Source organism: Gracilinanus agilis, chromosome 3 (genome assembly GCF_016433145.1).
Source record: "Gracilinanus agilis isolate LMUSP501 chromosome 3, AgileGrace, whole genome shotgun sequence".
Classification (NCBI taxonomy): domain Eukaryota; kingdom Metazoa; phylum Chordata; class Mammalia; order Didelphimorphia; family Didelphidae; genus Gracilinanus; species Gracilinanus agilis.
Genome location: NC_058132.1, coordinates 524,557,376 through 524,629,141, shown reverse-complemented (window position 1 = coordinate 524,629,141; position 71,766 = coordinate 524,557,376). Strand labels below are relative to the sequence as shown.

Genomic DNA, 71,766 nt, shown 5'->3' with positions numbered 1-71,766 from the left:
AGAAGAGAGTATCATTGAGGAGAGAATGATCAATAGTGTCCAAGGCTGCAAAGAGGTCAAGGAGAAGGAGGACTGAGATAAGAATTTGGCAACTAATAGATCACTGGTAATATTAGAGAAAGTAGCTTTGGTAGAATGATAAGCCAAACTGTAAAGGGTTAATAAGAGAGTGAATTGAAGAAATTGGAAAGCCCTGTTATAGATATTGAGTTTAGCTACAGAGGTCAAAAGAAATAGAGTAGGGGCAGCTGGGTAGCTTCAGTGGATTGAGAGCCAGGCCTAGAGACGGGAGGTCCTGGGTTCAAATCCGGCCTCAGACACTTCCCAGCTGTGTGACCCTGGGCAAGTCACTTGACCCCCATTGCCCACCCTTACCACTCTTCCACCTAGGAGCCAATACACAGAAGTTAAGGGTTAAAAAAAAAATAGAGTATTCATAACAGGGAATAGAAGAATCAAGTGAGAGTTTCAGCGCCTTCTGTGCAACTTAATCTTATATGAGTTGTATAGAATACTAGGAAGTGATTTGCCCTGGGTCAGAGTCAATATATAGCAGAGACAGGATTTGAACCCAGGTCTTCCTAGTCCTGAGGTCTTCTCTACCTACTATAGAATGCTGAAAATTATAGAAAACTATGATCTTAGGAAATAGTTACCAAAATGACAATGAGATCATATATGGTAGGTACAAACAGGCTGAAGCATATTAATAATGACATAAGAAATGGTGGGAAAGGCATCATTAGGAACATAAATAACAAGAAATGGAAATAGGGCCAATCATGTAATAAGAACAAGGAATAGCATATGGACAACCTGAACGCTGCAATGTTATCTTTGAAATATTAAAAGAAACAGAGGAAAGATACCAGTCAATTGCATAAATACTTTATGGAGGCTATATGGAAAGACATAGATAGCTCCAGTATGAGGAGATGTTTGAGGGAAGAAGGACTGTTCTCACCTGCAATAGTAGAATGAGTACCAATAAGATTACATATCCATTATTTAAAATGTTTCTTTATTTACATGCTCTTGCAGATTACATTAGTTTAAAACCTATTTTTCTGTTGAAAAAAAAGTTTTTTAAATTTCCTGTTTTTTTTTCTGATTTCTACCCCTCCACAAGAATTATGCTGTAGAATGTAAGAAATGAAGTGTCCAGACTTCATGGCAAGATTCCTATAATACTTAATAATATTATAGAAAAGCTATTATGGAAAAAAAAATCTCAGCTTCACAATAGGAAGTTTTTACTTCAACCTAGATCTTCAGATTTCCAAGGAGCATTAGTGGTTACTCTATTTGGAAGCACTTAAAGCATTGCTACTTCAATAACCCACATATTCTATGAAGGAACAGGCCAAGCAATAGTTGGCAAAATAAATCCATGTGAAAATAAGCACATGAAGCAAATAAGTAAACAAGAAGTAGCATTTCTGTCCAAAATACAATTGGCTTTTGGTTTCTTCTGTTAAAAAAAATGAAAGCCGGAATGCCTTCAGACTTTTCTACCTTTCTTATGGACATGGAAATTACACAAAACAAAATAAAACAAAACAAAAAGCACATCGCAAAGAAAAAAAACACCATTGTTTCTAAATCTATGCAGTCTTAAATAAAAATGGTGTAAGAGAGTCTGTTGTAGAGTTCTAATGCATCCTGCAGGAATATAATGGAGAAATAGGCATGTACAGTTAGCAGAAAAGACAACAGAATTTGTAGGAAAGAGAAGATTTCATCAAAATAGCAAAAATAGTGAAACATTAGAAAAACCACAGAAAGGGAACCCCAAGGGGAATTCTGGCATAGTGATCCCACAGTATTTAAGCAAGATCCTTCCCACCTTCACTCCACAATTTTGGAAAGGAAAAGCAAGGAAAGAAAATGTAGAAAACAGGCAGGACGTTCATAAGTTTATAAAGCTTTGGGGGTTTTCACACAGTGTGGATGCCCATATTGTGTGATCTGATAAATTGAAATCATCTGTCAGCCTGTCTGTTCACATATCTATGCTATTCATAGAAAATGTACCTCTTTTCTCATATAAAACACCATATGCCTCTTCCCTTACCTAATTAGGTGCAGTATATGAATTCTGGGGACCCATAATGTTTTTTTCAGGCCTACAAAATAAAGAAGGTAATGTTAGATGACTCAAGTGGCCATTAGAGGTCTTTCTGTTAATGCAGGATTTTCTATTACTGTAAAGAGTAAAGAGGATCATTATTCATTTAAAAATTAATATTTATGTCCTTGTCTGATATCACCTGCAGAAATCAGGAAAAAGCTTTGTATCCCAACATAGCCTCAAAAGAAAAATAAAATTTCCTAATCTTCCAGCTCTCATAAGATCTCAAAAAGACCCCAAGTTTTTGCCATCTTAAACTGCAGAAGCAGTTCATGTGAGAAAACGCAATTGTATATGCATTAGAAGGAGAATTCTGAAGTCAGAGTTCCTGGGTTCAAATCCTAACTCTGCCATTTACTATCTGTATGATCTTAGACAAGTCATTTAAAACTTCTCAAGTCTTTTGCTTTTTCATATATGAAATGAGTAGATGGAGCTGATTTATGATCCCATGCACCCCTTGACATCAGAAACTGTCAGTTAGTTGGCTTTTTTTTTTAGGTGTGGGAGTATGGGAGAGAAAATAATTGCTTGTTAATTGGTGAGAAAAACAGTGGCTCCATGTTGCCTACCAAATAAAGAATAAACTATGCTGTCAATCAAAGCCCTCCACAACTTAGCTTAAACATACCTTCGTACCTTTATCTCATACTACTCACTCCATTTCACATATTTTATGTTCCACATTATACTCTACTCTACTATATTGTATTATATTTTATTATATTGTATTCATTGTACCCCGTTTCCCCCTCCTACCCCTCCCCAGACCTTTTCTGTTTCCACTGCCTATACTCTTCCCTGACCATGGACCTGGGTGGATGCCCCCACCCCACCCCTGTCTTAGCCTATTGAAATGTTCCCTTTCTTAAGGATCTAACTTTGGTGCCACTCTTCCAGGAAATCTTCCTTAATCCTCAACACTTAGCTGAAAGAAATCTCTTCTTCCTTCCTTCTGTGGCTCAGAGTCCTTTCCCTAGACCACCTATTTACAACTACAGTACATTTAACATCATAATTATTAGTGTAGCTATTTTATTCTTTGTCTCTCATTAGACTCTAAATTTCTTGTGGTTAAGAAGGTGCAATTTCATCTTTGTAACCCCAATACCTAGCACAAGTATAGATGCCAATTAGACTATTTGGTATAGGTATAGATAAGAAAGGAAAAATCTACTAGAATAGTGACACTAGAGATAAAAGGGAAGGAAAAGTCTGTCTGTGCATGTGGCAGGAGAGGAGATCTGGTCCCAAAGGAAGGGAACAGATAAATTCATTTACAAGTAGTTTGGCCCAGAGATTATCTTGTTGCTGGTAGGTTTCCCTATTTTTATCCATTAATGTCCTCAGGCATATTGTAAAAGGGGAATGTGGTTATTAAATAAAATAGGAGGATTATGATGGTCATGTATGCATGGGTAGAACAGGCCTAAGAACAGTCTATCTGGAAGGTTTAATGGAATACTAATAACCAATGCTCACGTTCAGACTCTTTCTATGAGCCTTTTTCCTCTCTGTCATTCTCTCTCTCTCTCTCTCTCTCTCTCTCTCTCTCTCTCTCTTTCTTGTCCCCCAACCCCACACCCTACCCTTGGCTACAAACACACACTAGAGTTCAGAAATATGTATGCCTGTTGAATTCTTTTGGTGCTTTAAGGGTAAAGTCAAAAACGAGATGACACATGGCAAACACCAACAAAATGGCCTATACTTGTTTAAAAAAAAAAGGCAAAATAAATTTCTTTTCAGAAAGTGGTATAACGAGCACTAAACTTTAAACCTTTGGCTCCTATCCTAGATACTCTAATGCTGGAGAAAATTGTGCAGGGTTTCCAAGGCATCAAAGCCAGGAAAGGCAGCCAGGGTTGAAGCATTAATTAGGAATCTCTGTGCCCTATGGAAGTTTCAAGAAATACAAATTCCTCCCCTTCCTTTGCCTTTTCCTCCCTCCTACCCTTCCCCTTGCCCTCTGTTCCAATTAATAGAACCAAAGGAAAGGAGAATGATCCCCCCAACAGAGACTGAGGAAATAAAAACAACCCAACTTGTAACTATTCTGTTCACTGAACACCTACTATGTGAAGGTCATTGTACCAAGTATGGGAGAGGCAAATAATGAAAATAAATGATTGTTGCATTTGAGAAGTTCAAGATGGCAGTATTTCCAGAAATGGTAGAGTTAAAAAAATGTGATAAATGGCCAGCTGAAGCTAGCTTTGGTCTTCTGGCTTTGACTTACACCTGTCTAGTTACATCACTGTCTAGATTTCCAAATTATTCAGATAAAGGTTAGTCCAAGAAAACCCTTTATTCCGTGGTGGAAAACTTCTGATATATAAGACTGGAAGAGGAACAAAGCAAGGGAGTCTAGAAAAGATGCTTCATTTCCTACGGATCCAGGCAATGTCCCTGGAGGGCCCAAAGAGGATGAAAAAGTCAACCTCCTCACCTAGAGAGCAGGAGAAAAGCTGGAATGGGGATGAAGCATAACCTGGGTGAGTCAGGAAGTTACTGGAACGAAGTGGGGAGAATGAGACCAAAAAAAGAGAGCAAAGACTGGAAGGATGATGTAGGGTAAAAGAAAGAAGTAACACTGAGGGTGGAGAGAAAGGAAGAAGAAACAATCTCCTAAACTAGAATAGAACCATGAGGTATTGTGGGTGAAGGGCTTGGCTGACTAGAGTCCAAAAATCTCTTACTATAAGAACTTGGTTGAGTTTAATGCTCCCCCAGGACTGTGAAGGGGAGGGGAAAGGGAAGGAGGGAAAAAACCCAATCTCAAGAGTCTGGAGTTGTTGGGGTTTTTTTGTTTTAAAGAAGTACCCCCTTGGGCCTGCCCCTAATTTTCCGGGGTTTGTTCCTGATTTAAAAGGAGAAGTTTTATGTCACCCCAGAGAGTCTGCATTTTTGTGGGATTCAAATATTCCTTAATTGGGTGTTGTCTCTTTACAGAAAGAAAAGACGCCTTTTATTTCATTTTACTTTACCGTTTTAATTTACTCCCTTTCGTGTTTAATAACTAGGTAGGGAAATGTTAAACAGCTGCTGTAAAATATTACAAACCCGCTCCCTGGGAACATTCAGGAGGGACTTTGAAGCGCTATCTCCCTTCCCAGAGCGCACAGAGCCTGGGATTGAGCACCAAAATTACAGCCTAGATTGGAAGACAAATCAAGGTGGAGGTGGGAGTGGGGATGGGGTTGTAGTTTTCTTTCTTCCATTTCCCCTACTCCCACTTCCATCCCCCAAGAGATTCGAATTCTTCCCATTCCTTTTGGGGGGGTCGTTGCTTGAGGGGGTGGCACGGAGGGAGGTTGGTTTTGTTTTGAGTAGAGGGGGTGACATAGATGGTAATGTTGCCAGGAAACAAATGCCATTTCCACGTGAGCGATTCATTCCCTCTGTCAGCACCTCTATCTTCTCGGGGGTTTTCGATTACAATCCTTTGGGCTGCAAGGGAGCCCGCTTCTATTCTAATTTGGGCAGGATGTCTGAATAGCAGAACAATACCAAGGGTCTTCGTGCCGATTAAGAGAGAGGCAGGAAAATGTCCCGCATTCTACTTGATTTTTCTAACATGTTAGTGCCATGCCTTCGAGGAAGAATGATTCGAAAATCAACGGGGTTGTTCTGGTTGCTTCTGGCAATTCAAGGGGTGCGCCAAAATACCCTCTTTCCCCAGAAGGGCTAATCAGCAAAGGGTCAGTTCAGTTCTCGGCCAACGAAGTTGGAATTCATAAATTTGCAAAGCAATTGGGGGGAGAGAAAAGAGGGGGACGTTCAGATAAGCTGGAGTAGTGCCGGTGCGTTTGCGCTCTCTTTTCTGGCAAATGTGCCTGTCATAAAATGTAATACTGACTATAAAACAAATCAGTACTTTGAAACGACTTGCTTCAGATGTTTTAATAAATCCCCGATGGCACATACGCTGCCTGCAATTGATAATATTAATGTGTTAATAGTTCCGCAGAAAGAGTAGGCATTGGTAGGACTGGGCACACCCACAGAGAAAGACCAACCGACAGGCAAAGGTAAGGTTTGTTTGGGTCTGAAGGGAAAGAGGTTGTTCAGTCGTCCTATAAAGTCCAGCTGCACTTTGTCTCCATGATGTAACTGGCTTCCCGAGGGAAATGTGACACCCTGACTCTTGGCGAGGGTCCAAGCTTTTATTATTATATTGCTAATAATAAATCCTTTAAGTTCCTCCATCACAAAAACACAAATATATGGATTTATTCACCTATTCACACTCTTGTCAAGAGATCCAAGGGAAGTCGCTAAGCGTATCTACCACTTTCCATCCACGGAAAAAGTCATTCTCACCACTAGGGGACAGGAAGGTATGCCCACCTTTCCTTCTGACCTGGCCCTCTGTATTGCTCTCGCAGAAATCAATACCCCAAACTCCGCGAGGTCGCTCCCAGAGTTGCGGAAGTAGCACAAGCTCTAAGCTCAGACAGCTCTCCCAGGAAAGTAAAGCCCTCTTTCAAAGAGGGAGTGAGGTTTTGTGTTTGCTCGTCTCTCTTCACGCTCTGGCTTCCTCCAGAAGCTATGGGCACGGGGGTGGGGGGTGGGGGGTGGGGGTGGAGGGGGTGGAAGCAGGGGGAGGGGAAGAACCTCTCAGCAAAGCACAACCCACATCTCAAAAGCAGACTCTGAGGAGCTTCCCGTTAAAGGTCTGGAAATTAGTTTCTCTGGGCTGGGAGAGAAGAAGGGGACGGGGAGGAAGAGGGAGAGACCCAAGGAGAAGAATTTTTAATATAAGGATTTCATTTTTTCTAGCCTCCAAGTAGCCCTGACTGGGGGATGAGTGGGTAGTATTTCTCATGAAAAGCACAGCCCCTGAAAGAAAAAATACTATAGAGCAGCTACCCTACCTTTAACTAGCCCCCAGCTCTCTTGAGTCTTGGGCAGAGTTAAGATCTGGGATGGAGGGATGTGGAAGGATCCAAAGGGCACCAATCTAAGAAAAAGCACAGACTTGAAGAGGGGAAGGGTGAGAGTGTGGCTTTCTTCTGGCCAGAACCAAGGTGGGTCCAGATAAATGTTTCTACAAATAGTGTTCAAAAGCTAGCATTTTCAAAAGAACTGACTCTCCTCCTTTGACCCTGCCCCCACTTTACCTAAAAATTGCCCTGATGTGTTTTCATATATGTTCTATTTGACCCACACATAGGCAAGAAGCTCCTATCACTTCTGTTTGACAATAGAGGGCCTGTGCATTTGTGGCCAATATTCGGCCTCATCCCCCTCCCCCCCCTTCAGTATAAATTTGGCAATACTGTATATACCTTTGGATCCAGAAGTTTTCCCAGTGCAGTCCCAAATCCATGTGAAATGTTCCCTTTGTCCATAAGCCTTCTCCTTAACCCACCCATCATTTTCATGTCACATCATCAACCCAAGATTCTGAGCTCTGCTAGTCACCCCCATGTTTTCCTCTCTCCCTCCCTTCAGTATACAAGGCCTGGGAGCATAGCTTTCTATTCTAGAACCAACCACAATCCCAAACATTATTCTTGTTTCCTGAGTGGGGAAGTGACACAACAGGCTCTGAGGGTCACAGGAAACTGCCTATTCAGACCCTTGAGGACATTTTGATATGTATTTTGTAGGATAAAGAGCCCTTTGGCCTGGACCAGGAACCAAGGGAGGTTCAGAAAGGCCCGGTTTGCTGGCTGAGAGTTAGAATTGGGCGGAGTTTTGTCAAGCATGTGGAGCCAGGCGGATGGGGAGGGGAGAAAGGAAAGGGGTGGAGGAGGTGAGTTGGTTGGAGAAGATCAAAAGTGGTATTAAATTCAAGAAAGTGTCTTCTAAAAAGATGGAGTCAGAACCTATTCCTTCCAGAAGGAAGACTTGCTGATTTCTAGGTACTGGGTCAGAAATTACACTGAGGTGGTTCTGGTGTGTAAGAATGCACAATTTCTAAAATGCCAAGGGAATCTAGCTATTGGTATTCCGGCGATAATCCTGTAATAATGGAGGGAGGGGCAGGAGGAGAAGTAATAATAACAATAGATTCACACAATCTAGCACTTAAAAGTTGTTAAAGCATACTTTTCACAACTACACAGTGAGGTAAACTATTCTAGTATTCTTATCAACATTTTTCAGATGAGGAAACAGACCCACAGTCAGGAAAAAAATGGAACTTGAATTAGTAGAATGACTTCTACCACTAATTCCAGTGTCCTCTCTATTGTACTATAAACTATCCCGTGATTACATTTAAGTCATTTTAATTGTGCTTTTCATGCCTGCCTTAATTTCTGTCTGATGAGCATCTGACAATTTGCATGACTGAATTTAGGGTGTAGTTGTAAACCCAAAGTACGTGTAGTTCAGTCAGAATACACAGATAATATCCATATATATATATATATACACACACATATATATGCTAGTAGCAGGAAAAAGAAGCAGAATATGCAATATTAACAAATTTCTAAAGCTCTTAAAGGTTTCCCTCACAAAACCCTTTAGTACAGATGATACAAAGAAATACTTTTTTCTAAGATGAGAAAATTGAGATTTGTCGGGGTTAAATTATTTTCCTAAAGTCTCAAATATTTGTATCTTCTGACTCTAATTAATATGTGTTTATAGCATGTACTTCTGTTCAGTATGTTGCAGATAAAATATACACAGTACAAACTAGTCAAATATGTCTACCCTAAAATAACAGAGAGAATTTGATTTGCTGGCCTCAGCCATTCCTCGAGTAGATCATAAAATTTCTTTTTTCCTTAAGTCAGAAGAAGTAGTTTTGAATCTAGGTTCTGACATCTTTCTCTTGGAACAAGGGGAAAAGATTTTGCACAAACAAAATCAATGCAACTGGGGCAAAGAAAAAACTATTCACACCAATTGTGTTTAATAACAATCTGATAGCAAAGATATACAGGGAACTATCCCAAGCCTATAATCAACCAAGAGTCATTCCTCCATGCATAGGTAGTCAAAGGATATGAACTGTTTTCAAAAGAATGTTGAGGGAAATTTAGAAAGGATATACAGAAAAATTCAAGAAGTCCAAAAGTGGAAGAAGCTTCCTTAAGAGGTAGTGGTTTCCTCTGCAGAGATCTTCAAGCAGAGATTAGATGACATGGACCACTTGTTTAGACATATGGATTTCTTCTTTCTTTTTAATTAATTTATGAGTTAGACTAGAAGACTGATGAAGTACCTTTAACTTTCAGTTTCTGTGATTTTATGATCTACTAGTTGTGTGATGCAAAGCAAATTGCTTTGCCTCTGATTCCATTTCTTCATCTGTAGAAAATGGGGCAACTAGGTGGTTCAGAGGACAATGGGAAGCCTGGAGACATGAGGAAGACTCATCTTTCTAATCTCAAATCTAGCCTCAGATACTTATTGGCTGTGTGACCCTTGGCAAGTCACTGAATTCTATTGGCCTCAATTTTCTTATCTGTAAGAAGAGCTGGAGAAGGAAATGGCAAACCACTCCTGTATCTTTTCCAAAAAAACCCAACAGCACCCAAATGGAGTCATGAAGAGTTGAACATAACTAAGAGGACTGAACAACAACAAAAGAATGGCAATAACACCTGTACAAAATACCTCACAGTGTTCTTATAAGGGAATCTTTTGTACATCTTAAAATATTAGATAAATATATTTTTTCTAATATGTAGTGAATATCAAGGTTTTATTCAACTGATGGTTTTATATAGGTAATAACAAGGTACTTCTTCCTGAACTGATTTGCAGATTGTGTCTAAAAAAGAAGCATGACCCAGTTAGACCAAGAAACTGAAGACTCCTTTGAATGTAGGTGGGTCACTTTGACCTCCTAAGACATGGATACTGGCTATCCAGTAATGTGGGTACAAGAAAAATAAGCAGGGGAAGGAAAGCTATAAATTTGAGGACCTTTTCTTTTCATTATTAGTAATAATGACATTTATATGGACCTTCACATTTTACAAAGTGTGTGAGATAATACTGTCTCATTTGACCTTCACAACAACCTTCTGATGTAAGTACTTTCACTATTATTAACTCATTTTACAGATGAAGAAGCTAAAAATTTAAAGTTGTCAAATGACTTGGAAGAGGGAGATGAAATAGGAAAGGAGGAATGGAATAAGTATTTACATAGCCCCTACTATGGTGCAGGCATTGTACTGAGAAAATGTATAGATGGGTGTATATTTGTATGTATATACAAGAGGAAAAGCAATTCATAAGTAAACTTTGGGGGGGCAGAGAGGAATTTGATAGGAGATATAGTAGAAGGAATAAGGAAGACTGAAAAAGTAGATGGAATATAAAAGGGAAGAAAAAGATGGAGAAAGGAAGGAGATCAAATGGTGTATCTTCTGGAACTCACATAACTTCCAGGGAATTCTGGCCATCAGGAGTCTGGTCCAATGGACTGTTCGAAGAGTCTTTCTTTTGTCACAGATAGAACAGGTTGGAATAAATGAACTCTCTGCTCAGGCCCCTTAGCACAGATATAAAGAGGCTACAAAGCAGTTCTGACCAAAGAAATAGAAAAAAGGGAAAAGCACACTACTGCCTCTTCAATCCCAGCCCCCACACCCATCCATACAAATTTTTGCCTTTCAACATGAGCTTATCACATACCTTATCCCTTTCTTTCCCTTTTCTTTCAATCCAAACACATGACTAGCTGACAGATACTATCACAATCACACAAAACTTTTATATTCCCTTCCTGGAATCCCTTCTTAGCACAAATGCTTTAAAACACTCACAAACACAACCTTGGGGGCTTCTACTATATACATATATACACATACATTATATATAATCCAATAAATCAGCCTTTATATGTCAATCCCTATTCCATACCAGGTTTCACTAAAAATCTCACAGAGAGAGAGATAGGCCTTTATAGCTCTCAGTACCACCTACCTTGTTTTGCTGGGAAAATCACAGACTTTGGGAGTAAGGGGGTAGTTACAAAGAGTGGATCAGACTAATAGATGCCTACTCTTTTTCCTAACTATTAAACTGTTATCTTTTTTTTTTTAGCATTAACGGGGATCACATTCAGATCTTTTAACAGCATAGCAGTGTCATCATAGTTCCTTTCTTTCTCCTGGAGCCATTTCCTGAGAGCTCAGGTTCATTAAGGAAGCTGCCTACTGCAATGAATGACTTTACTAACTTTTAGAGAAGAAATCTGGTTTGGGGTGAGAGTGGTACTGGGAGAAGATCTACTCATTTTTCACACAGGGGATGAAATCTCCCAAAAAACTACTATTGTGTTTTCTAGAGCTTTAACCTGTGGGGAGGAAATCTTTACATACAGAAGGAATCCCAAATCCTGATGGAGCCATTACTGGTTTTCTCTGTATTAGCAGGTTCTGGTGGTGTTTTCATCCTCCTCCTATTCTTGGCTCTCCTATAACCCCTTTATTATCTCTTTGCCTAAGGAATATCTTGAGCCTAACCATCTCTCAACCAAGAGCTCCTGCCTGGAATTCAAGCTCTTCTTCACCTTGATCACTTAGCAAATTTTCAATACACTTAGATTCTTCATTTCTCAATCTCCTTCTCAATTCCCATTTAATCTTCCCTTCCATCCCTACACCCCAGATCTTTTGAAGACTCCTTGTGGTTTTAATGGTTAGGGTAAGCTCAATTCTCCCTCCACCCCACACATACAAGAACATGTATTCTCTGGCTTCTTGGTGCACACCATATTCTTCCCTACCCCCACTCCTATGCACTCACACATTCTTCCCCTCCCTCACTAGCACAACACACAAGCACTATGCTCTCTGCCTCCTCCCTCCCAACCCAATCGTTTTTTCTTTTGTGCAAAGCTTTAATGACATGCTTCCCCTAGTCTCCTGATCTCCCCTTTTCCCTTTTATTCCCTCCTCATTCTTCCTTCTCTTTCTCCCTATCCTCCATTCTCTCCCTTTCTTATTTCCCTTTCTTCCCTCCCTCTTTTCTCACTTCTCCTCCCCTTCCTCTCACTCGTCTTTCCCCTCTGCAGCTCTCCAGAAAACCCCCTTCTCCCTCCCCTCACAATACCAACAACTCTTCTCCACCCTCAGTTCGTTTAGAGGCACCGGGGCCGAAACAGCTACCCAAAGAGCAGAGCAGAAAGCAGGCAAAGGAAGAGAAGCACTTCAATGGCCCCCACCAGCCTGAAACCTGGGGAGGGAATCCAGAGCGCTGGGAGACTGGGGGCAGGGGGAGGGAAGTATAAATTGGTGACTATGGTATGGATACAAGGATCACCTTCCTCTTGTTTGTTTTCCTTTTGCCCCCTGAATACTAGATTGAGATGTAAAGATTACACTTTGATTGTAGCGGCCGAATAATACCCCAAGTCAACACTCAGAGCAAACAAAAGTGTTAGTAGTACACACCGCCAACCCTGCTGGGACCCGGGCTGTGGGCTGCTGGAAAAAAAAAAAGAAGAAAAAAAACCCTCTCCTCAGTGCTAATTACAAATAAATGATGATGTGCTCACTAAGTAATTGATTTAATGAAGTTCCTATGAAACTATTAAACCCGGGTGGAGGTCAGGCCGGAGGCGCCCCAGAGCGCCCATTGTGGGATGTTTAACTCCACCAATCTCCTCCGAAAGACGTCGAAGCTAATAGGTGAAGTCACAGCTGCGCCAGGGCTGACTTCTCAAAGCGTCCCCACCGCCCCAGTCCTCCCCGAGTGGTCCAGGCCACTGGGGACACCCTCCTTTCCCCCTTCTCATCAAGCGAGTATTCCCCCTTCTCCCTGCCTCGCTTCCACCCTTCCCTCCCACTTTGGTATGGCCTCTGGGCCCGGTTCCTTCCCCCTAGTCCTAGCTCCGGCCCTGTGAGCCAGCTACTCACAGCAGCCTTCAGCCTCGCAGCCGGCTCTCCTGAGGGCGACAGCCAAAGGGATCTTAGGTCTAGTTAAAGAAGGGGAAAGTAGTGCAATGAACTTGTCTGTACCACTACAAGTCGGCTGCAGTCCACCCTCCTCCCCCCCCAACCCCCGCCAACCCACCCTTTCCCCATTATACCCCCTCTCTCCCCCCCACGCTTCTTGCAGAGACTTAAGCCAGTGTGCCAGGTAGGGTGCTTGCGAGGTTTTGGCAAGGTGCCTGGAGCCTGAGTGTGTGCCCAGTTCTCTGCCTAGGGCTTTGGAGACGTGTGTGTGTGTGTGTGTGTGTGTGTGTGTGTGTGTGTATTCCTTGATGAAAAGCTACCTTTTCTTGCAGCTCCTACAGTAGCCTGGCTGCCTATTCAATCCTTGCAAAGAAGAAAAAAGAATGGAAAAGAGGAAGGAAAAATAAGGAGTGAGGGAAAAGATTGGCAAGGCAAAGAAAGAAGATATGGAAAGATTGAAAGGGAGAAAATGTGGCAGTAGTTTCATTGAGAAAAAATAATAGTCCTTGCCCACCCCACCAGTTTGTCAAGTTAGCTTTTTGGACTGTCTACTGAACCCACAGGGTAAAGTTGAGGAGAGTCTAAACAAGGATGTTGGATTTCTTCCCACAATTCTTCAGGAGTGTAATGGAATGAAATGAACACTGGACCTGGATTCAGAGAACCTATGTACCAAACCTGGCACTGCTACTTAATACATGTTCTATTCTAGATGTTCCCTTAGGTTCCTTCTAACTCTTAATCCAAGATTAAATGATCTTATATACTGTCCTCATGTGGCAACCCACTGTCCTCAAATTACATGAAACTTTTCTCTCACTTTGCCCTCCCAATACACACACCCTTCTCTGAGTTAAATGGAATTGACTGGAATGTTATAAGCATTTGTGTGCAGCTGGATTTGATGGTAAAGGCCATCTAGCCCAACCCATCATTTTACTGCTGAAGAACCTAAGGTCTAGAGTGGGTAAACAACTTGCCCGAAGTCACAAACCTAATAAATGGTGACCCAAGAGGGCCTGCTCAAGGTTCACATTTAGTCCAGGGGAAGGAAGGAGCTGAAGTCTTGGTCCTAAGAGATTGGAGGTTCTGAGTCCTTAAAGGCTGAGCTAATTACTGGAAAGTAATCATAAAGAAAGTTTGGACCCAGGTTATTTAGAGAGTCACCTGTTTCTACTGTTGCCTTGACCTACTGTAGAAAAAATGGAACTTAGGAAAACTTGGCAGCCCAGTTCAAGTGGTAGGAATGAGCAGAGGGAGGCAAAGAGGATCTGAGTGGAGAAGATGCCATGTTTGTTAGTGTATAGCTTTGGTGGAGAATCAGAGGGCTGCAGATGAGAGCCCACTTCAAAGTATAAACCTGAACATCTGGTGATGACTAACTAGGCACCCCCTTTGCCTTTCCATTGTTTCTTGAACATTGTTTCTCTCTACAAGCCACCTGCAGACAGGACCTGGTTGACCTTCCTTTACCAGGCTCTTGGATGGATAAAAAGGATATAGTGTCAAGCTGGTGCTATCTGGAAGGAAAATAAGGTCCCTATGAATTCCATGGCCTCTGGCAAAGCCCTGATTCTTAGTTTCCTCATCTGTAAAATGATGAGATTGAACCATCTGTTCTTTAGGGTGCTTCATCACTAGTAAGTCTTTTAAGATCATTCTGAGATAATGTTTATAAGTTATAGTTCTAAATGGAGGCTTTCTATCTCATCACTTAATCACATAATTCTTGGTTGTTCTAATTCATCTCGAGATTGATGGGAGAGTTTGTAATGTATTTTATTCATTTGAGATAACATAGGTACAATGGATCTGGGCCTGGACTCAGAAAGACTTGAGAATCAGTCTGGCCTTAGACACTTATTAGCTGTGTGACCCCAGACAAATCACTTAACCTCTGACTCAGTTTTCTCAATTGTAAAAAGGGAATAATAACAGTAGCCACCTCACAGGGTTGTTGTGAGGATCAAATGAACTATTTATAAAACTCTTAGTACCGTGCCTGATACAGAACAGAAAATATATAAATGAATGATTCTTTTTCAGTAGACCAGTAACTTTTTCCATTTGGGAACCTGATCAACTTGTATAGATAGCAACTAATCTATGCCTTTATTATCCCATGTACTTATGTCCATCTCCTTCTATAAATTCTCCACAGAAGATCCTACAGTGAAACAGGTTGCTCTACTGAATAATTTATTTTTCATGTTGGGAATTAGCAGCCCCTGAACTTCACATTCACACAATCCTTTTGAGTCAAAATTTCTAATACTCTTTTGTTGCTGTAGTTCTTCCGGTGGAGAGTTGGAGTATAGGGTAGTTTTTTGTTCGTTGGCTTTTTTTCTTTCCTTATTAAAGGGAGACCTTTTATAAGTTGGGTCTCTTACCTGGGTCATAGCTTTGGTTTTTTAGGGAAAGAAACATCGACATAAATCTTTCCTATGCATCCTAGGGTCTCAGTTTCAACATCTATAAAAAAAAATAATATGCTTTTGGTTTCAAGCATGGGGCTTTATTGTTTTGTTTATGGGCATTTGGGGGGAGGAAGGGGGATTTGAATGCAGCAGAGGAAGTTGCCAGTAGCTTTCATTGGCCAATGGTGGGCCATTTTATAAGTCCTTTTGTTTTATTTATTTATTTTAATCCAGAGAAGAAGCCTGATTCCGCCTCTCTTGGAGCCCTTCTTCTAAGGAAGTGAGCCTTATAATCATTGCATTGACTCCATAAAATAACGCCCTGCCACGGTGGTTAATGGTTTTGTTGTTGCTATTATTGCCGTTGTTGTTTTTTCTGTGATAGGGTTTAAATTTTCGTTGTGCTGGGGAGGGCAGAGGAGAAATGAGGATTTCAAAACCGGTGAATCCCGCGTGTCCCTTGTTTGCTAAACAACGTTCTCCCAAATGTGCCAACAGCGGTGCACACCAGGATTCTCTCCTCCATATCAGCCCATCTGCAGCTGTTCTCATTCTGTTCCCGCATGCCCGCCCTTGCCCTCCCCTCCCCTCACCCCGAGCCCCTTCATATTCCTCTAATGCCGACTGATTACTACATTCCCGCTGCCCTTAATATAAGATAGGGGCTTCTCTTCAGCTTCCAAATAAGAAGTGACACATGCCCTTCACTAAACCAACGTGTGGGGAAAGCTTTGGGTACAGAGGGCTATTGACAAGAGCACGGCCAAGAGACAAAGCTGGAGTCTGGCGGAATCAGAAGCAGCCTTAATTAACACCATCTTAAATAGTCCAACAGGCACTGAAGACAAAGTTGAAGAAAGACTTTAAGGCTGAGTGCCCCTCGACAAGCTCCTTTTTCCTCGTGTCATTCAATATTTAATGCACCCCGCTTGTAATGCTACTACTGGTGTTCCTTTCTCAGCAAGTACATTATTTTTCACGGTGCCCATGGCCAGGGAAAGCCCTTTAGGCAAAGAAAATCAAAATGTTTGTTGTTTTGGATGACTTATAACTCTTGTTTAACACAAGCACTTTCAGGAAAGTATAACAGGCGCAGCCCCCAAAGCAAACAACAAAATCCTTGTGACAGAGGCGGACACAAAAAGCACATTGTGTTGTGAACTACTCCCTTTCTCTGGTGCTAGATGGGGGCCTGTCTCGGAGTGAACACCACGATGCCATTTCACTTTTGAACTATTGTTTTTGAGTTATGCCATGTGGTCAAAAGGAGAGAGAAGGAGGTTGTTTCCAGGCTCATAAGACAAACGAGTTGCCTTTTCATTGAAATACCCCCGCGATCCTTGAAAACGGAGTTTAAATGTCACCTCCGCCTTTCTAATGGGCACAGGGCTAGAGGCGACCCTTCAGAGAGCCTCAGTGATAAACGACCCTTATTAAATATGGCCCAGGCTGCTGGGAAAATCTTTCAACTGGCCAACTCGTCCAAATAGCGCCCTGAGCTGGGAGTTACATGGGGAGTAGCCCCCGGAGTCTTCTCCCTTAATTATGACGGGAAAGATTGAGGGACTGGAGGAGTCAGAAAGATGTGGCGTTTTAATGCCTATAATGTCTACGGAGGAAGAGTTGGGGAGTGGGGGTTGGGTGAGGAGGGAGGAGAGAGTTGTAATACAACTTCTTATCCTTCCCCCCACAACACCCCCACAACACAGCCCTATCACAAGGGAATCTGAGTGAAAGGTTCGTGTGTTTTCCTCCTGACTTCTTTTTGTCCTTAGCAGAGTGGCGTCTGCAAGTCTGAGCTGCAAAGTTACTGATTTGCAGGCTGCATGTTAAGGCAGCCCATGTAAGTAATTTCTACGGGCATCCCAGCAAAGGAGAACAAATCGCTGACAAAGGGGAGCGCCTTCAATTCAGCGGCGTCGTTAGGGCAACCCTAAACTATTCCTGCGATAATAAGTTCCACTTCAAAGGGCTTCTCATTCAGCGGAGACTGCTTCGCACTTTTATTAAGTCCGGGCTTTTTCACTTGGAGGAATCATCTGTTTGGTTATTTTTCATCGTGTTTATTTTTCACCATTCACACAGTACTTGTATTAAATAAACAAAGAACAATCGCTCTGCAAATAAAAGTGCTTAGGTGGGGAGAGAAGGAAGAGGAATTGGGAATCTGGTTCTCTTTCCCCCTCTTTCTAACATCCCTCCCCTCCCCCGTACACACGCACGCACGCACACACGTACACACATCAGTACGTTTTCTCTCCCTTTCTCTTCTTCATTCTATCTCTCTCATCTATGTGTTACCCCCCACCCCACCCCCACCCCCTTTAAAGTTGGCGCCCATTCTGAGAATATTTAAAAAAAAAAAAAAAAGAATGGGATGGAATCCAAAAGAAAAAAAAAATATATGAGAGGTTCTGATGAGGTGAAAATTGACTGAACTAACATGGCATGAAAGTAAAGGTCAATGCAACTGTATCTTAATAGAGTGTCTCGAATCGAGGTGGACTGTTTTGAATGCGTCTTGCTTCTGCTGTGCTCATTGCCATAGCAATCCTAACGCTCCATGTTGATGTACCATAAAAGCAGTAGTTTGAATTTCAAAGAACGTGCCTTTGAACTTCTCCCTGCCTGATTAGGCACTGGCATAGTGTGTGAATGTGTGGATGGGAGTGTTTTTGTGTGTCTATGTGTGTGCATGTGGGTATGTGTGTTTATGTAAGTGGGGTACGTGTGTGTTAGATCCCTAGTGGGTGAAGAGGTGACTTTTCTTAGAGATCCTTGGAAGTAGGGGTAGACGGTTTCTACAAAGTGTGTATTATTTGGTGGGTTTACATATAAACACTTATTTTTATATATACCCATATATCTGTACATATATGGGTATACATATGTGTGTGTGGATAGAGGAACTATGTAAGGGTTTGATGTGGCATATTTATAGTTATATGTCTCTTTTTACAGTCTCTGCTCTATCCTGGTTTAGGGTATTCAACCCTTAGTTGAGAAAAACATTTTTTTAACCTTTCCTACAGGTTAGGAACACAAAAAACAACCTGGTAAAAGGAAACCTCTTCCTGGTAGACATTCCAGTTTGTAATTTTTTTTAAGAGAATAAAAAGTATCCCCCTCCGCTAGCTTCCTTCTACGTATATAGGACACAAGAGCAGTGTCTGCAGCATAACTATCATGACTATCAATAGATGTGTCTGAATATTGCTGAAGTGTGTGGTGAGTACTTGTGAGTCAACATTTCCTGTTGCCAATAGGACCATAGTGTTTGGAGCCTTCCTTTCTCCCTAACAGAATACAATTCCCACACTCAAGCTTTTTGAAAGTATGTTAAAGTTTAGAAATACTGGCTTTAACCACCTTGAACTAAAAACAAAAACAAAAAACCCCTATAAATAATCATGTTTTGAGATGTCTCTTAGCCCGGATGGAATACAAAGGTAGATGATTTAAACAGTGTTTGTGAGGGGCACGTTTGCCTAGGAAAGATGAAGTCTTTGATGATGGCCAACGCAGTGTCAATAAGTGGCTTTCTTTGAGACATATTCAGATGGGAACGTCTTGGTTGCCAATTGCCATAGAAATCTTAACACACCATGAAGATTGTCCGAGCGCCAAGCCTTCCGTTCTGGACTAAATTACTTTGAAGTGGCGCAGGACGTGTAGTGGTCAATTTTAACTCTATAGACTGGACAGAGAACACTGGGAGTGGGAGATTGTGCGTTTTAAAGCAGAAAATAAGAAGGGGAAACTTGTTTTATACACTCTATACAAGGTTCTGCCCATTGTCAGATATCTTTTATATTTGCCATGAATGATTCATGTCTTGATGGCTTTGTGTTGCCCTCCTTTTCAAAAGAAACTTCATTAGAGAGCTATAAGTTTTCCCATTGATTGGAGCCCTCATTTATGAGTGTTTTTCTCCTTCCTATGTTGGTTATTGTCATTTTGCTAGCAACAACTCTTTACAATCTGCTTCACCTTTACTACATTTAGCAAAACTGACTTTTAAAAACACTATAACCTTTTTTTGAAGAAACTGTTGACATCTCTTCCTGTTGTTTTTAAATTTTATGCCGTTGCACACTAGAAAATTTGTGATCTACTGAATTTTCAGCTCTATAATTATTAGATACAATTTAATCCATTTGAAATACTTCACCATTATAGCAGAATCTAATTTAGCCTCAGAATTTACAAATCAAAATGGCCATCTTTTGAGCTGCACTCACACACTCACGCACGCGCGCACACACACACACACACACACACAAACACACACCATCCAAGTAATCAGCTGTAAGAAAAATCTAAAGCTAGCTATTTTGTTGCTTTCATGGTATCCTGAACTTCGTATACTTAACTCAGTGACTCCAGGTTTTGCTCTGGATATTCTGTCCCTTTTTTGGGGGGGGGGAGGTGGGAGGTGTCTCCACTATTTCATCTATTATTTCTTTTACTAAAAAAAATTAAACTCTACAAAGAAATGCAATACATTTAGTTTTCATCATTGCACTCAATTACTAAGGATATTATTAAAGTTGTTTTTAAAAGCAAAATTAACACATAAGAGATACACATACATATCATAATTTCAACATATTTAACCTTCAGGTATTATTTAGGATTTCTGCAACACCTATAGCCTAAGAAATATGGCAAATTAAGTAAAACTGAATTATTAATATTTTTCCTGGTTGTGAGTCTATGGTATTTTAAAGCCAGAAACCTGTCCAGTGAACTACATTAGTAACAAAAGTATTGCTAGACACAGATATGCAGCTATGTAAAACATAGGCAATACATAATACTCTTTATTTAGGTTGTTTGTTTTTTCTTAAACCTCACAATCACTCTTGCTTGATTTCTATTGGAGGTACAGATTCTTTATTGGGGGATGTCTCATGGGACTGAGAAATCTGAGAAATGAGTGATCCTATGTGTGGAAAAGTACATAAAATAGTAACAGTCCTGCAATTCATAATAAATAATCCTGTAGAATAATAAAAGTATAGTGCAAACTTGTCAAAAAATTATAAATAAAACATAAATCAGAAATATTTTTATCCTATTCAGTTTTTTATAAAACATAAATTAACCTCCAAAAATCCATGCCTTACTCTTATTTTCTGTTTATTTGGAAGGGTTGTGAGAATATGCAAATCAAATAAACTTTGCAAGTGTTAAATTATTTTATATTCAAGTTTTGTTTTTTGCCTAAAAGCAGGGATTATCTTTTATATTCACCATAACAATCTGAAGACAATGTTTAAAGGCTTCCAAAGTAACAGCACCATGCACTGTACTAGTCATATAATATATCTATAAACTATATATATTATTTCATAACCAACACAATGCAAAGGAAACATGCAGGAAGAGTCTTGTTTTTCACATTATGCTATTCATTCAAGTAATCTTAAAAATATATTTTCACTTTCTTTTCTTTTTTATACAAACCATGGAATCATAAATGACAATCTTTCACCAAAATTTATACTATAACTCTTTGGTGTGCTTTGTACTCTTCCAGGATGAGGATAGGGATAGGGATGAGTGAGGGAAGATGGTGTCTGAAAATAAATTAATTCAACTGTACAAAATAATAGTGTTCACATACAAGTTATTAACAACGACAAGACTACATCAACCACTCACAGCACACAAAACAAATTTTTATAAACCCTGGGGAGGAAATGTCTTCAGGGTCTCTGAGGATAAATTAGTGCTCTTTAGTGTATCTGTATGATGTTTATGATGGACTAACATTTTGCACATGAAATGTGTTGTACCAACCGAAAATAAATTGACTAAGAGTTATTGTCCTAGGTCCTTGACCTTTTATTTCCTAGCTTGACAGCTATGGCAAAGGCCACACATTCATCACTGTTTGGCTGTAACTATAAACCTTTTAAATTTTTTAATATTTATAACAACACCCCCCCTTTAATGTAAATCACACACTACACACTGTCATTTTCAAATGGCATGGAGTTTTGTGTGCTCAGTGTTCAGGTGGAAAAAATACAAATAGGGCTTTAGGCATTGGAAAAATAAAGCATTTTAAAGGGTTGATACACAACAGTATAAAAGTGGAGTTGGTCTGTTTAAAGACAACTTTCAGGAGAAAAAAATAGGCATAACACCCAGCATCACAGCTTCTTAAACTTGACTGTTAACTTGGCATCTCCAAGAACTGCTAACATAATGACATAGTCTATTTATTACACAAGTGGTTTGGACACATTAAAGAGGCAGCATCTGATTTTCCAGGTTAAAAAAAAAAAAAGACTCAGCAGAATGAAAGAAAGCACTTGAATTTCTTAAAATTTTACAAAATATCACAGTATCACAGTTGTCAAAAAGCAGCAGCTTTCTCTCCAGATTTGCTTGAATAATCACAGTAGTATAAAATATGGAGATAGATTAAGATTGCTGCATTTTTAAAAAATCATACAATTGGGGGAGCAAGGAAATAATCCCGTATAAAAATACCATGTTATGGAGAGGCCAATGACATGAGAGTAGAAAGTAAAAAATTACAAAATCTCAGAACTTAAAGAAGAGTTTTACAAATTTTTTTGGACTCATGAAGTCCAAGTTCTGTTGGTAATGCAGCAGTTGGTAGTTTACAATCAAGAGGCCATTGCAGAATCAGGGCCTAACTAGGCTGAAAAGCAGCCCACAGAATGGTGTCAAAAGGGTTTTGAGAGGCACTCCAGGAAATGCAGAGGGCCTTCTTAGCATGTAGTCTCAGTCCTTCCTCAATACTCTTTTCCTCCCTTATAAGAACTAGTGCATTGACACTGGCAGTGTGTATCTCCAAAAAACTGATCTCTCTGTCCATTCATTTCCCTGGGCACATCAGCCCCCACCTCCTATCCCCCTGCAACATACAACTTAGTTCACTGAGTTAGTCCAGCTTGGTAAATTTTTTTTTTAAAGAAAAAAAAAGTTCCAAGTATCTTAATTAAATTAAGTATACAAACACCATAGGGTTTCATACAGAATAAATAGGGCTAGTTAAACCAGGTGGCATGTCTGAGCCATCGGTTTGTTTCAGGCTCTACATTGTCTCAGTTCAGGAAAATAGTCCAAAGACTTCCATATTAAAAACTTTTATTATTATTTTGACTAGTATTATTATTTCTAGTGAATAGTTCTTGCAGCATCCGAGTTTCCATAAATATCTTCATCTTCTGATTCTGAAGTGGTTCCATTGCTGGAAGGTGTATGGAGGTGGTTCGGGGCTCCACTGGCCTGACAAACATACCACTCATTGAGATTGGTGACCTGAGGGGAAAGAGTGGCAGAACGACTCCTGGCTGGGTCCAGGACAGGAGACAAGGGGGCTCCTATTGGGGTCCCCATCGATGGGTAACCAAGGGCACCAGGAGAAGGTGGAGGAGACTTGCAATGGATCTTCATGTGCTTCCTCAAAGAGCTAGGGTGTGTATAGGATTTGTCACAGCCTCGAATCTTACAGTAGTAGGGCTTATCACTGGTATGGACATGGGAATGTTTCTTTCTGTCACTGCTATTGGCAAACTTCCGGTCACATCCATCGAATTCACATTTAAAGGGCTTCTCCCCTAAAAAAAGAATAGACAAGGTTAATAATCGCTTCCCAGAAGTCTCTAGCTTGATTGTGAAATTCCAAAGAATAAATAATGATTAATTTCTTTTTATAACTCAAAACCAACCCAAGAAATCAGTCTGTTCCTTTTTTGCAGGTTGCAAACTAGGTTGAGGGCATGGAGTATAAATATGAGTTTATATATTTCATATATATATGTATAGTTAAGAATACACTTTAATGCATATATATATATATACACATACACACACGTATATTTAAATGTGAGCCAAGAAATATTTTTATGAAATACACGTCGCTCACATTCTTGCACCCTTTCCATACATAATATTTCCACTCCAGACACACAGTAAAACAAAAACATTTGCAGAAAGAAGCTGAAAATCCCTTCCTCTAAGAACACTAATAATTGATATCACACTTTCAAAGTCACAGTAGGAAAAGAAACAAAAATGCCATCTTAAGAGTCAAACTGAACTATATTAGAATTATAAGGAAAATGATCAAGGGTTGTTTCTTTTTGTGTGTGTGTGTGTGTGTGTGTCCCAAATTGTGTTCTTTCCCTTCCCCTCCTATCCCCTAATTTTACTAGTGGAAGGAAATAAAAAAAGGAGGTTGAATGGGGGAGGGAAGAAGGAAATAAAACAGTCTCTCTTCTTTTCAAAAAACCATAGCACCTATGTTAACACACTATGGCACCACTTGAGTTTTTACAAGCCTAACTGGGCCATCATTTCACTCCTGGTCTCTGCCATCTACCAGCTTTCTTCACAACTTATAGTGTGATACAGAGCAAGACACAATGGAATGGCAACAAACACCAATATAAAGAAAGCACAGGCTGGGTACACCCTCATCCGTTTACCTTGAGGCAATGTGCCTCTGAAAGTGTCTAAGCAAACCTAATTTAATAGCTTTCAACATGGCTTCAAAGTTAAAAGACAGAGAATGTTTGCCAGATTTGGGTATAGATTCTTCCTGGCTGCTTTCACAATTCTGTGGCTTCTTCATATATGAATTGTACATAAGGTTCCATCCCAGAGTAAATCTCTCTCTATTCTGCAAGTGCAAATACTCCTTAATACTAGAAAATGAGATCTAATAATCATTTTTGTGTTAAGATTGCAGAATCTATAACAACTTAATTTTTTTCTCTTCATACTTCCTAAAAAATTACTTTTTTATAGCTATACCTGGAAAAGTGATCCTTTTTTAAAAATTAGACATTTTGTTCCATAATATTGAACATTATTTCCCAACACACTCTCTCCAACAAGTTTCAGAAATTTAAAAAGGGCTAAGAGTAGGAGTTGAAGTGGGCCAGGGTCTCTGAGATTCCTATCTGGTTCAATACCATAAGAGAAAGCCATTGCTGTGTCTGCTATGTCTATGTCTTTTCTGTCCCACTTCATTCTCGAAAAATCTCCACCCTCAAATCAGCCTTTTTCAGTGTTGAAATTTCTGAGTGTCTTGTCTAAATCAAGCTAGGATTTTTTTTTTAATTTTTTGTGGGGTTTTTTAGGTAGAAAAATATTCAAATTCCTGAGTGCTCAAGAAAATATGAATGGGTTTAGAAAAATGACTCTACCTGAAGAAAAACATAAGTAGACATTTCAAATATATTATACCTATGCATACAGAAATACACATAGGGAGAGGGGAGCAGTATCCATATTTTCGTATTCAGAATCACATCCTTTAAAACCCTTCCGAGATTAGATACTTAAAAAAAAAAGTTGCCAGTTCTTTTTCAAAGCCTTTGTCAGGATTTCAATATATCCATATCAGTTTTCACAAAATACTAAGCTTATATTTTTTTCACAAACTATAACTAAGGTGAGCAGGGAAGGAAAACTGATTCCTGTATTGCATGTGGGAAACAGGAATTGGTCCTGGAAGATAGATGGACTAAACATTGGATGGGAGCATTTTATGGGCAAAAAAGAAAAATGAAAAGAAAGGTCAGTTACAGAAGAAGAAACATGATGCAGAAAAGTGTTTATTTCTTTCAGATTGCTTACTGGAGCTAGAGAAATAGATCTCAAAATATGATTGTCAATTTTGGACTCTAGATGGATGACTGGGTTTATAATTTAACCTGTTTAAGCTATTTCCCTAGAGGCAATGATTCTGAAGAGGAACACACCTCTCCAGTGGGCTCTACAAGTCCAAACGGGAATTCTGCAGCTTTCTCATAGGCCCAGATATGGATATCGAGCTCATATATCTTTCAACAGAGGTGTGTTATAAACAGCCATTTGATTTCTGAAACTAGCCCTTTTTGAGGGAACTGAATTACTCACTTAAGAATAAAGAAAAATGTTAAATCAAAGAGAGCAAAGAGCAGAAATCAGCTCTAAAAATGGGAAAATTTTTAGGAGTGGGGGAGGGATAAAAGTGGGGCAAAAATCAGCAATCACCGGATAAACAGAGGTAGCTCCAGGGAGAAAAGGGCTGTAGGCGAAGAACACAAAGCCACAGCTAAGCCTACCAAAGATGAAAAATAAAAGCCCAGAGAAAGAGTTTGAATTTGAAATGGCAACTTCCCCCTCTCACATTGTGTGATAGGTTTCAGTTACCCAGGGGGAAGTACAATCCTTGGTCCAGGCAATTCCAAGTATTTACATGCAAAGGTTTGTTTCCTTTTAACTGTAAATACTTTTCTTCCCCTACTCCCAGCTTTCCCGCCCCTACCCTCTTACCCCAGCCATAGGATTGAATCTAGGTGGGAATTCTGGGATGTTTCCCAAAGTTCCTAGGACCAATCTGGCTTCTAAGGCAGATGATTTGCTACCTTCCTCTTCCTCACAGTGGCCTTTCTTGGGAATAATGTTCTTTTATGCCCAAGGTGAAGGAAGTATAAAAAATACTCTGATACCTCTTCTGGGGGTGTTTTTGCTTAAGATGTTCTCCCTCAGTTATTCCTGGGGGGAGGAGAGAGGGGGGAGGAGAGAAGGAGAGAATGGGAAGAAATAAAAGTAAAGTTACAAAAGAATACAAACAAACAAAAACCAACCCAAACACCCAGAACCCTAGTTAGTATGGGAGTCTGATCTTTTGGGTTAGGTCCCAGGAGGTGTGTGGTTTCTGAGTATCATCTGCAAGGCCTCACATTGGTTTGTGATGTGCCAGGAATAAACCTGCCTTACTTGGACTTATTGCCTTTCAAAAAGAGGTTACCATGTTTCCACAACCCCTCAAGAGAACTTTTGTAGGCTCATAAGTAGGTTCTTCCGATTGCTGGAGTAGCAGCTGGGCATGGGTTTTTCCAGGCCTATGAGCTGCTTACCAGAGCCACAGCAAGACAAATTAATCTTTAAAACACTGAATCCCTTCAGCCTAGCTGGGAATCATACTAAAAGTGGAAACCCTGGAAAATAGGAAATCCCAAAGATCTCTCGGACAGTAAGAAAGGACAAACACCCAAGACTTCTAATTCCTGAAAGTGGCAAGGAATAGAGCAATGGGAACATTGCTTAGTGTCAGATTTCAGGAGCTGTAAATCAGAAGCTTCATGCTTTTCAAAGAGTGGAAACTGATCTAGACCTCTGGTTGGAAAACCCAGGTTTTTGCTGTCCCTAGGGTCTTCCTCAGGGAAAGGGTTAATCTTCCATTCCATTGGACTCAAAAGGCAGAAAAAGCTTCTAAGCTTCGAAATTTTCCCAGTCCACCCCTACCCCTCTGCTTCCCCCCACCGCCCACTTTTGAAGGGGCCTAAAAGGAGAATAGACAGAAAGGAAGGTTGAAGAATTTGCAGTAGAAGTATATCTTCCAGTCATGGTTCTCTCTGCTACTTAGGATTGGGTTAATTGCGAGGCAGGAACAAGGGACATCCTGTTGAATTTTGTTTTCCAAAATTATTAAGGCAGAGACATCTAGATTTGAGAAACCTGACTTCTCCAAAACTCTCTCCCTCCTCTAACTAGTCACCAACATTAAGGAGAATGATGCTTTAAATGTGTCAGTCAACGGGAGAAATGACCACTAGCTCAAAGACTCGGAGCCGAAAGGGGGCTGGATTGCTTCACTTCCTTCCAGAAACAATCTGGGATTCCTAAAACAAATTCTGCAGATAAAATCTATAATCCCTTCAACCATGGACTATTTGCCTTTACATTCGGACTACAGTCTTACGTAATCTGCCCTCCTCTCCACAGAAACACCCGATAAATCAGGAAAGTAATTATGTAAACTCCAGTTCCTTAAGTATCCTCCGAGGGCTAATATTTGTCTGTCACTATAAATCCCAGCTCAGTTCAATCTTATCAGAGCCTCTACCCTCGCATTTGCCCTCTTAGAAGGGGGAGGGGAGAACCTCCAATACAACCATTACAATTTAGCAACAACCTTTTAAATAAAGCCCTAAAAATACCAATCGAAAGATGTTTACCCTAGAGTTCCCTACTGAAGCAAGCCTTTTCCTGAGTTTCTCCCTCCACAATCTATTTCCTTTCCAAAGTTCTATTCGTCTGACTCTTAGTTTATTCCTTCACTACTACTTCCTCCAGCCTCTAAGAATATTCTAAAAGAGGCCAGAAACAAATTTTCCCCATCCCGTCACCTCAGTGCAAGAAAGAGGGACATGACTCTTTAAAGAAGTTCTCTTGCCTCCCCCTTAATTACAGGGGGGGGGGGAGGGGAAGGTTTTGTGACCTGGGTCTCCCTTTCACAGACGGTCCTTTCCAGTAGTTCAGTAATTTCAGACGAAAACACCTCCCCTCCCCCAACCACAACAAATCTCCAGAGCGGTAATATACCCAAGGGTTGGGGGAAGTAGGTGAAAACTGAAGTGAGTCACCCTTACTATATCTCCCTCCCTTTTCGACGCCCCCTTCCCCCCCCTCCCGCCAATTCCAGGAGGAAGAGAAGGGGAATGGGGGTGGGGGAGTGCTGCAGACCGTCCTCGTAGGTCCTTCCACTTCTCCTCCTCCTTCCTGGGCTGCTGCTGCTTGTGGTGTTGTGATGGGTTGATATTGGTGAGCTGTTTGCCTGTCCCGGGCAGTGGGGCTGGAGGGTAGACTGGAGACTTTTGCCGTGTTGGAAAACACAGCTCTGTGAGTCCTGAGTATGCTACAGAATTACTTATTCACGGAAAAAAAAGGGGAAAAAAAGAGAAAAAAAAAAGTCACATGTCCGGGTTATACGTATGCGAAGAAAAGCAGAAGGAGGGAGGGGGGAAATCAGGACAGAAGAAGGAGAAGCAGCAGCAGCAGAAGCGGCGGCGGTGGCGGAGGAAGGAGGCGGGAGACTGCAGTGGCGGCGGCGGCGGCTGTGGTGGTGGTGGTGGTGGCGGCGGCGGCGGCGGCTGCTGCTATTGCAGCAAAAGCCTAGGGAGAGATACCCACCTGTATGAGTGCGCTTGTGAATCTTGAGGTTCTCTGAGCGGGCGAAGACTTTCCCGCAGCCGGGAAAGGGGCAGGGGAACGGCTTCTCTCCGGTGTGCACACGGATGTGATTGATGAGCTTGTACTTGGCCTTGAAGGGTTTGCCTTCTCTGGGACAGTCTTCCCAGTAGCAGACGTGGCTGCTCTGCTCCGGGCCCCCCACGTGCTCCACGGTGACATGGTTCACCAGCTCGTGCATGGTGCTGAAAGTTTTGGAGCAAGGCTTTGAGGCGGGGGGCGGCGGATGCTGCTGCTGCTGCTGTTGCTGCTGCTGCTGCTGCAGCTCTTCCTGGTCGATCCACTTGCAGATCAGCTCCTGCTTGATTGGCTGCCTCATGTACCGGAGGAAGGCCCCCGCAGCCACCGCAGCGGCTGCGGCTGCCGCCCCGGGATGGTGGGGGTGGTGATGGTGGGGGTGGTGAGCAGGAGGAGGCGGAGGAGGCGGAGGTGGTGGAGGTGCGGGTGGTGGAGGGTGGTGGTGATGATGGTGATGCCCGTGCCCGGCTGCCGCCGCCGCCGCTGCTGCTGCCAGGTTCAGGTTTAAGTTCAAGGAGCCGTAGCTGTGTAGGGAAGCTGCCGCGGCCGCTGCGGCTGCAGCCGCGGCCGCTGCTGCCCCGTAGTGCGAGTCTCCAGAACGGGGTCCAAAGGGCGGCTCCGCACGACCATACAGTTCCGCAGCCGCCGCGGCCGCCGCAGCCAGACCCAGGCGCATCTGGCCATTCAGCGGGTGGGGGTGGCTCCCAGGGGCCCCAGATGGCTCATGCAGCCCAGGGAACAGTGTGGGACCCCCGCCGCCTCCTCCTCCAGACCCATCCGGCGCTGCATAGGCTCCTGTTGAGGAGATAAACATGCTGCTAGAGTGGGGAGGCGGGGGTGGGTGCTGGGGGGAGCCTGCCCTGGAATGCTGCTCCCCTCCAAGCGCCCCGTGCATGGCAGCAGCAGGGGCCGTGGTGGAAAGATCCCTCCTGAGGATGAAGTCCCTGCTGTTGGTCTTGCTGCTGCCGCTAATGCTGCCACTGCCGCCGCAGCCGCCGCCACCACTGTTGGTGGCGGTGTAGCCCGAGAGGGCAGAAGGAGGAGGAGGAGGAGGAGGAAGGGGAGGGGGAGGGGGAGGAGGAGAGGGGGAAGAGGAGGAGGGAAGAGGAGGGGCTGGGGGAGGAGGTGCAGATTGTGCTGCACTGCCCCCACCGCTGGGGTAGTTGCCCGCGCCGGACTTCAAGGCGAACGCGGCAGTGGCAGCTGCAACCGCCTGGGCTTCTGGGTGCGCTGGGAGCGGCTGGGAGGGAGGGCTGAGTTTGAGCGCGTTTGCCTGAGCCATGTGCTCAGGTCCGAACGGAGTGAGGGCCACTCCGGGGTCACTCCCCAGATCTCGGGGGTGTAGGTGAGCTGCAGCGGCTGCGGCGGCGGCTGCGGCTGCAGCGTGGTGGTGGGAGTGAGCGGGTTGACTCCCCAGTCCGGGGAAGCCTGTCATACTCTGATGCGGATGGGGCTGAGTCGCTGCCAAATCTGCTAATCTCAGCGCCGGCGGATTCCTCTTGCTCAAAGGGGGCTCCATCAGTACTACACAATCAGGCCCATATATCCTCACTGTTGTTATTTTTTTCCCTCTGCCTGCCTTCAAAAACATGTATATATTAAGCGCTCTTTAACTTCTTTTGTCCTTGTCTCCTAACTCCTCTTATTCCTTTCCCCACTCTGTCCTCCAGCGATTGGCAGAACGAACACCACATTTGAGCTGCACAGTGGGACCGAGATTTTGGAAATGGCACGGGTGGGATTGGAGGGAATCGTCTGATTGGCAGCATTCGGGGCTGCCCGATTGGCTCCCTTTCAGGCCCGCGGCTCAGCGGGCATCCGCCCTCATGCTAGCCTCAATCTTTGGTTTCGCTTCTAGCCCCGCTTGCCTCCCGCCCCCTCCTCTCTACGTGCCCCCAGTTTCCCCCTTCCTCTTGGTTGAAAAGTTGTAGAAAGTTTGCGCCGCACGGGTGCGGAGCTGAGCGCCCCAGCCACTGAGCACCAGTTGCTATTGATGCACCTTGCAGACGACCAGCCCAAGACTCTAGCACACCTTCTCTCTTCAGGATGAAAATTAGTAGCCGACCCTTCTGCTGGGAATTGAAGAAGGTTCTGCGCAACCGAGACTAGGAAGATTTCACAACTTCTGACGCAACCGCTATCCTACAACTCGCTCAAAGCAAACCACACTCCCTCCTCACCCACTTCGTCTTTCCGCCTTCCCCTTTCCCCCTTGTACTCTTAAACCCTCAAGAGCTTCCTTTAGAGGTGGATACATTTATTCACTTAATCTCACCTGAATTAGTGCCTCTTGAATTTTTTTTTTTAATTTGAGGGAAGAAATGGAATGTTGCTCCCCCGGGGGGGGGGGCGGAAACCAGGGTTAAATGACAGTATTTGGGGAGGTCAAAACACCTACCAAGAGTCAGTTGATTTCTGGATAACCTGGATGATTTGACGTAGTAAATTAAATCATTCGGGACAAGTAAGCATTTTACCTCAAATTTTTAGTTCACGGACTCCTTTTTCAAGACGGTTCAAGACGATAGAAGTGTAATTTCTGCTGCTTTGCAGTTCCAAATCTGCTACTTCCAATTAGATATGCAAAAACAATTCTTAAAATAAAAGTCTTAACTCTCACCTTTTGAAGGTAAAGTTTCAAAACTGGTTTAATAAATATAGCTGAAATCGTTTTAGCAGAATTTCTCCTGGTAAAAGCCACCCAACCTATTTCTGCGTGGTTCTTCAAATTTACTCGATATAGAAATGATCTAATGAAAATAAGTTTTATTCTAATATCACAAAAAATCCGATCAATTTGGCACCTAATATGTCATCTTCCCCCACCACCCCCTTACAAATATCTCTGATAGATGTTTTGCTTGAGAACCATAAAGACTGTGGATTTCTGTGGATCTCTGTGGAGAACCATAAAGACTGTGGATCCATTTTCAATGGATCTCGATTGCTTTCAAAGGGAAATTTTCTGTTTTTTTCTCTCACTTCAGGCTTTGTGGAGAACAGGTGTACATCAGGTTTTATTTTTCTGTTTGGTCAAGAAAGCTTGAGTAAGGTTACTGTTTTTTGAGGTGTGACTTTTGAAATCTAGGCAAGAAGCTTCTACTCCCCACAAAGGCTCAGATGTCCAGCTCACCTTTTTGGGGGAAAAGTTGTTTTTAAATCTGTGCAGGAAATTTCCCCCACCCCCAACAATTGTGACAGAGGGTGAAAGATACTTAATGTTAATCTCTGGTTTAGAAAGACCATACCAATTTAATTAGTTTATCAGGAAAGCCAGAATGGAGTGTCATATGGAAAGCTTCAAGGAAAACTTCCTAGAGAAAGAAATTGTGGTACAATATTATATAAAGAGCAAAGAGGTGATAACATTAAAATTGGCATGAATCACAGCAAATTGAAAACCCACTCCCTACCCCTACTAGGCTTATAAGAGATTTCTCTTCTGAATCTGGTATCTAAGTAAAGAGAATAATAACTACATTTTAGACTTCTTTTTCTTTAAAAAAAAACTTTTGAAAAAGTTAGAACAGGAAAAATAAGAAAAGCCTGAAGTAAAGTCAAACAAAAATTATCCTCAGAAATATCAGTGGAAGATAAAGTGGTAAGAGAGAAAGGTCTGCCTTTATCGCCTAAATACAGGTCTGAGTTTCACAGACTTTTTGACAAAGAAAGGCAAAGATGACAAACTATCCTTATATTTCTTCATCTATACTTAAGCATAACTTAGAGGAATAATCTCAAATTCAGTGTTATATCACATTAATTGGCCTCATTATTTGTTTGGTTTATCCTGAAGCTCCATTGATTAATTTCTCTCATTTGAATTTATTCAGCAATGAACTTTAGGGCTTGGACTGGCACAGCTTTGAATTCAGTCCTGCAAGTTATAGGTAAAGAACCAAAATAAACATATGATGCCCTTTAAAATGGGCTGTTGAGTATTTTTATTGTGCAATAAAATAAGGGTTTCCCTCTCCCCTTCAGAATAGCTTTTCCTAAAAATTATAACTGCTCTGTTTTATTGAATTAATGAAATTTAATAGTTAATGGTCAAATGCATGAAAGAAAAGTTGTAAATGGGAGTAATAGTGCTGTAGTGCTGTGTGGAATCTTGAACACGCCTCCTTGTACAACTCTTGTTAAACACAGCATGATATGTATCTGTCATCGATTTAATATGTCTTAATTCAAACATACCTCCCTGATCAATTTCTTTATGGAAACCTTGAATAAAAGAAAAATATCTCAGAGGAAGTAATGTGAACTTTTGTTCCAGATGGTAAGAGAAATATTTACATGATGATTTATGAATATTCCACAATTTGTAATTTAATACAGATCACAAAAAGATCATTGACTCAGTACTTGGATGTTAATTTCTGAGTGAGTTGTCTCCCTCAGAGGATATTTTAAAAAACACATATACACCCCCAAAACTCTGATTCAACACCAATTAATAGGCCAATAAATACTCTGCCAAATAAATCTGAGATAGGCCTAGAGTTTAGGCCAGAAGAATTGATAATGAACTTCCTGGAGTAGTCAGCTCAAAAATACATTTTCAATTTGTTTGCTTTCTTTCTATTGTTATGTCCATCCTGACCCCAAAGGGGAATACTATTTTCAACACCACCTGATATTAAAAATTCTCTAAAATCCAAGGAGCCTATGAAAAAGTTAACTGCATCATGGATTATTAAATAAGTATAAAATATTTCCTAAAAGTAAAGAAAAACACTTCAATACTTGATCTAGTTATTACATATCCAAATATGACCAAAGAATATAGATTCTATCTCTAGTGCCTCTTAAAATAATAGAAAGAATGCATTACATTGGGTTAAAGTACTGAAATAATTGCCCCTCCCCCCAAAAAATGTATGTGAGTTTCTAGAAAGGCGAAAGAAAACATTGAGGAAGCAAGAAAGATTCATTTTGAAGGTGATCTGATTCACAAAACTATGCTCAACCCGAACCTTGAAGGTCTACCAGTACTAGACAAAAGAAAGAGGAGGAGGGTAGAGGGGAGGGGAGGATGAAAAAAGAGTGAAAAGCACTGCCATGGCGGTCTGGCAACCGAACCTTCTAGTTGTTGCAAGTCGCTACAGGTTCTGAAGGGGGAAAAACATGGGCTCTCGATAACGCAGTCCACCTTGGCTCATTGGGCCCTTGGAAGAGGCCTGCTGCTCCATTACCTCGCGCCTTGTAAGGCTGCATTCACCGAGCATCCAGAGCACGCTTGATTGCCCTGGCTTAATTATTGAACAGATACAAGTTTCTTTTCGATGGGAGTGGGTAATTAATAAACTATAAGAGGAGTGAATTGGACATTTCCTCGCTTTTGAGCCTTTGTCTATGGTTTTGACCCCGGGGGGTGAGAGGGAGGGAGGAAAGAAGGGAAGGATAGTGAGGAGGCATTGGTAGTGGGGGAGAAAAGAAAGGGAGTGGAGCAAGACTTGGAAAATCCACCTTTTATTGTGCCCTAAATTGCTTTATGCTGAGTCCCGAATGTTTTCTTATAGGTTAGAATAGTTTTAGTGCTCTAAAGTGTATATAGAGGACCAAAAATCCAGTAGAACTGAGTTTCAGATCCAGTTCACACTATTCCTTATCCACCTCTGTCAGGCTGTGGAAGTGGAATCCCGGAATATCAATTTGATTATTCCAATACACAAAATTCTCGAGAACAGCCTAGATGGAGTACTTCCATGGAAATCCTCTCTATTTTCCAAAGACAGAGCAAGGTGGAGCAGGAGTAAGGAAATGTGTGTTTTAGTTTAATTTCCTAAAGTAATGAGAAACCATGGGTTCAAGGGCTTGCCCCAATTCTCTTAAAAAGTGCAAGTCAATTTTAAAATGAAGCATAGTCACCTACAGCTAAGGGAGATGCTCCACAGATGCTTGGCAGCTACACTGGACTCCCTAACATATCCTTCGTATTCTGTTCTCATTTTAAGCAGCAAAGGTTTACCTCTTTGTCTGCTGGAATAAGGCTATTCTGTTCTCCTTTCACCCCAACCCCAAACACACACACACACACATTCCATTCTTGAGCTACCAGGATAGAGGATGGGTTCTGTAGGTTGATCAAGGTGTGAATATTCTTGTTGATTTGCTCTAAACTGTCCAGTTTTGGTTTTTTATTTTGTTTGTTTGTTTGTTTTTGTTTTTAATCCAAGAAGGGTGTCTTGCTAGTGTCTGAACAGAGGAAATACCTTTTCAAACCTTGGGCAAAATCCTAATTTAAAGATGGAGGAATGATTATTCAAGGCTAATCTTAACTGGTGAGTTGTGTGTAAGACAGACTTCTTACTCAAAGTTTGTGGAGGTCAGTGTGGAAAAAGAAAACAGAAATTTACTATCATGACCATATTGGAGGGAGGGTTGATTTTCTGTCTATTATTTCTGCTTAGGTTCTGACAGTCTTGGATTGTATCTCTTCCACAATGATGCTCCTACATCAGCAGTTCACAACAAGACACATTTCCTCTATCTGAAGATGAATTTTTTCTTACTTAAAGTATGGCAGGAGTTGAATGCAATTATTTGGTTATTTTTCTACTTCGAGTTGATTATTGATTTTTTCAGTACTAGCTATTGAAAGTTTGTAGAGAATAAGGCACTGATAAACCTTTTAGCCTTTAAGATGTATAATTTTTTAGAAATACCATGAAGAGAAATAGACAACTGGGAAAAAATAAGAATAGAAAACTGAAAACAAAGTATTTCCTAATAGATACAGTTATTAAAATCACATAGTATTTGTAATGTATACAAGATGTGCTCCCCTTTTTTATTTCCCTCTAGTTCTTTTTCATTTGGACAGCAGTTGTGCAATTTAAAAAAAAAAACACCTCAAATTTGCTGTATTGTTACCCCCTGCTCCCACCCCCCTCCCCAGATCTATACTTCAATATTTGAAGAAGCTGTTGAGATAAATCAAATAGTGACACATTGACGGGTTTACTTGTGTAAGCAATATGGTTAACATATGGCATTGTTATTTATGAATGACAGCATAACTTGTATTACAAAGTCTATTGCTATAATGCTGCAGTTTATTGGAAAGCTGCTCCGCTGTCACTAGTATTCAACCTCCCTGTTTGTATTTCACCTAGGACCCCAAAGGAAAATATCGGAATAATGAAACATTCTCATGTAAGCTAATGCCTCGGGCTTTGTTTTTATTGTTTGCTAGAGTAAAAATACTCCCCTAAGGAAATCGGGGACGCAGTGAGACAATAAAGTCCTCCTTCCTTATGTAAGAGCACAATCCCAATTCCACAGTCCCAACAGACAGTGACTAGTGGTCTGCTTGTAATGCTCCCATTCTTTCCTTTTCTAGACAAATTAAGTGATCGCCACTTCCCTAAATCGCTAGCGAGCACGTTTTTATATAGCAACATTTTTTTTTAATAAGCACAGCTACAGAACAGTAAATGCTAACGGGAGGAAGGAGAAAAGGTAAAGGTCTTTTAGCAAATTTCTCAAACATTGTGGTGGGCATCCGCCCACGATACCCGCGTTCTTTAAAAAAAAAAAAAAAAAAGGCATTTAAAAGTTATTACTTTGGCTGAGATTTTCATTATTTCCCTTTTCTTTTTACATTACACTTCTGTTAAACTGACAAAGAACTTTTGTTCCGAAGTGTGTTTTACAGAGGGAGGCTACACCGCCACACATGTGGTCTTTCACGGGTCAGAGGTCGAACGGCCCAGAAGTGGCTAAGATCGGCAGAATCAAAGGTAACCTGCAACTTAATATCCTGTTGATGATCTTGTTGAATTTATGAGTGTCTGTGATACAGACAACGCTGCAAGTGATTCTGTTAAATCGGTCTGTTTTTTTCAGGTTAAATAGACAGTATCATCACTCCATCATTCCGAAGTCTTTACCTCTCCCCGCCCCCCACCCCATCCCCTTTCTTTAAGGGGAAAAGAAAAAAAAAGTTTGAAGAGTATAACGCCAGACACATCTTATCTCCAATTTAAACAGGTCAATTTTTCTTTCTGTTTTCCTTTCCTTCCAGATATGAATCTACATATATCTATTCTATACAGGGAAGTCAATCTAAACTTTTCGCCCAGAAATACACAATGAGAAACAGACCTTCCATTTAAAGTACATTGGTTTTTTGTGGGGGACATTTTATATTTCTTGAGAACTCGTTATCAATGTTCTCCTGCCCGACCCTTCTCCCCACAACAGATCTCCCCCATAAATGAAAGAACTCAAAAAAGACAAACAAAAAGCACAATTCAGCCTAATGCAAACTCTTCAGCCCTCGCCAACCCCACCATCCCCATGCTGAAGGAGCCAGTAGCAAGCTCAGTGCGATTTCAAAAGAACAATTTTGGAAAACTTACAAAGAGGGAAATGTTTGCCCAGTTGAGGCAGTTGTTTGTTGTGCTGGAAAAACGGGTACTTCCAGAAACCTGTTGAAAAACTTAGTTCAGTACAACAGTTTACAGCGCAGTTTGGCCGCTTTCTTTCTTCAGAGAACAAGCTAAAGTCTATATTTGTAGCAATAGCTCTCAAAGCATTTGCAGTTTTTCTCTCTCAACTCTATTTCTCTCTCTCTCTCTCTCTCTCTCTCTCTCTCTCTCTCTCTCTCTCTTTCTCTCTCTCTCCCTTCTCTTCCTTTTTCACCCAGTGACAGGAGGGAAAGAGGTTTTGCGGTTTGTAGAGAAATAAAGCACTTCTTAGAGGGGACGGCGACGTGACTTTGAACTTGGATCAGCTCCTCTGTTTCCTGCAGGGAGAGTAGAACTGGAGCCCTGAAAGAATAGCAAAGAGAGTCCAGCCTGCGGGGTCTCCGACTGGAATTAACGAATTCCCTACAAACTACCCCAAAGCAGTCTCCAGAAGCCATAGAGCCAGAATTCAGCAGGGTGATCTTAGTATGAGAATGGTAATGAGAAAAAGAAAAATTAAAGAATAGGAGAAAGGTCGAGGGAAACAGAAGTAAAGAGAGAAAAGAAAGATATATGGAAGGCAGAGAAAAGAGAAAGGGAGGGAGGGAGGGAGGGAGAGAGAGAGAGAGAGAGAGAGAGAGAGAGAGAGAGAGAGAGAGAGAGAGAGAGAGAGATGAATATACATAGACTATGGTTGTGTATGTGTATGTTTGGGGGAAGAGTATGAGGCTGCTACATTCCCNAGAGAGAGAGAGAGAGAGAGAGAGAGAGAGAGAGAGAGAGAGAGAGAAAGGAGAAGAGAAGAGACCATAATGGATTTGACTATCCAGTGTATAAATAATTCTTACAATCAAAGAGAAAAAATTCTTACAATCAAAATAGAAGAAAATATTTTCTTTCAGAAGTTGTTTGGTACCAAAATATTTTCAATTATTCTACCTTTATTCTAAAGCCAACATGAATGAGTAAATAATCTTGTGTAATGGTTAAGCATCTGAGTATTTTGGACGAAGATGAAGTAATAGGGGCAGAATCTGCTTTCTCTCTCTCTCTTTCTCTCTCTTTCTTTCTTTCTCTCTCTTCTTCTTCTTCTTCTTCTTCTTCTTCTTCTTCTTCTTCTTCTTCTTCTTCTTCTTCTTCCTTTTTTCCTTTTAGGAGTACCGGACCAGCCGTGGTTTTCCCACTTTCTTAAAATGCTTAGTCAGATAAGAGGCAGGGGGAAACGTCCCTCAGTTCAGGGAGAAGAGCTCAGACTTTCAAGAATCCCGCGGAAACTACTCGGCTTTTGGAGGAGCCTCTGAAGAACAACTACAGTGAGTGGCAGTTGGGTTGGGGTTTAAAAGCTGTGACAAGCCAGAAGAGGCGAGCTGGGGCTAGCCTAGAAGGTGGCGAGGGAGGACAGATGATTTTCTGGGATCTTCTTGAAACCTAGAGAAACAAACAAAAACGGCTTTTGAAGGAGAGAGTAAGATGCACTGAAATTCCCCAGCTCTAGTCGGTTTTGAGGAAGACTTGTTTGATTTTCTTTTTACCTTAAATCAAACTTACAAAAACCTGTAAACAAAACGCCTGATTTCCGGAAATCAGGCAAAGAAAGTCGGTGACTGCCTCGGTGTCTTTAATTCACACCTCAGCAGACCCCGGATTCGTCTTCCTTCTTTATCTGTTTAATTCTATCATTTTATTGTGGAACAGGAAATTACCAAAACCTCTCAGACGTTTCAAGTTATCCCAAGAGCTGCCAGGTCCTTCTTCTGCTCTTCGGATTTGGGGACTTATGCCGTGGACTAAGAAGACAGCCAAGAGAAAAGGCACTCTGGTTTTTCTCAGTGGAAGTATTTGATTCCACGCAGATAATAATAATAATAACTTGTTTAAATGTTGAAAATAAAATAAAATATAAAGCCTTGTATATGTATGCCTTGGTCTCTTTGATGAGGGCATTATGCCGAGAGTCTTAGCTTTAAAACACACACAACGGTAAAAACCAACACCCTCAAACACTTCTGATTTGGACATCGACCTCAAATAGTTATAATACTGTATCTAAGTAACTTCAAAATAAGTCCCAAGTAGAGGTCAGAGCCCTGTGAACGTTTACTTTAAGAAGGCTTCGTATGAAGAGAATAGCAAAAGGGGAGGCGAACTTGTTTGTTGTTTGGGGCAACGGTAAAGGTAGAGGTGGTATTTGTGTGTGTGTTGGGGAAATAAAAATTTCTCTTTCTTTCTCTCCTTCCTTCTCTTCCTACCACACCAGAATCAATTAAAAACACACACGCGTCAAATTGAAGGAGGGGAGGGGACACAGAAAAAAAATTTGAAAAGGAAGCACTTCTTGAATTCCATTTCCCCATTCTCCCTCTTCTCCTTTCTTCAAACCCAACCCAGGAGGCTCATAGCACAGATTTCCAGGCTCTAATGCGTTTATTAGAATTCTCCCTCTCTTCACCCGCAATTTCTCAAGATCCTTTTTGCCACAACCGTTTTTGGTTTTGTTTTGTTTAAAAACAAACAAACAAAAAAAAACACACCAAACATAATGGCAGCAGGGACTAACGTTCCCTTTTTGTGTGTCTGTCTCTGTGGCATCTGTAGCGGTGGTGACCGTAGCTGCTGCTGCAGTTGCCAGAAGCCAATGACCTTTTCCAAAAAGTCCAGGATACGAGGGTCGCCTTTCCCTACCTTCCTACATCCCTACCAATTCTAACACTGCTCTGACACTGTGACCCTCAGACCCACTCGCCCTGAACCAAATGCAGTGTCGCCCTTCGCCTTGTGCCTCTGGCGCCCACCGCCGCCGCCACCCCGGCTCTCTCCAGAGCCTCTTCCAGTGGCAGCGGTGGGTGCTAGCGCTGGGGGCGCAAGGTTCCTGGATATAGCGGCGGTAGCCCCAGCGGCTACAGCTGCTTCTGCTGCTTCAGCCTCTTGGACCCAGCTAGGCGAAGGGGTTGGTGGGGGTGGGGGATAGGGTGGAGAGAAAGAGGGATGGAAGCTAGTAGAGAAGCTATGGGGAGGCGGGAAGGACTTGGGGCCCAGATAGCGGCGATTAGCCGACAGGGAGGTAGTGCTGGCTGAGGGGAGGGGGAGGAGGAGGGGCTGGAGAAGGGGAAAGTGTGGATTGACTGGGCCTCTGTGACCAATGAGCGGGCACGGCTAGAGTGACCGTGCGGTTGTTAAAGGGGGCGGTGGAAGAGATGCTGCCAGTCCAGACAGAGAGGGGAGGGAGGGAGTCTAGAGAAGGGGAGGAGGAGAAGAAAGGGGGTAGGGGGAGGGGAGAGAAAAAAGGAGAAAGCAAAAAATAAAAAATAAAAACCGGAGGCCATAGCAGCATCCCGGCTATAAAGCTGGGGGAGGAGAAAAAGGGAGAGGTGGTGGTGGCAGCTGTAAATAAACCCCAACGCCAGAAGAAAGGGGAAAAGAGATTTCAGCTTTGGATTCCCCGCACTTGCTAGCTCCAGAGAGAATACTCCATCCTCATGGGTTGCTGCTGCTGTTACCGCTGCCACCGCTGTTGCTGCTGCTGATCCTCGCCTGCCACAGAGACAGACAGAAAAACGAGAGAGAGAGAGAGAGAGAGAGAGAGCACTTTTAAAAATTGTTGTTATTGTTTTTAATCCTCCTCCCTCTCCCTCTCCTTCTCCCTCCTCCCTCTTTTCCCCTCCCCCTTCCCTCCTCTCTCCTCCCACTGCCATCTCCATCTCCGTCGCCACAACCTCCTCCTCCTCCAACACAACTTAAAGAAAGACAGGAGCGTCTGATTCCTTCATCTGTGGGAACTCGTTGCTGCTGCAAGTTTACTACGTGAGATACATCCAATGCCAAGCACGAAAGAAGAAGAGGAGGGATAAAAAAACAAACCCCAAACCCTGAATCATAACAATATCTATAGCCGAGAGGAGAGGAGCGGGGAAAGGGAAAAGAAAATCCCAAAGCCGGCAGCTAGAGGAGCAGGAAGGGGAGTGGATTGCCCCGTCCTCCTCCTGGGCCACCCCCACCCCCACCCCCAGTTCCCCACCAGGATCAGGTGGAGAAGGGGGAACTAGTAAAGGGGCCATTGCAGCGGGTTGCGCATCTTCTCCCAGTCAGCTTCTCTGCTTCTGTTGTGCAGTTTGGATTTTCTTAATTTGATTTAACTTTAATGTTTAATTTTTGGGGGGAGTGGTGATTTCTGTGATAGTGACACAGATCTTAGTGGCTGGGTGTGTTTGTGTGTGTGTGCGCGCGCGTGTGCGTGTGCTAGGGGGTGGGGGGGGCTGTGTGTGCAGGAAAAGGCACAGCGCTCGCCCCCCTGCAACCCCCCTCTCATCTCCTCTCCCCCCTCCCTCCCTCCCTCCCTCTCTTTCCCTCCCCTGCCCGCCCGCCCCCGCCACAGCTCCTTTAATACACTTTGGTTCTCCGCCTGGCTTTGGACTCTTCTTCTTCTCCTCCTCCTCCTCCTCCTCTTCCTCCTCCTCCTCTCTCCGGCTTTGCTCCACAACCCAAGCAGCTCGAAACAGCAGCTCCGGGCTGCTAGAGCCGTGGCGGCAACGGCTCGGCGGCGGAGGCTAGTGGAGTAGCGGAGCTCAAAGGAGCCAGAGGCTGCGGAGGCTGAAGCTGCCGCTGCCGCGGCTGCGGCTGCTGCAGCTTGTGGAGCCGCCACAGCCGAGATCAGCCGGGAGCCGAGAGAAGAGGAGGAGCCGCCCGAGAGTTGCGCGAGCAGCCGGGGTAGACGCCAGCGCCTCCTCCGGGGGGAGCAGCCCGAAGCCGAGCAGGAGCGGCAGCAGGATCGGAGCGGGCTGACCATGCTGCTGGACGCGGGGCCGCAGTTCCCGGCCATCGGGGTGGGCAGCTTCGCTCGGCACCACCACCATTCAGCTGCCGCAGCTGCCGCGGCTGCGGAGATGCAGGACCGCGAGCTAAGCTTGGCGGCAGCGCAGAATGGCTTCGTGGATTCGGCCGCCGCGCACATGGGCGCCTTCAAGCTCAACCCTGGGGCACACGATCTGTCCCCTGGCCAGAGTTCGGCTTTTACCTCTCAAGGGCCGGGGGGCTACCCAGGTTCGGCCGCAGCAGCCGCCGCCGCAGCAGCCCTGGGACCCCACGCCGCTCATGTAGGCTCTTATTCGGGAGCACCCTTTAACTCCACCCGGGACTTTCTGTTCCGCAGTCGGGGTTTTGGAGATTCGGCTCCGGCGGGTGGGCAGCATGGGCTATTCGGGCCAGGGGCGGGAAGCCTGCATCACCCTCACACGGATGCCCAAAGCCACCTTCTGTTCCCAGGAATCCATGAGCAGCACGGCCCCCACGGCTCTCAGAATGTGCTGAACGGGCAGATGCGGCTGGGGCTGCCGGGAGAGGTGTTTGGTCGTTCGGACCAGTACCGCCAAGTGTCCAGCCCCCGGACTGACCCCTACTCGGCCGCCCAGCTCCACAACCAATACGGCCCAATGAATATGAACATGGGCATGAACATGGCAGCGGCCGCCGCCCACCACCACCACCACCACCACCACCCAGGTGCCTTTTTCCGATACATGAGGCAGCAGTGCATCAAACAGGAGCTCATCTGCAAGTGGATCGACCCCGAACAACTGAGCAATCCCAAGAAGAGTTGCAACAAAACTTTCAGTACCATGCACGAGCTAGTCACCCACGTCTCAGTGGAGCATGTCGGGGGCCCTGAACAGAGTAACCACATCTGTTTCTGGGAGGAGTGTCCTCGAGAGGGCAAGCCCTTCAAGGCCAAATACAAACTGGTCAACCACATCCGTGTGCACACCGGAGAGAAGCCGTTTCCTTGTCCCTTTCCCGGCTGCGGGAAAGTTTTCGCCCGCTCAGAAAATCTGAAGATACACAAAAGGACCCACACAGGTAATTGCTGAGTCCGCTGTCTCTAGGGTACTAGGGAAGGGGCTGAAATGTGGGGCTTCTCCTTAGGCTCAAGGAGAAAAGAAAAAAGTATCTGATTTCATTAGAGAGGGGCCTTGATCCTCGGACCTTCTAGACTCTGTGTATGTGTGTGTGTGTGTGTGTGTGTGTGTGTGTGTATTTGGAAAGAGAAGAGAGGGCTATTTTTTGTTGTTTAAATGTTATCTGAAATATCCCGTTAAGAAAATGAATTTTCAGATTTCAAAAATATTCAGCCTTTCACAATGAGAACAGTTAATTTTCCAAGACGCTCTAAAAAGATTGGTGTGAATGAATGGCACACACACGCACACACACACACAAAGACGACCCAAAAGTCTATTAATTTGGTGAACAGTATAGCTTGGTAATTATTTTTCCAGTTTGTGTTTTCTGTCTCATATGTGTATATTTTCATGTGCCTTGTTTAAGGGTCGAAAAGTTCCTTTCCGAGACTGCTTCCTATTAAGTTTAACTGGTGTGAGTTTGGGTAATAAAACATTTTTCATTTTAAAAGTGTTTTAAAAGTCATACTCGAGGTTATTTGCGGGGGTTTACAGTGAGTTTTGCAACAGTTTGTTAAAGTCTGTAATGGGCAACGAAGGATTTGCGATTCCCAAAACTTGAACTAAAAACCTGGTCAGCTTAGAGCAGAGCAGCGCGGCTCCTGGTGGGGGAATCGCGTGAGAAGAGAGAGTCGCAAAATAAACACGTCTCCCAGCTTCATATATTATTCATCTATTACCAGGTCCCAGTCAGAATTGTGCCAGACTATTTCATAATGGAAAGCCAAATATTTTAGCAACTTCCACCATCAATATTTACTCGAAAACCGGACGAGCGGTAGGCCTATTGTTCTCTTCTGTGTTAGGAGGGATACTAGGTGCTAGACAAGCTTTTAACAAGGTTTAAAATTTGAGAAATTTATTTGCATGAAATGCCTGCATTAAAGTCACTGTGTCTGAACGGATGTCTTTAAAAAACAATTTAGGTGCTAATGGAATTTAATGTTAAATGGTTCCCCTTCCAACCAGGGGGATGTTTGAGTTATCACACCTCTAAATTACTCCAAGCATTTGGAATTCAGGCAATAGGGCGTAAAAACCGTATGAAAATTAAACTGAGGTTGGGGTGAGAGGTTGGAAGGCGCTTAGTTTCTACAGGATCGGCGCCTCCCTGCAACATCCCTAGATAAGATAGTACCTCTTCTCTAAGCTTTACTTTTTTAAAAAAAGGAAAAGGAAAAGGAATGGAGTTGATGGCAGAAATCAGAGTAATTCTTTTTGCAGGATGTTGGCTGAAAAATAATGGGGCAGTCACCCATCTGTGCCCCCTTACCAAAACACACACAACAACCCTAAATTTAATCGTCTACTGGCCTCAGATAGAAATAAACTAAGCCCAGCAGTCTGTGTGATTTTTTAAAAATACTACAAATATTTTGTCATAATAACAGCTTATCGATGCTAAGACAAACTTATTAGAAGATACAGATCGATCCATCACTGTTAAAAAAAAACCAACAAAAAACAACCCAACAAAACCCTCTATAGCCTGGCCACCGCCAAATAATATTCATTAAGATTTCCACCACCCCCAGCAAAAGGACATCAGAATGAAATGAACTTTTTTTTAAAAAAATCAAGCATAATGGTCATGTTCTTCCTTGAAAAAGGAAAATGCAAAATCTTAAAATGAACCGCAGTCCCTATCGAAGACCATAGTAACAACCCTTGGTTCCTCCGCCCTCCCCCAAAATAGGCATCCGCTATGGAGTGGATTACAAGTCCAAGTTATTTGTTTACTATCATCAAGCCCTGCTTGTTTATGCTTTCCAGGAGAGAAGCCGTTCCAGTGTGAATTCGAAGGCTGTGACAGACGCTTTGCCAACAGCAGCGATCGGAAGAAGCACATGCACGTCCATACTTCGGATAAGCCCTATCTTTGTAAGATGTGTGACAAATCTTACACCCATCCCAGCTCCCTGAGGAAGCACATGAAGGTACTTGGGCAGGCTGGGGCATCCTGGGGAGACGATGGTCTCTTTTTCTCCCCTTTTTATTTTGGAACCTAGCCTATGCATTAGATTCTGGGAATGGGGTAGTGTTGGAGAAATTCCTGCACTAATTGGAAGTGGGGGGCGGGGTTGCAGCTTCGGCCTAGGCCTCCCTTCTTCTGTGATCCGAGGAGCTGTAGGAGCCGGGTCGTCTGAGAGACTCTGCTCCCCTGGTTCGGCCTCACAGCAGCTGCACTCACACCTAGTCTCCACTTGTCCTCCCCCCTTCCTTTTGTCTTTCAGGTCCATGAATCTTCCCCACAGGGCTCCGAATCCTCCCCCGCCGCCAGCTCGGGCTATGAGTCCTCTACCCCACCCGGGCTAGTGTCCCCTAGCGCCGAGCCCCAGAGTTCCACTAATTTGTCTCCGGCTGCGGCGGCTGCGGCGGCTGCGGCGGCAGCGGCGGCGGCAGCGGCCGCTGCGGTGTCCGCGGTGCACAGGAGCAGCGGGGCTGGAGGTGGCGGCGGCGGCGGCGGCGGCAGCGGTGGTGGAGGCAGCGGGGGTGCCGGTGGCGGCGGTGGAGGGGGCGGTGGCAGCAGCACCAGCGGGGGCGGTGGGACCGGCGGGGGTCACAGTGGCCTCTCTTCCAACTTCAACGAATGGTACGTCTAAAGGAGGGGCCAATCTCCTTCTCTCAACGCCCCCCACCACATACACACAATTCCCAGGTTTCCCCGAGTCCAACCAGCCCTCATCCTTTACCCTTCCGCAGAGAAGGGGAAGAAACCAGTTAGTAATAGTGAATGTTTCAATTATTTTTATTCATACCAGCAAAAGGATTTAAAAAGTTAAGACATATGATCCAATCTTGAAGAGCAAAAACTTCCCTCCCAAAGTCTCTGAAACTAAAAAACAGCAAAGGACACCCAATACAAGAACAACGACGAAAAACCCAATCCATACTCTCTTGCTTCCCCTTCCTTGCTCTTCCTCCATTCCCTCCTCCGGGTCTAGTTACTCGTCCTGACAAACTGTGTACATAGTGGACTCCTCCTTCCTTCTCTGAGGTGGTAACGAAGTTTTAATGGATTCTTGGTGTATAGAAGTTTGTCCATTTGTAAAATGACGGTTGAGTTTCCTCCCCTCCCCCTTCCTTGCCTAAAGTGATGGACTTTTCTTTTCTTTTCTTTTTTTTATTTTTTAGTTCCCTGGTTTATTTTTAAGTAATGTGGAAAAAATGGTTTATTTTGTATTGTGATATTGAATATTGTGTTCCTTTTTATGAGGCAACTTGATTGTAATCTTCATGCAACTATAGACTGGAAGAAAAAACCGTGCCAAAGTCTCCATTCTGTTTTTCCAACACAATTCTATTCAGCACACACACTCACACAAACACACACCACCACCAACGCTTGTGAATGTATTTTTCTGTTAGCTGGGTTTACATGTGATGTTTTAGTGCTTTTGCAAGTTCAATTTGTTAGTTCCTGTACGGAAGATTGTGGGGAAAAATAAACGTTGTGCCGTTAGCTTTTTCCGTAATAACACCCTTCCTTCTGTAAATATCCATTACCATATTTATCCATTTGTAATTAAATTATGGTATTAACTTGCTACAGAGGAAACAATATTTATAAAGAATGTTTCTTAACTATAAATATGTACAATTGTGGGCATAAACTGTTTCAGAATTTTTATTTGAAGGTTTAAGTGGTTTCATCATTTCTTGTGATATGTTTTAAGAGTAATGCATACAGAAATATAATAAAAATGTGTTGAAACTGGATGAATACACTCTTCTTTTCTCAAGGGTTTTCTTTAAACAGGAAGGAGGTATCTAGGGAAGGAGACGCTTCTCAATTGTGTAAGATAGAGTTAGTTTGTAGGATGATATTTGTAAATATATTCAACATTTCCTTAGGGGGATACTTCTTCATTGCCTTGTATACATGCAGTTGGCGGCGGAGAGTGAACTAATATTTTGGAAACTTCTAGGAGACCTCAAGTCAGAAACCTTCAGAATCTCAATGGATTGTGAGAGGGCATTTTCAGCTATTTGAATTGAATTTAAAATACAATAACCTCCCCTCCCCTCCCACCTTCTTCCTTCTAAAAAAGTGAAATTAGGTCACTTATTTGTAATCTTGCAACCAAGCATTAGAACTTTGACGTTTAACTTGGTCAAATGAGTATTTTTTAATCGTTTGAGTTTATCAATAGTCATTTTTTTTTCTTGACTTCTAAAGCAAAGATCTGATCATATAAACAATTTGCAATAATTTTCAGTTTCGATTAGCATAGTTATTTTAAAAAGATATAATAAGTACAAGACTTTTTAATTTAGAAAATCAGACCATTAGTTGTTGTTGTGGGTTGGAGGCACAACACCCCCAAACAAAAAAAAAAGTCTCTTATACCAAGAAGATGCTATCAAGAAACCTAAATAAAAGCAAATTAAAGCCAAGAAATGGGAATGAGGGAACTTCTTTGTGACATCAATAAGTGGTTAGACTTTTATAGTGAGGATAGGAGCATGTAGAAATAGTTTTAGAGAGCTGTCAAAACCATAAGACTTAGCAAAAAGTCAGAAGACAATTAAAAATAGAGAAGGAAAAAGAAATGGGATGCTGAAAACACTTAAGAGTCTGGAATAATCAAGATATCTCTATCTTCTCACACAACTTGGAGATTTAAGACTAGGCCAACCCCATTTCCAGGCTTCTGTAGGTAGTAGAAACAGACTGAAGAAACTGGGCTGTGCCTGCTAAAGAGGCAGTAACAAGCAAAGTGATTTGCACAGAACCCTTAGCGCCCTGCAGGGGCTAAGCTGCTTTCCTTCAAAACTTGTGCAAAGCCATTGGCTTCTTAAAACTCAACCAACAACCCATGCTATCTGTGGTGATGGTGTTTGCTTCGTCCAGGACCCCAATCTACACCCCACCCTCTCAGTTATTTTACACTTGATGGCTGAAAAAACAAAAACAAAAACAAGCAAACGTAGGCAGCTACTACTGGCGCTCTTGTTCGCTTGGAATGCCGTAGCTGCTACCTGTTCAATGGCCCACCGTGGACAAACATAACACAATTGTGAAGAGGGGAGGAGGAAGGATGGAGTGGGAGGAGAGTAAAAAGTCTGAGGGGAGCTTCATCTCCAAGGACAAAGTTTGAGTCCATTTCAGAGCTTGTTCTTCGTGTGTGAAAGTGTGTATGTATGTGTATATATCCCAAACGATGAAATCTCTTCATTGTCAGCTGCCTTGTAGCTGGGAAACCCCAATTCCTAAAGTAATTAGGTCACTATTAAAATCCAATTTATAACCCATAATAATATTAAGTAAAATTATTAAAAATAATTGGCATATGCTACATAGCCTTAGGAGACTTCTCAGAAATTACAACTGTGGGGAAGAAAAGTCTCAGGTTTTCACCTCCCCCCACTCTACCCCCTCCCCCTTCCTCTACTGTTAATAGTGGAGAGAAGGAAGAAGGTGATGCAGTTAAGTGTTAATTATTTCAGATTTGGTTTTAAAGGACTAATTTCAGGTAATGTTTTAAAATGGTAGAAGTTTTGAAACTGTGGCTCCTTCTTAGTGGAAGAAAGGAACTGCAAGGAGACAACTTTAGTTGTCTCAAAGGTCTTCAGGACATTTTCTTCCAGTGAGCTGTTAGCTGTGCTGTTGTTTGTTTTTTTTTTTTTTAATGGAGATATGAATATGATAACCATCGACTTACTCTATTATTTTCAAGGTCTAAACTTAGAAGGAGCAACTGTGTTGAATCCCCTTCTGAACTCAGGAGAGATGGGGCCCAGTGTGGAAGAGGGAAATAAACTGTGTGTGTATGGGGAGGGGAGGGATTCTGTGAGTTGAGGAAGGATGTGGTAGAAGGAGAATGATGTGGAGAGAAGGGAAATATTCAGCCCTTGCAGTTCATCTAAGGGCCTGTCCCAGATTTAGGTGGGCCAGCACTATTGAGGGCCGAAGGAACTGAGGGAGTTCTATGAGAGAGGAGCCTTGGGCCTTTTGTACTGACAGATCCCTGTTACCTTTTGGCCAAAGCTTCTCAACACAAAGGCTTCCAGCTTCCCCTCAGTTTTGCTTCCCGTTCTTAAGGAAAGCAACACCGAGAACTTAGCGTTTTGTTTTGGACCTATCGACTGGTGATTATCCTTAGTCCCTTCTACTCTTCCTCTTATGATGAAGAGACTGTTGGGGGTGGGGGGGACTTGTATTTCTTTTAATACTGCTATTTTAAGTTCGAGTCTTTTAAAATAACCATACACACACAGGAGATGGCTCCAAACAGGAATGAATAGGGGGAGGGTATTTTTGGGGAGAACCCATCCTTGCCCTGACTGAACTGAATTCTTATTTGCCATTATTTTAGAGCCCCAGATACAGGAAAGTGAAACAGGTCCTCCCAGGCTGGTTAACAAAGCTGCCTTTTCATTCATGGCCTGGGGGGAAAGGGAGACTACGGTGGACGAGAGAGTGGCTTTTCCCGCCCCCCTCTCCACCTCTCCGGGCTTACTGGCAGTGAACTTGAACTTCAATTTGACTGCACTAGCTCAGAGCCTAACATAAAGCATCCTCTCTGCATTCTTGTCTCTCCAAACCAAAATAAAATTCCCCAGACCTATCTCTCTTGTCTTTACCAGAAAACAGTTGAAGCGCTGCTTGGAATATGCTTTATTATTATCAATACTATTACCATTACTAAGGAGAATAAGAAGAAAAATGAGAACCGAAATCTATTTCGGATAGCTTCCGGATTGACGATTTTCACCAACCCCCTGGACAACATTTATATACCCTCATGCGCAAATGATAGATGTTTGTATTTTGTGAACGCTGAATGGAGATAAGGAGAAAGGTTGAGGAGGGAAGGAGGGAAGAAGGTGAAAGAGAAAGGAAACGGGTCAGAGGAATTGACTGGTTCTCCGCTTGGAAGCTCAGAAGACCTACTCTTATCTCCCGTAATTTTTCATCCATCTCCTCCCTACCCCCCCTTCCCCCTTTTGTCTACCTTTCAGGCTGCTGTTTTCAGACTTCCCATGTTTTTATTGCCTGCAACAAACCAGGGGCAGATTCTGGACAAGACCAGAAATGCCCCTGGCTATCCTGAGCTCTCTGCCTTTCTCTCTTACTGGATGAGTTGGGAGAAAGAGCCCCATTCTCTTTCTGACAAGCCGGCAGAACTTCAGGACTGCCCGAAAGCTGCAGAAAATGCGGAGAGCTTCCGCAATCTCGCCTCTCGAGTGTACATACTCATACTTTTCCACACTCGGAGACCCACGGGAGCGTACAGACACAGAGGCACATACAAATATACTGTCACAGGCATGGAAATGGAGTCACGGGAGTGAATTTCACATAAAATTGAGAGAAAGTCTCGATATAATTACCCCCAACACATTAAATATTTGAACCTTTTGTTAAATTGCTACCTAAACGGAGACAATAACTGGGTAAATTGCACTGAAAATCTGGTTCCCAGGTCCAGGATGGACACCCAATAAATATTTGTTGATTGTTAACTCTAGCCTAAGTTGGATCCCATTTTCCCACTTGATAGATAACTCTTGCAGACCACTGTGAACGATCTTCTCTTTTTAGCTGTATCCTATCCTAACGTCGTCCTGTAAAATGCCAGCCTCTCCAGCGACAAAAGGCATTGTTTAATTCAGAAAAAGAAAGCCCAGACCTTCAAATACTGAGCTGTCCTTTCCATTCCACCCTACCCCCACCACTACCGCTGTGCTGGTGTGCAGTCATTTCAAGACTATAGTTGTGCATAAAACATGGTGCCCTTGTGTAATCTTTTTGTAGTGCTACAATTATTGAGGGTGGGTTAGAGGGAGAAAGAAAGAAAATACTTGGCCATTTAAACGTAGTTTTACGAGAAGTTCCATAAAAAATAAATAGGGCAGCCAGAGTCAGATAGAACTCTTCCTGGTGTTCATGGTCAAGGTTGTGAGGCTTCTAGGAATCCTGCTTATCTTTACTCTTCTGGAGTCCCCAGCTGCCCTTTCCCCCCAGATCTCACAGCATCTCCAGGCAGGGTTTGCCCACAATGATATGAAAGAAGAAGATAATGAAGGAATTGATGACCGTGGAACCCAACATTTTATTCTCTAAACTAAGCTAAACATAACACTATACCCTTTGAAGTTTCTCATTTGTTCATTTGGGGGGCCTGAAGCCTTTTCCATTACCTCTGCCTTGCTCCTCCCCAATCTGATGGCTTATGTGGAAACCCTTGCTATTCTTCTGCATCCCCTCCATAGTATCTCCCCATTCCCATCTGCAGATGAAGGAGTAAGACTCAATCCTAGATCCCAGAAGTGGAGACCCTCAACAGAAAATGAAAATTAGTAAACACAGCAGCATCTCTACTCCTTCCCCACTATGGGTGCCCAAGTTCCTCAGGTTTTATATGCTGATTTAGAGGCTCCTTTAAAAAAGTCCTTCGTGATCAGAGAAATGGTAGGATGGATTTCATCAACATTTAGATGCTTATAAAAAGGCCTATGGCAATGTATAAAAGAGCAAAAATGCCTGGGAGGGCATATATCAAAGCCAGCATCTGCAGTGGTAGCAGCTGAGGTTCCCTTTGTCACTTTCACTTTAGAGCTAGTTTAGAAATGGGAACCCCAGAATCACAGAGCAAATATCAGTCCATCTCAGGACCCTTGTTATTGGGGAAGGAGTCTTCTTAAAGGAGTGGAGACTGGTGGTAAATTTAGTCCTGAACCCCTCCAGAGTCAAACTCTCCTTTAGCCCCTGACCAAGTTATCCAACTCTGAGGAAGGAGGAGAAAGTGTTCCTAGACTTTGAGATCTATCTTGCTTTTTTAGCACACACCCAGAACTTTTAAAAGTATGTGGGGATTCCTTTCTCATAATAATAACAATAACCAGAACATTCCTTCCTCTCTTGTTACTAACTTTTTTTTGATCAGAGTTTAGGCTCCACAGGTTTGGAAAAACTGCACCCTTTCACTCTGCTCACTTGTCCAGGTCCTTTCTTAACCTATTTAACATCAAGAACAAAACAACTTAATATTACTGCTACTGTACTGGTGGCATCTCCACCTTACATTTATGTAACATTTTAAGGTTTATGGAGTGCTTTTCTTACAAGGTCCTGGGCCTCATTTTACAAATGAAGAAACTGAGTTAACATGGTATAGTAGAAAGAACATGGTTCTAGATTCCAGGGACCTGAATTCGAATTCCCATTCTAATATTTACTACTAATGTGATCCTGGTCTTTTCTGTGCCTCAGTTTCCCCATCAATAAAGTTAAGAGATTGGACTAGATGGTCTCTGATTTTCCCTCAAGCTCTAGATCTATGATTATATGAGGCTTGGAGAGGCTAATCTTTCCTATAAATGGTAAAACCAGAACTAGCATCCATGTTTTCTGAACCAGTACCACTGAGGATGAAAGAAGCTTCAATAAGACACTCTAACTCTATTTCCTCTCCCAGATTCCTACATACTCCATTACTAGGTGCATTTATTCCACAGTTAACTTTGAGAATAAGCCTTTGCCCTCTTTCTATCATTTTCTAGGGCCTGAAGTTTCTATTCTTTTCCCTCATTACCCAGCCAGAAGTATTAGTTTAGCAATACTGATCCCCCAAAAGTCTGACATGAGAAGATTATTAGGCGATTCTATTGTACATACATCTACTATATATTATTTAGACCCTTATTTTGGCCTCAGGCATAGGCCAAAGGCCTGAAGAAGATTTACTCTACCCTAGCCTGGGTGGTCACTTTCTTTTGTGCATGTAGGGATGGGGGGCAGGGGGTGGGAATGGCACCCTCTCTTTTCTTTTTTTTCTCTCTCCAACCCAATCCCCAATACCTTTTCTACCCATAATGGGGGTCTGCCTCTATACTTAGCCCCCCTTGCTGCCTAGGCTTTGAGTTCTGCCCCCCCCCAAGTCTGCCCCTCCTTTTGGTTCTTTGGAATCCTCTATTGCATACAGGGATTTATTTTGTGGTTTTCCCCCCTCCTCATTCTTAATATATATATATATATTTGTTTACTTTTTCATCTAAAGCTCAGAGTTGCTGGCTTTAAATGGCTTTTATCTGCTAAAAGTTTGGGAGTATTCTGAAGCTCCTTGGGTAGAATGTCAACATTGCTCTTACCATCTCACATTTCCTTTTATTTCTTTCCTCTTCTCCTTCACCCCTCAGTCCTGGTTAGCAGTTTCAATAACAGTTTTAATGAGAGTGATTGCTAGCTCTGCATTAGGTGGTGATACTTATGAAGATGATCTGACCTGTAGGGAGAGAGCGAAAGGTCAGCTGCATGCAGTGGCCAGATTTCTGCTCATTCCAGGCCCATGCTGCTCCGATATTGATCCGTGGAGAAAGATAAACATAAAAGCTAGATACTATGTCATGAATACTAATGAAAGTGGGGTTCGGATTTTAATTGGTGTTGACTTCCTTTCCCGTAAACATTTATTGCAAACTACCGTGGGGTCAATTTTTTCCTCTTCTCCCCTCCTTTTCTTCCGAAGCCCACCTCCCCATTACCAAGCAATCTCCTCCTCCACCTTCTATATTCATTTGAAATATCCTGGCGAAAGAGGTCAGTATCAACTTGATCTCCTCCCCTCCCCCTCCCCCCCCCACTTCCCCTCCTGGAGTCTGTGTAACTTCGGAGAGCCCACCATCGCCTCAGTATATTTCACTACCACAGCTCCCAGCATGCCACCTTAGCTGCACACACTCATTCTGGCCATGCAGAAGATCCCATAAAATAAATAGTTTCAGTGTGGCAGCCGGGATTCAACTTTACCATTTCCTCACAAGCATTGTTTAATCGGCTTCTTCTTGTCCTTGGGCTTTAAATATCCTCCAGACGATTGCATCTTTTCTCTCTCTGCCCTGGACTGACGGCCGATCAACTCCAGGCTGAAATATAAAGGAATGATTTTTGTTCAAAGGCATTCTAGTGTCTTAACACTTGGGAGGCTATTGGGGCTTGGTTTGCAGACACTAGTCCATGACTTTCAAAATCACAATTAATTCAATCGCTAGGTAATTAATCATTTAATATTAATTTAGTCTTTACCTCTATGTCTTCAAAGAAACACCGAAATATGAAACAGGAGGAGAAGGGAATTTTCAGGAAAACTTGTGTTTTTACTCTTTTTTTTATGCTTAAGACTGTTTAGCTAATAACCAATTTAATTTTTAATAAATAAAGTAATCCCAAGGTTGAGGTTTCTTTTGGAACTATATAAATGAACTGTAAATCCGGTAAATCGATTTGAGCTGTAACCAATGTAAGGTGGAGGGAAGGGGTGGGGGTGGAGGGGAAACTATACGTGAGCCAGGTTCTTCGACAGACTACACAGAAATGTGTTGAAACCGCAGGGGGGGAAATCAGTTGTGTTAGAATAATTTCCAATATTATTCGAATACATAAAAGGTTGGGCAAAATAAGCCCATAATTCACATCACTGCAAACAGATTCAAGCAGATAAGTCCCTTAAAGACCCCTGTTTCACTCACACTTTTCAGACCAAACTTTTTTTTTTTTTATTCGCAGGATGATTTATTATGTAAGTAATTTTAGGGGATACAGTTTACAGCGTGAATTATTAGACTGAACACCTCTGGCTGACACTACAACGCCTTTTTTTTTCTGCCTGCAGCTGTGAGTCACAACTCCATTTTCATACCCAAACCACTGCACATTCCTTTACAATGTCTACTTCCTTCTAGCAGAGATCAAACATGCTTCAGTCAATATATTTATTTTAAAATACAGGAAAATTAAAACTAAACACAGACCTACAAGAAAAACAAATGCATCATTACTTCTTCTCATGAACCCCAGCTCTCCCTGTCCCTCCGCTACTAGCTTTCTTGAAATGAAATCTTGGAACCTGAAACTTTCCATTACGATATTGAAACACGTAGGCTATGAATCCCTATGTCTTCATATTTTAGATTCCTGTGATTTACTTTTAGATATTACTCTGAGGTTATAGCAACGAAAGAAGCCACAGGACTGAGGAAATAGCGGTAGTTAAATCAATGTCTTCTGTTCGCTTCCATGCCTCCCTTGCCCATACCCCACCCCACTCCCGGTTCTGTCTATTTAGTTACTTTATTAAGTCCTCCAGAACGCAACTCAAAGGGGGGAGGGAGAGAAATTTGGAAGAATTTGCCAAATGGAAGGTAAAATGATTCGCGACATATCTCATTATTCAGAAACAAGACACCTTTTCCCAGCCTTGCGGTTGCTTCCTCTGGGTGTGTATAAGTGTTTTCTTTCTGCCTCCTGAAAAAGGTGAAAAGTTACAAGTTAGAATCGCTGGTTCCACTTCTGAAGCACTTAAGACCTGTAACGTGTAAGGTTTTAAAAGCATTCCAGGATGACTAACTGCTTAATGCACTAGGAAAGCTTGCTTTCCTCGGTGTGTTTCTAGCTACTTGTATATTAAAGAGACCGTAGACTGTATCTATCTCTTTTCTCTTGAAGCTAATTTACTCTTAGCCTTTCAAACGACACCATTTTTTTTTTAACGGAGGAAAAACTGTTGGGCTGTTTTTAATAAACTTTTGAAGCTTGCTCTTTTCCCCCTGATGTCTCTTGCCCGGAGGTGGACTCTGTCCTCACGTCTGGCGCTGCGTGCTCCCGTCTCAGTCACCAATTCTTCAGACACAACACTAGAGAGTGGCATTTAAATCATCTCGAGGAGTATAGATGTTTTCAAACTTATTAACCTTTGTTACTTCACATACTTCTGGACTAAAAGAGAAATCAAAAGAAAACCCAAAAGATAATCATTTTCCTGTGAAGGCAGACTAAGAAACCTGAATAGGGATGCATACTTCTGAAAAAAATGCCTTTTAAGAACATTCTAAATTATATGTTTCTGATGGTCAGGGGCCAGAAAGATTTTTGTAATTTAGTCGATTAAAACTGTTGGTTCTAGATCCTGGAAGTAATGGATGAACAAACCAGGGGTGGCTTTACGGAGATGGGAGGTGGGGGTGGGGAAGTCGTGTTCTATCACCTATGATCTATGTATTTCTTAAATTGCCGAAACCAAAAAAAGTTTACACTTTTTTTTAGTTTTTTAGCTTTTTTTCTCTTATTCTCTCAATCCTTCAAAACTAATGGAAGTATTCAGCTTTCAGCAAGTTTTCTTGTATTTCTTTCAGGAGTTCAGAATCAAGAATTTTCAAACTCAAGTGCAAAACAAGGAATCAGATTACAGTCTGCCACAAAAATAGATTTCTTTTTCTATGGATTTTCCAATGATTCCGTTAGAGACTCCTTGTTTATTTGAACAATTCTTACTTATGAAAGATCGAACATTTCCTCCTCAGTGAAGTTAACTAACTTCCCTCATGGAAACTTGAACTTTTTTTTTTTTTTTTTTAAGTTTTGGAAGAAAGTAAGAGGCTTTTATAAAAACAACAGTAACATAATTTTATCTATTGACTCTATAGATTTGTCCTTTCGCTAATCTTTGGTACCTTCTTTTTAACACTGAAAAACTTCATTCTGATTTGTTTCCCTGTTTGAACTTGTACAGTTTTGAAGAACAAACTTGACCATTTGCAGTTTTGGCTTTTTAAATGTCATTTTGGCTCTTAAAAAAAAAAAAGCAGTGAATCCTATGTAAACGTGGAAAGATATTGCCGATAAAAATGTTTACAATTTTAAAATCAGAAGCCCCCTCGCTCCCCGTCTTCCCCAACACTCATAAGCCACAAGAGAAGATAATATCAGAGCACTCAAATCAACTTTCTTCTGCTTGAAATGTCTAAAGGTACACTTTGGATGGTAGTGCTGCATTTTGTTGCTAAAGCCAAATTATTATCATGACTCCCCTCAGTTTCCATGATATTTGTGTTTCTGAAAATGGTTTACATGTCATTTTGTAATAACTCCCAATTAAAGACTGGTCGGAAATAATTTAAGGCAACATTTTTTTAAAATATCCTGAACATAGACATCTGCTGCCAGATTTTATTATAATTTGTATAACTTCTTTCCCCTGGTCATTTGTGTGAACTTGTAACCATTCAACCATTTCTCGTGGGGATCTAAAAATCTTTCACTTCCAAAGCAAATACTGCTAAATGGGAGATAACGAGGGTAAAAACTCAATTCTGGATCTTTTGCCTGGCATGTAAAGAGAGATACTGCACTCTGACAGATGATGCTTTGGGTATCCTTCCTGCGCAAGCCGAACTCAGGGTTCAATTAGCCTTATAATTTGCAACTATGTTTTCTCCCAGGTTTGGAGTCCAAGTGGCAACTCTTCCCTGAAATGTGGTAATAGGCCTCCGAATAGCGGAAAAGTCGCTTGTTGCTTTGCACGGAGCTTAATTCCAGTCCTTTCGAATGCGGATGAAATTGAATAAAAGAAGTTCACGAAATCGTTTTTAAGCAAGTCAATTTAATAAGCGCTTCCATTCCGACTCTCAGGCAGCTTTGCTCCCTAACGCCTTGGCCCAGACTCTTGCTTTCGATTTGTTTGTTTAAGGCACTTCCCTAAAGAATAGAGCTGCATTTGACGTTTAATTATGTTTTGGAAAAATCTTTTCTTTTGAGGTGAATACTTCACTATATCAAACTACTATCGAAAAATGTACCAGATTCGATCCAAATTCGGGACACGAATCATTCTTCCCACATAAGCTTAAAAAAAAAAAAAAGTCCTAACGTTTCCCAGGAGTCCCATGTTTCCGCAGAATATTTTGTTCAGGAATCGACTGCTTGAGGTCCTCACTGACAAACAAACAAAAAGTAACTATTCCCGTCTGGTTCTCCCTCCAGATATTATTATTTTTAGCCTGGAGATCATTACCTATCTGGTACATATTCTTCTCCCCAGCTCTTGATGATCTAGTTGGATTTTGGACATTGTGCCAAGAAGTGTATTTGAAGAAGATAAGTATGTACAATACAAATGCGTTTTGTTCGACCTGATGGATGCTATTTTTCTTTTAATAGGTTTGTAGCAAACTAACACAATAACACAATGTATTCCTTTTCAAGGTGCATTGTTGAAATAGGTCTATTAAGAGCGCGTTGAGCTATTTCTCGCTTCTACTGAACAGTCTGTTGCCCAAACACAACAGCCAACAAACGCCAGCTGCCTCAACAAAAGTAGAAACCTAACCCTTTTATGTAATGTTTTAACAGGAAGGGTAGCTCTGTTTAATTAAAAACATTGATGATTCAGTGAAACAATGGAAACTCAAGTTCAAGTGGTGCTCTATTGATTTAAGATGATTTTACTAGCAATGGGTATGATTCTCCTCGTCTCCCCCACACACACCTCCCTCTTTCTCTTGTGCTCTGGGGTTCCTTCTTGGGGCATTATTTGGGTGAATGGGAAAAGACAGAGATGGCTATTGCCTTAGAAACCTGATTAACGCAATTTTGCTGGAGGATAAGGTGTTTAATTTATAAGTGCACCCCATATTTTTTGTCAGTTTACTCGCGGTGGGGAAGCTTTGAAAGTAGCTCCTCTCAGCAGGTTAAAAAGTGAAATCTGCGTCCTGGCATTTAAATGTCTTTGTTATTGTGTCAAGCAAGTTGTTGAAAACTGCATGCGCGGAATACTAAGGTTTGGCAGCGATGGGAGGAAAGTTGAGTGTGTGTGTGTGTGTGTGTGTGTGTGTGTGTGTGTGTGTGTGTGTGTGTGTGTGTGTGTATCTCCTGCTTTTCTATCCTAGCCCGACAGCTCCTTCTTGCCTACAGACATCGGGTTTCTTGAAAGGTTTCAACTCTGGCAACGAGGAAGATAGAAAAGAATTCTTTCTTTCTACCTATTCCAAAACAAATCTAGTGCCCCTTTCCCTTCTTTCAGGGCAATTTCTGATGTCCCTTTACCTGGGGTTTCGAGGGCGCCTTCAGACGTCCTTTGACCAAGTGGCAAGTTGGGGCAGCGGGCTGCAGCTCCCGCAGTGCACTGGGCCAAGCGTTACCCCCCTTGGGGACCACACGGGTGGGAGCTTCCGGCTGAGCCACAGGACACGAGATCATGCTCGAAGGGGAGGTAGCTGCATGACCGATCGCCTTGGGGTCAAAGTGGGCTTAGAGCAGGTGTTTGTCTTCTGCCTCCTAGGCTTCTTTCGGCCTCTCGCTTTTCAGACCCTTTCCTCTGCCCATCCCACTTCCTCACGAAACCGGGGTCCCTGAGCAACAACATTGCTTCCAGATGAGCTTAGATAGACCTTAACCTTACATCCTCGCTCTGCGGACTGACACCCCAGTTTCTGCCCCTAGGCACAAGCTCCTCAGCTTTCAGGGAAAGGAAGTGGCTTGAAACAAGTTCACAAGCCTTCGGACCTAGAGTTTGGGGCAAGTGAAAGATTCAAGAGCAGGAGCCACAAACTCTCCAAAGAGCCTAAGACTCGGCCTCAATCAAGACCTCACGCACCCGCCACACCTCAACGCAGCCCCAGCTTTACTCTGCGAACGTCAGCACTACGCACCAGCAACGCGCCCACGCGTCTACTGGCGCACGCACATACAAACACCCTCCGAACTCCTGTTGTGTGTGTCTGTAAGAAAGAGGCGGTGGCACCTGCCCACTCGATTTGGCAAAAGAGGACAGGTGAAGGAGTATGCTCTTTCCCACCTCTCCATTACTCTCCCAGTGATTATTAATTTCCCCTGGGTGAAAGAAATTTCCTTCTTGGAGAAAACTAGTGATGAGGAGGGAGAAGGAACGGCTTCAGCTAGATGAGTCTGGAACTACACCTTCCCTTGGCTTCAAACGGGAATTGCTGGAGGTAGAGGGCACAGCCTAGATGGTGTCCCTTTCTTCCCCATCCTCATTGTTCTACAACCAGTACTCTTCCCCCAACACACAGACCCACACGCACACTTTTTTGCCCCTACTCCTCTTACCAGCTACTGCCTAACCTCTCAGAAACAACAGGCCTCTTTCCCCTAACTCATCTTTCTAACCTCGCCCCTTTAGCCCACATTTTAATTGTTTTGTTTTGTTTTCTCTTTCATCCGATGCCCTAAATACACTTTTAACCCTTGACGCACTGAAGAGAAAGAACTTGGTTTTTCTTTTAGCTAGCTTCCAGCTCCCTGGGGGCAACAAGTGCTTCACTGGTAACCTTGGGCGTGGGTTGCTTGTCCAGTAACCTAGCTGGGGCAATAAACTTTCTCTTTCCCAAACACGTCCCTTAGGACTTTAGCCCACGATTTGAAACCATCCACTCAGCTTTGTCTTCACTTCCAGGGGATAATGTTACAGACTCCAGGTAGTGATAAGGCAACTGGTTGACAGAAAAGTGCTGGATTTGGAGAAACAATCTAGGTTCAAATCTCAGCTCTTCTATGTGTATGACCCTTTAAGGCAGATCCTTCTCGGAGTTTGTTTCCTTATCTATAAAATGGGGGGATTGTACTCGAATCCGGTCACTAGATGAATCCTAAGGTGCCTTCCTATCTAAGTCTATGATCTTTACTTACCGTGGGGGTCTCCATCTCAGCTTCCAAATTTCTTGTTCATCCTTACTGCCTTGGAGATTGATTTACACTGTGGATGATGGTAACTACTGCTTTGTGCCTACAGGTGTAAAGGGTAATTATTTAAGTTGTTTTGAATATTTAAAAGAATGTTTTCCAGTTTTTAAAGAATGTTGTAAAAAATATCAACATTGATTAATTCCCTTTATAATGTGGTTTTTCTTTAAGCGAACAGCTTGTTTTTCCTGAGTTGGAGAAGCTAAACAGAGGAAGATGTCTAAGAAATAATACAAATGCATAAAAGAGGATGAAATTCTTGCACCTGAGGTGTTGGTACTGTTGGATTGATGGAAGATAAAGTTTTGGTTTGCTTTTTGTCAAATGGCAACAGAAAAACCACTTATTTTAGAATGATATACATGATACAATGCTAATACTACTGTTGCTACTTCTACTAGGAAAGCAAGAACATTGGAGGGAAAATTACCTCAAAGAGTGCTTCTCATTGCTTTTCATTTATTAGTTTTCAGCCTTTCTTCCACCCTAAAGTACCAGGTCTTAGGTTTTGCAAGAATTCACCAAGTTCAAGTGGTCAGCAATATGACTCTAGGATTAAAATGTTTCCTTTTCATAGATTTCCTTTTCTCTCCTTTCTCTCCCTCTTTCCATTTACCTCCTGTGGTCACTCAGAACTGTCTGCTTTCCCTATGACTTCTCTCCACCTCCAAGACCTTGAGTTGAAAAGGATTTTAAGATCTCAAGTTTTGGATTTTGTTTTGAAATCCAGTCAGGCAAGTTTTAAAAAAACTATTCTTTATTTGAAATGTCTGGTGAAAGTAAGTGCAAGGTGTTACATTAATATGAAAATACAATAGAACTGGGAAATAAGGTGGCATTTTGTTTCTAGACCATTACTTTGTAGCTCCCCCCAACTGATTCTTTATATAAAATTTTTCATGTTTCTTGGCAGCCAAAAGAGGGTGTGTGTGTGTGTGTGTGTGTGTGTGTGTGTGTGTGTGTGTGTGTGTGAGAGAGAGAGAGAGAGAGAGAGAGACAGAGAGAGAGACAGAGAGACAGAGAGAGAGACAGAGAGAGAGACAGAGAGAGACAGAGACAGAGACAGAGACAGAGAGAGACAGAGAGAAGAGAAAAGAAGAGTTTTTAAATTTTTACTTTTTGGAAATATTGCTTGAACAGGTTAAAGTTAAAATTAAGTCAAAGTTCTGAGTTCTTTAATCAAAAGTTTTCAGAATATAAATTAATATATATGTGCTTAAGAGAATTCACAACTTGAAGAAATAATGAATTTAGTCATAAATTTATTCTGCTTAGTTAAAGATATCAAATTTGGAGATTCATTTCACCTTTTTGTCCCTGTCAATTTGTCTGTACTATAATTTCACCATACTCTGATGGGTCCTTTTCTAAGCTCAATAAAAACCATCTTGCTGTATTAGCAATAAACTAGCCAGTCAATAAACATTTATCAAGTACTTTGGGAAAGGCACTATCTAAATGTCTAGGATTTTAAATGAAGGCAAAAAAAATAGTCCCTGCCCTTAAAGAGCTCATATTCTAATGGGGAAGATGGCATGTAAATAATTAGGTATATATCAGATACATAGAGAGTAGGTGGGAAGTAATCTCAGAACAGAAGATGCCAGCATTGGTGGCCTCTGAGGAAGGTGACCTGCAAAAAGTATATCGGCTGAGCCAGAAAAACCAAGAATTGGATATGAGGATAAGAGTGTTCCATTGCTACAGTGATGTGATCAAGGATGAGGGAACAGAGGGAACTCACCGGGAATAGCCTCAGGTTTTTTGTTTGTTTGTTTGTTTGTTTGTTTTGGTGATGTATTAGATAAGATCCTCAGCCCAGCAAATAGGAAGAAGGGGTACTGAAGCAGGCTTGAGGAGAAATGAGAAGATTTGGAAGAGTTGATGTGGAGAGTGGAGTAGTGAATGGAGTAAGGAGGATTAGAATGATTTCCTTACTCTAGAAAGGGCTTAGTTAAAATTAGTTGGCATAAATTTATAGTGGACAAGTCATCATGGCTTTATGATTTCTTTCAATTATATTCAGCAGGACATGAATAGAAATGGAGGTTATGATCCATGGTTTCAGATTGACAAGGCATGATTGGTGAAAAGGACAATATGGCAAAAGGATTTTAGAGTAGGAGATAGTATAGAGTTGAAGTAGGTTTCAGATAGGGAGGGAAGGCGAATATAGCAAGTAGAGGAGTGATAGGCTGGGGAATAAGCTTTTAGGGTAGAAGGATTGATGGTCACAGTTAGAACAAAAACAGGATTTGAGATTGCAAATCATAGGAAAAAATGGAATGATAACTATAATTAGATTGTGGGACTTCAAAAGTTCATGAACATGTAGAGATACCAACCATCAATCAACTGGCATTTATTCCACATTTATAATGTGCCAGGCAGTGGTAGATATGCAAATCAAATTATATTAGAAATAGAATAGTGATAATATAGCTTACTAATTTGTTTAATGTTACTATATATCAACCAGTTGCCAATAATATTTCCAGGTAAACATTAAGATAAACTTTCTTTTTCCTTTTTCTTTTTAAATGAGTAGACATTTTAGATTTCAGGCTTAAAATAATAGCTTCGATTATTTCCCAATAGATATAAGTAGTCAAAGAATACAAATAGTCAGTTTTCAAGGAAAAAATAAAACTATATGGAAAAATGATCTGGATCATTAATAATTAGAGAAATGCAAATTAAAACTATTTTAAGGTTCTACTTCATGCTTGTCAAACTGGCAAAGATGACAAAGAAGGAAGATGGCTATTGTTAGAGAGACCAGAAAAATAGACATAAGTGCTCTGTTGAGGTATGAATTTACCTAGTTATTCTCAAAAACAATTTGGAAGTATGCATCTAATGTTACTAAACTATTACTAAACTTTTTATCCAGCCATACCAAAACTTGATCAAAGTAGCTCAAAGTAGATTCCCCCCCCCAAAAAAAAATCAGAGAAAAAAGAAAAGGATTTATATGTAAATACTTAAAGCAATTTTCTGTAGAGTAGTCAAAAATTGGAAATGAAAGAGGTGCCCACTTATTGGGGAATAGCTAAGCCAATAACACTATATGAATGCAAAAGAATATCATAATGCCAACAGAAATGACAAAATGAACACTTTCAGAGGAAACTAAGAAGACCTCTAAACTTTGGTAAATCACAACACCTATATCCTGCCAGAAATGAGATGGACCAGCATGCATATTTGGCTGTTTCCAATTTTGGAATTTGTTTTTTTTTTTTCTGGACTATTCTGAGGGTTTTGTTTTATTGTTCTGTTGTGGGGGCAGTGAGAAGGAAAGATGAAAAATGCTTCTAAAAAGAAAAAAATGAAGAAAAATATAGTAACCAAGAATGGTCCTCAAGAAGAGATATGAGAAAATACCTTCTTCTTTGCAGAAGTGGAGAACTATGGATGTCAAACACTGTAGATACCATCAGACTTTAAAAAATATTCTTGTTAGTCTTGCTATAGTTTGTTATTTTTAAAGTCATGATTAGAGGGGTTGACTCTCTAGGGAAAATGGGGGCTATTTATCAAATTTTTTAAAAACCTTTACCTTCCATCTTGGAGTCAATACTGTGTATTGGCTCTAAGGCTAAAGAGCTGTAAGGGCTAGGCAATGGGGGTTAAGTGACTTGCCCAGGGTCACACAGCTAGAAAGTATCTGAGGTCAGATTTGAACCTAAGACCTCCCATCTGTAGGCCTGGCTCTCAATCCACTGAGCCACTCAGCTGGCCCCCTAACGTTTATCAATTTTAAAAATTATATTAAAATTTACAAGAGATAACTCAAGCTTGATAATTGAAGTCACCTTTTACCACTATCTTACATGCAAAGTGGCAGGCTTATGATATGTTTCACAAATGCCTCATTTGTTTTCTCTTTCTGTTCAGGTATTTTAATACCTTCCAGGAACAAAGTCAACTTATTTTTCTCCTTCCATTGACCTTTACTCAAGTGCTCTCTGCTCTGCTTCCCTCCTTTAGTTCCCTGGATTCTTTCACATGAATAAACTTTCTCAAATGCACAAAGCTACATATTACAGTGACTCCTTTTTTTACCCACTCTGTTTCTTTGGATTAATGTATATTCTTCCAGAACCATATTCTATCTATGGATTTACCACATCCCCAAGTCTCAATGATATATATGAAGGACAAATTTGTCTCCTTGATGTCAGGACTTCTATTTCCTCTTGCTTATTGTCTAAATTTTGACCATTTATGCACAGACATTTGAGGCCAGGGTTTGTTTTACAACATGCCCCTGAGGTCCTGGGAAAACAAATTTCAAAGTGTTGAAATATTGTATAGATATATTTCAAAGTGTTCATAGAAGGTATAAGTATGATGACATGGACTAAAATTCTGAAGAGGAAATCTGCCCAGAAGAAATTATCAAGAACAAAATTCTAAAGACGCAAAGAAAAACAATTGAAGTTGGAAGTGTGAGAATCTGGAGGTCAGCAGAGAGAATGGAGCAGTAAAGGTAAATCTGAGTATCTTCAGCCTAAAAATGATAATCAAATTCATTGGAGCTAATGAGTTCACCAGGTGATATAGTATAAAGGAATAAGAGAATTTCAGGACACCAATGGTTAGAGAGCATAGATGAGGATACAGCAAAGGAGACTGAGGAGCAGTCATATTGGTAGGAGGAGAACCAGGAGAGAATGATATCCTAAAAACCTAGAGAAAAGAGAATATGGAGAAAACAGTGACCAACAGTATCTGAAGCTGCAAAGAGGTCAAGAAGAATGAGGATTCTTGAGAAAAAGCTATTGGAATTGGCAATTAATAGATCAATGGTAATTTGATAGAGAGCAGTTTTATTGGAATGCTAAGGTTAGTTGTTGGATTGTAGGGGGGATTAAAAGAGAATAAAACAAGAAAAAGTAGAGGTACCTTTTGTAGATGACCTCTGTCAAGGAGTTTAGCCACAAAAGGCAGAAGAGATATAGAATGATAGTTGGCAGGGATAGAAGAATTTTATGAAAGTTTTTTTTTTTGAGGATGGGAGAGATATGAGTATGTTTGTAGTCAGCAGAGAGGGACCCAGTAGAGAGGGAGAGATTGAAGATAAGTGAGAGAGTGGAGATGACAGGGAGAATTCTGTTGGAGAAGATGGAATGAAATGGGATTGATTGTGCATATAAAGGGATTTACCTTGACAAGAAGGACTACCTCTTTCTGTGAGTCAGGGTGAAGGAGATGTGGCATGGGATCTCTCAGTGATATGAGATGATGAAGAAAGAATTCACAGCATATGGCTTTACTTTCCCAGCTGAGAAGGTGGGGGGAGGGGAAGTCATAGAGGTTCGAGGAGGGATGAAAGTATTAAGAAGAGCTGCTGTGGAGAATGGAATAGTGAGCCAATAAGGGAGGTACAGAAGGATTATCTAGAAGCAATGAAGGCCCCATTGAGGTTGTGATATATTAATTTATAGTGTACCCTGTAAAGTAAATACTATTCTTCTCTTTTTCAGATGGATCACACAGTAAATGTCTGAAATGGGATTTGAGCCCAGGTCTTCTCTCTAAATCTAGTGCTCTATCCATTACACTGCCTAGTGACCTCTAAGGATGAACATAAACACACGGTATGGTCCTGTAAAAATAGTGTAAAGTAATTCTTTTTGTTGTAGTAAAGAATGGAATACAAAGGTGATAATTGGGTAATAGCTGAAAAATTATAGTTTGGAATGGAATATTATACTTTAAGAAAGGATGAAAGAGATAAATCCTTAGAAACCTGGGAAGATTCGTGTGAAATGATACAGAAGGAAGTAAGTAGAATCAGAAGAATAATTTATACAATAGCAACATCATTATGAATGTAATAAACTGCCTCTTTAAGTTGCTGCCCTTTCATATGGAGTAATTTATTGCTGAAGTAAAGAGTCACAGCTACTCTGACTCAAAATTTTAAAATAGTTACTTTTAAAAAGTGACAAATGCAGTATAATGAAAGATATGGACACCATGCTCAAATTCATGGGACAAAGATAGTTCATCTAATAGTAGATAGAAAATGGGAATTGGATAATAACCAGAATTTATACTAGAATACTTTGAGGTGGTTTTTTTGGGGGGGTTGTTGTTGCTGTTGTATTTAGTGGAAGTATTTTGCAAAGAGGAATTAGAGTATGAATCAGAAAGAGGGAGGAGGGGTGTGTGAAAGTACAGATTGTAGACCTATGAAAATGTAAGTTGCTGTTGAATCCATTTTCACACAGAGGAACAGCTCAGAGGAAGAGAATCTGAGAAGTCATTGAATAGATCAACTAGTTTGAGATGTAAGGCACTGTGATATGATTGGCCACCCAACATACCCATTATATATATATTTAAACCCTTACCTTCTGTCTTAGAATCAATACTGTGTATTGGTTCTAAGGCAGAAGAGTGGTAAGGGCTAGGCAATGGGGGTCAAGTGACTTGCCCAGGGTCACACAGCTAGGGAGTGTTTGAGACAAGATTTGAACTCAGGACCTCCTGACTCTGAGCCTGGCTCTCAATCCACTGAGTCATCTAGCTGCCCCCCCTTATATATATACATATATATTTAAATTTTTTAAATTTTAAATTTTGAATATTTTCCCATAGTTCCCTTATATATTTTTAAAAATTCTTCTTGCTAAATAGGTGCTAAACCAGTGATGGCAAACCCATGACACACATGTCAGCACTGACACACAGAGTGATTTTCGATGACATGAGGCCGCATGCAACAGCATACAGAGAAGTATGGGGCCACATGCTGAGGATGAAACATTTGCTGTAGTGTAGTGTAGACACTCTGTGCACTATAGATGACAATTCTACTTATATTAATTTACCTATTTTGGTTTATTAAATACAGTTATATATTACAATTATGCATTTTTGTTATTTAAACTATAAATATCACAAAGTTATAGGTTTTTTTTTTCTTGAAGTGACACACCACCCGAGTTATGCTTGTTTTTTTTTGGTGAATTTTGACACACCAAGCTCAAAAGGTTGCCCATCACTGTAAGCTATACTCTGTGCATTTGAAGAACTACCCCATGTTTACAATGCCTCTAAATTCAACACCCTCAGGCAAAACTTTATTTGTACCACTCTACATATGACTCTGGTTTTGAGGAGCAAAACTGTACTAGACTGGCAATCAACCATGACTCTGCCATTAAGAAGTTCAGGCCAGTCATTTGATTTCCCTGGACTTCAGCATCCTACAATTAAAAAAAATTTTTTTGAAAGATTTAAGAACTTTGACCAACTTAGTGACTGACCACAACTCCAGAGGACTGACTATGAAGCATGATACTTACCTCCTGACAAAGAGTTGATAGATTCTAGGTACAGAATGAAACATACATTTTCAGATAGGACCAATTTATAGATTTGTTTTGCTTTACTATAATTATTTCTCATAAGAGTTTGTTTTTCTTTTTTCTTTTGGTATCGAAGCAGGAAAACAATGTTGCCAAATATATATATACATAAATGTATATATATATATACACACACACACACATATATATAATACTTGCTTTCTTAAAAAAAGGAAAAAGGAAAAGTGAAAACCAAATTCCAGAAAAAATTGTAGACAGGAGTGGGCAGAGCCAATATAAGTAAAATGACAATCTTAGCTAAACTAATTTTCTTATTAAATGCCATTCTAATTAAATCACCAAAAATCATTATTAAAGTAGAAACAATAACAAAATACATTAAAAAAGATAAATAATATCAAAGGAAATAATAAAAAATATTAAAGAAGGAGGTCTAGCAATACCAGATTTTAAACTATATATTTTTTCACATAATTTTATTTATTTTTTAAAGAATATTTTTCTATGGTTACATGATTCATGTTCTCTCCCTCCCCTTCTTCCTTCCTCCCATCCCAGAGCTGACAAGCAATTCCACTGGTTTATACATGTCTTATTATTCAAAATCTATTTCTTTAACATTCATATTTATAATAGAGCAATCTTTTAAATACCACAACCCCAAGTCATATACTCCTATAACCAAATGTTAAATCTTCTGCATTTCTACTCCCATAGTTCTTTCTCTATATGTGGATAGCATTCTTTTTCATAAGTTCCACAGGATTATTCTTGATCATAGCATTGCTATTAGTAGCAGAGTCTATTACATTTGATTGTTTCATATTTCACTTTTTTTGTAAAATGTTCTCCTGTTTCTGCTCATTTCACTCTGCACCAGTTCATGGAGGTCGTTCCAGCTCATATAGAAATCAAGCAGTTCATCATTCCTTATAGCACAATAGTATTCCATCACCATCATATACCACAAATTTTTACATCAATCATTCCCTACTTGAGGAACACCTCTTCATTTTCCAATTTTTTGTCACGACAAAAAGCCCAGCTATAAATGTTTTTGTACAAACTTTTTTTTTTGTCTCTTTGGGATACAAACCCAGTAGTGGTATAGCTATATCAAAGGGCATGCAATCTTTTAAAGTCCTTTGGGTATAATTCCAAATTATCTTCCAGAATGGTTGGATCATTTCACAACTCCACCAGCAATTCATTAGTATCCCAGATTTGTCATATCCCCTCCAACATTTATTATTTTCCTTTACTGTCATATTGGCCAATCTGCTAGGTGTGAGGAGGTTTCAAACTATATTGTAAAGGGGTAATTATCAAAACTATCTGGTATTGGCTAAGAAATGTAAAAGTAGATCAGTGTAAGAGAATAGACATATAACAAATAGTTGTAAAAGATTATAGTTACTTTGTGTTTGACAAAGGTAAAGATCCAAAATTTTTTTAAATAAGAATTCACTATTTGGTAAAAACTGTTGGGAAAACTAGAAAGCAGTTTGGGGAGAAACTAGATATAGACCATTATCTTATACCATTTATCAAGATAAGATCAAAATGAATGTATGACTTAGGTATAAAGGGAGAAACTATAAACAAATTAGAAGAAGAGGGAACACATTGCCTATCAGATTTATAGATAGAAGAATTTATGAATAAACAAAAGATAGAAAGAATTGTGATATGTAAAACAGACAATTTTGAATATATTAAATTGAAAAGGTTTTATACAAATAAAACTAATGTAGCCAAGATTAGAAAGAAAGCAATAAATTGGAAACAAATTTTTGTGAACAGTTTCTTGGATAAAGGTCTTATATCTAAAACATATGGAGAACTTTGTCAAATATATAAGAACATGAACCATTCTCCAACTGATAAATGGTCAAAAGATATGAATAGGTAGTTTTTGGATGAAGAAATCATAACTATATATTATTATATGAAAAATGCTCTAAATCAGTGGTGGGCAAACTAAGGCCTGCAGGCCAGATTCGGGCCCCCTGAAATGTTCTGTCCGGCTGCCAACATTATTCCTAATCTGCCGAATACAATGAGTAGGATACAATACAATGAAACTTCGAAAGAGTTGTCTTAGAAACAGACCGACAGATGAGCATTTCCTTTCCTTTGGCCCCCTCTTTAAAAAGTTTGCCCATAAACGAGGATGTGTCCCTCAATTGGGGAATGGCTGAACAAATTGTGGTATATGCTGGTGATGGAATACTACTGTGCTCAAAGGAATAATAAACTGGAGGAATTCCATGTGAACTGGAAAGACCTCCAGGAACTGATGCAGAGTGAAAGGAGCAGAGCCAGAAGAACACTGTACACAGAGACTGATATACTATGGTAAAATTGAATGTAATGGACCTCTGTACCAGCAGAAAGCAATGACACAGGACAGCTCTGAGGGATTTGTGGTAAAGACGCTACCCACATGCAGAGGAAGGACTGCAGGAAAGGAAACATATAAGAAAAACAACTGCTTGAACGCATGGGTTGAGGTGGACATGATTGGGGATGTAGACTCGAAACGACCACACCAATGCAACTACCAACAATTTGGAAATAGGTCTTGATCAGTGACACAGGTTAAAACCAGTGGAAATGTGCATTGGCCATGGGTGGGGGTAGAGTGGGGGGGGGTGAAGGGGAAAGTAGGAGCATGAATCATGTAACCATGTTAAAAATGACTATTAATAAATGTTTAAAAAACAAATAAACAATTTAAAAATACATTTTAAAAAAGTTTGCCCATCAGTGCTCTAAATCATTATTGATTAGAGAAATGAAAATCAAAACAACTGGGATATCATCTCATATTCATCAAATTAGCTAAAATGGAAAAACGACAAATGTTGGAAGGGATGTGGAAAAATAGAGACACTAATACATTATTGGTAGAACTGTGAACTGATCCAACCATTTTGGAGAGCAATCTGGAGTTATACTCAAAGGCTTATAAAACTGTATATACCTTTTGACCCAGGAATACCACTATTAGGTTCGTTTCCGAAGGTAGTGGAGGAAAAGTATGTGTTCTAAAATACTTATAGCTGCTCTTTTTGTGGTACAAAAAAACTGGAATCTGAAGGGATGTCCACCAATTGGGGAATGGCTGAACAAGTTGTGGTACATGATTGTAATGGAATATTATTGTGCCACAAGAAATTATAAACAAAATGATCACTAAAAAAAAACATACCTGAAAAGACTTATATGAAGTGATTCAAAGTGAAGTGAGCAGAGCTATGTCACATGACAAGTTACTTAACTCCCACTTCTTAGTCCTTTTTGCTCTTCTGCATTGGAATCTTATACAGGTTGAATGGAAGGTAAAGGTTTTAAAAAAATGAAGTGAGCAGATCCAGAACAACATGCACAGTAACAACAATAATGTATAATGGTCAACTGTGAATGAGTTAACTGTTATCAGCAAAACAAGGATCAACAAAACAGCTCAAAGGAACTCATGATGAAAAAGGATATCCACTACCACAGAAGGAACAGATGGAATATAAATGCAGATTGAAACTTATCATTCTTAACTGTTCTTCCTCCATGAATTTTTCTCTGGTGTAAGCAATATGTGGTCTTGTTTCACAATATCATCAACAAGAAAATATGCATTGTGTGATAATATATATATATATATACAACCTATATAATATTACTTGCTTTCTTGCAGGGGTAGGGGGAAGAATGAGAGATTTTTTAACATAGTTAAGGTAAGAATTTGTTTCTCTTGGATAAGCATATTTTTATGATTTATTACATATTTAGAACAAATCATATGTATTATATATTATTATACATAAATGAAAATAAATGGTGTCTCAAAAAAGAAATAATAAAGAGTTCAGTTTTGAATGTAAATGTTTAATTTATTAAAAAGACCTTTTAAAAATAAAAAATATAATATTCACTGTTTCACAAAGAATTTCTTTTTCTATGCCACTTGGTATATGGGAATGTTTGGCATTTGTTTAGAATAAACCACTAAATATATATTTTTAAAGACATCTAAAGTAATTGAAGGAATGTTAAGTCTCATAGAGATGAGCAGTTGAGGAAAATTAAGGACATCTAGAGGAGTTTTTTTTTCCTTAAGTT

At 41.3% G+C, this 71,766-nt stretch overlaps 2 protein-coding genes and 1 pseudogene across 3 annotated transcripts; 2 read left to right on the top strand and 1 right to left on the bottom strand.

The window, feature by feature from the left end:
• Positions 1-22,583: 22,583 nt before the first annotated feature.
• ZIC5 (Zic family member 5) lies at positions 22,584-30,042 on the bottom strand. The gene is made up of 2 exons (XM_044667202.1): positions 28,377-30,042; positions 22,584-23,026 (listed from the first exon to the last, which is right to left on the bottom strand). Exons 1-2 carry the CDS (start codon positions 30,040-30,042, stop codon positions 22,584-22,586), a joined length of 2,109 nt encoding a protein of 702 aa, XP_044523137.1.
• Positions 30,043-41,646: 11,604 nt separating this feature from the next.
• Positions 41,647-45,419, top strand: ZIC2 (Zic family member 2). Of its 2 annotated transcripts, XM_044667201.1 has the most exons (4): positions 41,647-42,715; positions 44,590-44,753; positions 45,051-45,202; positions 45,374-45,419. In XM_044667201.1, the coding sequence occupies exons 1-4, from the start codon at positions 41,647-41,649 to the stop codon at positions 45,417-45,419; spliced, it is 1,431 nt and encodes a 476-aa protein (XP_044523136.1). The 2 variants fall into 2 exon arrangements, with proteins under 2 accessions (XP_044523136.1, XP_044523135.1); XM_044667200.1 differs by having other exon boundaries at positions 45,051-45,419.
• Positions 45,420-49,899: 4,480 nt separating this feature from the next.
• Positions 49,900-71,766, top strand: part of LOC123241806 — a 110,056-nt pseudogene continuing 88,189 nt past the window's right edge.

What these genes read in the sequence shown, in the direction of transcription:
- ZIC5 (XM_044667202.1), bottom strand. Translation starts at nt 30,042, where the DNA reads ATGTTTTTGAAGGCAGGCAGAGGGAAAAAAATAACAACAGTGAGGATA. An exon ending in TCACAAGCGCACTCATACAG is followed by an intron (nt 23,027 to 28,376) that starts GTGGGTATCTCT and finishes TTCTTTTTTTAG; the next exon opens with GGGAGAAGCCCTTTAAATGT.
- ZIC2 (XM_044667200.1), top strand. Translation starts at nt 41,647, where the DNA reads ATGCTGCTGGACGCGGGGCCGCAGTTCCCGGCCATCGGGGTGGGCAGC. An exon ending in ACACAAAAGGACCCACACAG is followed by an intron (nt 42,716 to 44,589) that starts GTAATTGCTGAG and finishes TATGCTTTCCAG; the next exon opens with GAGAGAAGCCGTTCCAGTGT. An exon ending in CCCTGAGGAAGCACATGAAG is followed by an intron (nt 44,754 to 45,050) that starts GTACTTGGGCAG and finishes TTTGTCTTTCAG; the next exon opens with GTCCATGAATCTTCCCCACA.